The sequence below is a fragment of the Notolabrus celidotus genome, chromosome 22 (assembly GCF_009762535.1).
Source record: "Notolabrus celidotus isolate fNotCel1 chromosome 22, fNotCel1.pri, whole genome shotgun sequence".
In the NCBI taxonomy this organism is placed as follows: Eukaryota; Metazoa; Chordata; class Actinopteri; order Labriformes; family Labridae; genus Notolabrus; species Notolabrus celidotus.
The window spans coordinates 23,535,629-23,606,996 of record NC_048293.1 but is presented as its reverse complement, the minus strand read 5'-3'; the positions used below and the strand labels follow the sequence as shown (position 1 = coordinate 23,606,996).

The following is a 71,368-nucleotide window of genomic DNA, read 5'->3' as shown; positions in this document are numbered from 1 at the left end:
TGACTGATGCTCATCATCGTTTCCTCAGTTTGTCAGCAACTTCTTTTTTATATATCATGTCCTAAACCTTGTATTTGGATTGTGTGTTGAGTTTGGGGTCTGCATTTCTAATTCTATTTTATCACTATTATTATTTTTATGTGCAGCACTTTTGTATGAAAGAGGCTTTACAAATAAAGTCTGATTGATTGATTGATGTTCTTCTGGGCTCGCCTGGACACTTGTTCCTCATGAACCGTTGTCGTCTCTCTTTCATTAAATGCTGAAAACCCGTTCTGGAAACTCAAACATGCTACGAAAAAAACACAAGTTGACAGATTGTCATGATCCCCGAACGACTGACCTGGAGGAGGTGTGATCCACGTCCAGGAGAGGCTGGTTCAGATTGGACAGGTCCAGGTTGTACTTGGTTTTGTAGTACTCAGCAAACGTCTCGTACTCCGGTGAAGGGAACTTGCTGAGCGGCGTCAGGTCTGTGTACACGTCAGCAACGTAGAAGCGATGAGGCTGGTCGAAGTTACGATACCTGAGGGAGAAGCAGAGTGACGTGTTGGTGTAGAGAAGGACACAAAGCTGCTTTTTCACTTCAGAGATATTGTAAAGGTTTGGCCTAACTACCAAAAACATGCAGGAGAACTTGAGCTTTATCTTGAGCTGATTGGTCGACAGCAATGTTGAAACAGTGGATTTATCAATAGTGAGTGACAAGTCCAGGCAGGTGAAAGTGAGGGATTTTGGGCCTATGATAAGAATTTCAGATTGAGTTTGAGAAACACTTTGATTACTCCTGAGGGAAAATATTAAATCAGTAAAGCATAACTTTATTTCTCAGTAGAAGCACAGTTGCAGTGATTTTGAATATTGTAGCTGTACCTTGGAATGATGACAGCATCCTGGTAGTCCTCAAGCTTGAAGTTGAAGGGGTTCTGCTTGGTGTACTGAGTGGTAGGAATGCCAGTGCGAGCCTCAGACTTCTCAATGTCCTCCATAAACTTAAAGTCCATATCGAGAGTGTCGGTTTCCCCAACTGAGGAGAGACGATAAACCAATGAGCATCCGCACACTTGTGGAAAAGTGATCCGTCAAGCCAGACAACGAGCGGCACTACTCACCAACATTCAGAGGTAGAACGCAGTACGCAGAGTCAGCCAGCGTGGGCTTGAACTCTAGTGCAGGTTTCTCCAGGCGGAGGATGTGGGAGAAAATGTACTGGTGCAGGCGCGTGATGAGGTCAAGCTGGGCGGTGGTGAGAGAGAAGCCGGACTTCTGCAGTTCGATGGAGATGGTCACCTCACCCGAGCGAGTGTACACAGGGAAATGTGGGATCTAAACAGAAAAGAGGTACCATCAAGATCCAGTAAAGGGTCAAAGTATGTTTTAATATGAAATGAAGAGACGATGAACTCTTACTCGAGGTATGGGTTTGGCAGTCAGGATGCCGAAGCACCTGGTGGTGTCCTCGGGTGGGTAGAGCTTCCTCCTACGGAAGTTGAGCTCATCAGGGAGAGGTGTGGTGAGGACCATCCCGATCACATATAGGTAGTATGTCTGTCCAGGTACAGCGTAGCTGTCCCGCAGACACTCTGGTATCTGCAGAGGACATACAGGGAGAGAGAGAGGAACTTAACTTTAAGGACGTTTTAAAATGAGAGAGTATTATTCTGAAGGAGGAAAACTGAAAAACAAATCTCTGATCACAGATTCTCAAATGTGAATGTTTCCCCTCTCTATGGTGTGAAGTGACTTTGGGTGGAGGATGAATCAAGACATTTGAAGATTAGACCAGCAGTCAGAAGCGTTTAAAATAAACTGAACATTGTTTTTAAATCTCAGTTTGGAATATGAGTCAGTGGAGACAATCTGCAGCCGTTTACTCACGGCTTTAGGGTAGCACTGCCTCCTCTTGGTAGAGCCGGGCCGGCCTGGTACGCTGGTCTCCTCTTCATCATGAAGGTCCAGCTCCTCCTCGTACTTCACTGTCTCCTTCCCCACCGGCATCAGGTGATCATCCAACTCACCTGGTTTGGGGAAAGCAAGATAAGCAAGAGTCCTGCACAGATTCATGCATCTGCAGAAAGCATCAGTCTGCTCTTACCCATTTTGTGGAGTTTCTCACAGCATAGTAGTGCAACTGCTTTCTCTGCCAGTCTGGCACAGATCATGATCGGACCCTGAAAACACATGATGGTATTATTGAACCTGGAGAGGATGTAATATGCACGGCTGCATTCAGCAAACTCCTTCAAATGTAGACGTCGTTTCTCACCTTTACAGGGACTCTCAGGGGGGAGTTGATGGGTAGGTACAGTGTGGACTGGAAGCGTCCATCTTGCATCTCCTTAGTTCTACATTTGGGTGCTAAGTGTGTGAACGGGTCACTGGGCAGCCGGGCACAATACCTGAGAAGCACAGAATCAAACCACACTCAGAAATGCTCCACAGCCGAGTTACGGCGTCGGTTTCTTTATGTTCTTCTTAAAATCATCCCCCACCTGTTGATGTGTCCGATGGCTGTGTTGATGGTGACACGAGGACCTCCGTCTTCAGATCGCAGCACATACGGTGGGAGGATGTTGTCGTCATCCGTCACCTGCTCCACCTCGCACTCACTCACCTCCACCGACTTGGAGCACTTGTTCCTTAAGATCTACGAGCAGATCAAAAATCATTGTTATGGCCTAAATCTCTCTTAAAAGTCTAACCTGCATCAAACAAGACAAAGGTCAAAGGTCACCTTCTCTATGGCCTTGTAGGTGGTGAGATCGTCCTCAAAGGTTTTGGTCCTCTCGCTGTCAGCCAGCATGATGTAGTTGGAGACGGGGGCTCGAGCTCGGCCTTTGGACTGGACGTAGGACCTGTACTCCGTGGGCAGGTCGAACCGCACCACCAGGTTACACTTTGGGATATCTACACCCTCCTCCACGATGCTGGTGGCGATCAGCAGGTTGGTTTCATGGGCACGAAATTTACGTAGAACCTGTTAGTCAGAGAAGCGGCAGAACAAACCTTTACAACGATGGCTTAGGGTGGTCCATCTCTCATACAAAACACTGCATCTGGATCAATGCATTTACATGAAGGATGCACGAGAGGAGCTCTTTCTCTGTGAATGGAGAGACTACTCACAACATGCATGCGAGTTGTGGAATTGTGGATCGCAGACGGAGACACTGATGAACAATAACAACAGAGAAGTCTACATCTGTCCAACCTATCCATGTGATCTCTGTCTGCATACCTCCTCCTGTTTCCTGAACTCCACCTCCATCTGTTTGTTCCTCGGCTGGTTCTTGCCGATGCTGTGGCCGATGATGAAGTTGCTGCTGATGTAGGCCAGCTCCGGGTCCTGCTTCCCGGCCTCTTTGATCAGACTGACGACACAAACAAAACCACAGATAGTCAGGAGTCAGGAGAACTAATAAAAACACACAAAACTGCATTTATAAGGAATAAAAAAGGTACATTTAACATGAAATACCTCTGATAGCATGTATGAAATCATATTAAATAGAAGATCTGGAGTATTTTTTAGAAATGAATCCTTGATGATAACAGAGCCGTACCGGTTGAGGACTACAGCGGTGTATCTCCTCTCCACAAAGATGATCCCACAGAGGATGTTGGTGAACGGTGAGGGGAAGTTGGCCTCAGGTCTCTCTTTAGCCTCCACCTCCTCATCTTCATCTTCATCCTCCGAGTCGCTCCAGGACACGTAGTTGTCCTGGTTGCGGTTGTTGTACCACTCGACGCTCTCAAACTGCTGCCGCTCGAACGGCTTGTACTCGTGGAGGATCTCGAGCAGCCGGAGGACTTTCGGGGTGACAAACTTGAGGTCCAGCGATGCGGGGGAGAAGTGCTCCTCGCAGAGCGCGTGCACTTTTCGCAGGATGGTGTCGGTGAAGAGCAGAAACTTGCGGTTCAGCTCCTCCTGCTCGTGTTTGATGTACTTCTGGAGCTCCCGAACCATGATGCCCGCAGCCTTGTCCGCACACCAGGGTCCCAGTACCTGCAGCACGGCCCGGCAGTCACTCAGGACCTGGACGGGACAGAGAGGGCAGCGAGTTTAGCTGGATGAATTCTAAAAACAGCTGCTGCTAGAATCACAGCTTGTAAGAGAAGGTACAATCCTGCACATGAACAGAGATATAAAACTGAAAATAAAGGGACATGAAACAATTACAAGACCGAGTGATTAGGTTACATCCTCTCACCTGTTTAGAGATGAATGTTGGGTCGCGGTCCTCTCTTGCAACAGGTATGTTACAGTCATTCAGGAAGTGGAGAGCTTCATCGAGCTCCTCCTGCAGCCGGGACGAGAGGCCGCTCTTATCCACGTAGGGACCACAGTCCAGAACCACCTCTCTGGGCTGAGAGGCGTACCTGGAACACAAACCAGTGCACAGGTTAGACTGCTGAGTACACTCACATGACCGTTTTCCTTTTTAGGATGACGTGTAGTCAAGAATCATTTCAGCATTAGTCAACAGAACTCGGATTTAGATACAGAAATACGACCTGGTTTAGGTCGTGTTTACCTGTCCAGGACGACAAGGTCAGTGGCAGTTTCAGCGTTGCTCTTCAGGATCCTCTCCAGATTCTGGATCTTGTGCTCCAGTTCCGACGGGTCACACTTCCCGTTCAGAATAGAGGCTGTGAGACCGAGGATACGAGAGCTACCTGAGCAGCCCTCAAAAAGCTGCAGACACACACACACACAGAGGAGAAAGACGTCATTTACAGCCCCAAGCAGACCGTCTGTTAATCTGTCCGCTTTACCTCCACGGTCTCACCTTCATGATGTCACAGTAAGGGTGGTCCGTGATGGCCAGGTGACAGTCATCGAAAACCACCAGGTTGATTTTAGACAACTGTAAGATTTTATTCTTCAGGATGTGCAGGAACATGTGGCACGTCATGACCAACACCTGAACAAGAGAAGAAGGACGTCACTCTCACAAGCACATGCAGAATGAAGAGTTGTCACAGTACCGTGATGATCAAATGATACAGATATCTGTTCAGAACTAACAAATACATCTCTACTGGGCACCCAAAACCATCAAGTTTGCTTTAAAGGTGACATATCATGCAAAATCGACTTTTTAATGGTTCTCTACCTGAAATATGTGTCTCTGGCATGTCTACAAACCCACCAAAAATGAAAAAAAATCCATTCTGCCCCTGTTCTGATTTCTCCACCTTTCTGTAAATGTGTGCTGAAATGAGCCGTTTCAGTTTTCAGTGTTTTTCATGCGTCATTAGGCCATCCGGTCTGTAACGGAGTCAGAGCTCGGAGCTTGTTCAGCCCATAGACTGTATAAAATACAACTCAACCTCTCCTCTGTTTTTCATTCCCTGCACAAATGTGTGCTAACAAGCTTAGGAGGGAGGCACGCTAGTTGTAGGCTGTCTTAATAAACACAAAGGTCGGTTTTACTCCCCTAGTCCATCTAGTGGATGATTTTTATTTTTCATGGAAAAGTGCTAGCGCTAGTTAGCATAGCCACATAGCTACATGTTCTTAGCTGTGTACCAAGACACACGTCGACATACTGACAAATAAAACAACAAGAAACACTAAATCTGTGACCAATCGTTCAGAAAGGTCCTGCTGCAGGCACCTCTCCGTCAGGATCAGATTCTGGATCAGATTCAGAGGGTTGAAGTAACGCGGGTCTGTGAGCAGCCAACATGTAAAGATTAGATCAACGTGCTGGACAGCCGAGGGCACATCCACTTCCTGAGGGGGGTTGGTCAGAGAGTTCATTCTCATTTAAAGGCATAGACACAGAAAACAGCGTGTTCTGAGCAGGGCTGAAAAAGAGGGATTTACAGGCATACCACTATTTCAAAGTGTTTTTTTGAGCAATAAACTTTAAAGACTTGTTTTGGGGACCTCTTAGACCAATATATTTTGATGAAAAAGAGCATAATATGTCACCTTTAAGAGACCTCTTATAGACTGGTGTGATTTATAATCTGGTTTAAGGTATCTCTAAATGTTCCTGTTTTGAACGACTGCCTTTAGACTTGGAAGACGGATCAGCACACCTGATTCTCAATAATCTCCTGACTCCACTGTTGGTCGGTCCATGCTGAGGTCTCCTCCAGATTTATGTACTCTCCCACCTGGAGGTCTGAGTGAGTCCGGACTGCAGCTGCCTGCTGAACTACAGACAGAGCTGGACAACACAAAACAAAGTTCAAGTTAGATCAATCCCTGCTGCTGAACTCAAACAAACCAGATGAGTGATACTTCAGAATTTGATCCAGAAAGTTGGATTTCTGGTTGCTGAACCAAAACTCTGCACGTACCTGAGTTCACCAGAAAAACGGTCCTCCTCGCATTTTCTTGGTAAGTTCCACGGATTTGGTGGGAGAGCTCTTTTGTTAGAAGTACTGCAATAAAGGTCTTCCCTGAGCCACTATTCAAGCAGACGATAGTATTATGTTCAAGAGCTGCTTCAAGAAGTTCTACCTGCGGAGGGAGACACGGTGTGCACACAGTGAGAAGATGAAGCTAAGAGCCAAACGTTGAAACACCTGAAGCACATGACGCAGCCGGTGAACACGTACCTGATATTTCCTAGGTGTGTAGATGTTATCGTGGATCGCCTCCTGCTGCCACGGCAGACCAAAGAAAGGCCCCATGGGTGACGTGGCAGGGGTGACGAGCTGTAGGCCTGCCATGCTTCAAAGAGGTGCAGGTGAGGGGACTGGGCTCCTCCAGTCGTCCACTTTATCTCATACCATCATCCTCCTCTTTCACAAGTTTACTAGCAGAGGAGAGGAAGATTAATGTGAGAGGATGATATCAGTGGAGCACAATGAATATCTTCATAATACAGGAAAGGCAAACTGTACTTCAGTCTCTATCACAAGAAGCTCACAGAAATCAAAGTTGGAGGCACAGGATTGGTCAGAAGTTGTCTACATACTGATGTATAATTTGGAACATAACCTGCTCTGGGGCAGGTCTACATGGTGGTCTCCAGTAAGGAGGGAACCACCTTTATAAGAGTGAAGACAGAGTTCACCTGAAGTTACCTTGATAACAAGCTGCAGCTAAAACAAAAAGTCAACCAGCATTTTAAATCAGAATTTTTTTTTTCAGAATTTTTTGTTTTTGTCGTTTTAGGGAAAAACTAAAACAATAGAAATGGAATTAACAAGGTTTTATGCATAATGCTGCAAAATATAGTAATACACAAGTCATGTGTCATAAAAGAGAGACACAGCAAAGGGCACAGAAAGACAAAGGCGGCCATCTTTAAAACATCCCGACTAAGACATTACTTGAAACCATAGACTGTATAAAATATGGACGTAGTATGCATGATTTTTGTTTTCAATTTTCATCCACGAACAAACAACATGTGGTCTCATATAACATCATCTATCAGGGAGGTGTTTTAAGTTTAAAGCATGTTTGGATGTGAATCAGCTGTTAAAGGTGTTGCGCTCAGCTGGCGGCGGAGTGACAGGTCTCCACTTTTTAAAGAGGATCAATATGCAACTGCTGCCAACGACGACACGAAGGTTGACAACTTTAAACAGGACAGTTCTCTACCTTTAGATACAAAGCCAACAGACTGGTGGGAATTGATATTACGCTATGTTTGTAGACCAGCAACATCAGAGCCATCTCAGCTTTTCTGCAGCTAGGCTGATTATGACCCGGTTGCGCTCCCGGCTGACACCTGATCGAATACACACGTTTATTTTTCTCAATAAGAACGAGTAGACAGAAAACTGGACACTGTGAGTCTGAAGTACGTTTCTGTTAGTATTATGAGCCTTCACTTTATAAGACTATGTCCGCGGAGAATATTTCTATGAGTCTGATTGTTGATAATCAGTGTTAAACATGTACCCGTTGCTTAGCGCCGCTCGAGTGGCTGCTCGTTGCAGCAGCTTTCTCTTCATTGTTCTTTTTTCGACTCTTCTTTCATATCTGTTCAGTTATCTTTGTATTTGGAGCCTGTCAGGACTTTTAATGACTCATTTGTTGGCCTAAGTCACCAAACTGGCTACGTTTGCAGTGGTGTTTTTACTATTTTTGTTCCTGTGTGTGTCCGGAGATCCTGCGCGTATCCAATCCATGGTAACATTGTTTACATACGAGTTCAGCTGTTAGCAGACCGTAGCGTGTTGATGCTAAACGATGCTAGGCCCGGTGTTCCCTGTGAGCTGAAGAGAAGGAGGCAAGGACGACAGTATTGAGGTGCAAGCTAAAAAAGACAACATCGACCTGTCCTTCCACCCACCGTTATGGGACTGTAAGATCTATTTACAATAAGGTGGACGAGCTAACCCAGCACTAGAGGGAATACTGGCAGAGTAGCATCATGCTAACAGAGATAACACCGGACACGAACGCCACATTGGAAGGATTTCACCTGCTGTGGGCGGACTGGATACAGGAGAGCCAGACTGAACTAACTGGTGAAGAAGGCCAGCTCAGTCCTGGACCCTGTGGAGGTGGTGGCTGACAGGAGAATTATGGCCAAGCTGTCGTCTTTGATGAACATTTCTTTTCTATATATATTCTTGTTGAAATTCTTGTACTGTACACATTTTTGTTTGCTGCTGTAACTCCATGAATTTCCCCGTTGTGGGATGAATAAAGTAGTATTTTATCTTATCTTATTCAATACCATCAGTTATATGCATTTTGTTGCTGTAGAAATTCAATTTTGGTGGAAAAAACGTGTTTAACCTTTTTTTTCACATAAGAATAATACTTTTTATATTTCTTAATTGATTAATCAATAATTGATCGTTAACATTTCCAAAAATCAATCACGGGAAATGCTTAAAATGTACATCCCTAATCCCGCCAGTAAGAAAAGAGTTACTCTTCAGAGCTAGGCACAGAATGTATTATAATATACTTACAGGTAATAAGTGATACTCTCTGGACTGACAGTTAAAACTTAATCTGGGCTTCATGATAAAGTGTCTCCTGATCAACACCTGATGCTTCCCCTCATTTAGGCTGAAACACACCTGAGAAATCAAGAGGAGAAAAATGTTTACTACACAATATACATCATCTACCATGCAATAAAGTAAATAATGTGCAAAATACATGGTTTTTTAACTGGAATATATGTTTTGTGAAGCTGAAGCATTAACACTTTTGTGGTGCGGTGTGATGACAATAAAGGATGTGATTATCAGGCCCAATAAAGATGCTTTCTGTCACCGTAAAACAGTGAAAATGAGGATTATTTACAAATCAGTGACTTTACTAAGCATGGCTTCCTTATAGACAGGTTAACAATCATCAGTGTTATAGTACTGTTATATTCCAAAGTCAAAGCTCTCACCTCTGAACAAATAGAGAGTGGCAGGGATTTTCACAGATGCCTACGGTTCTGCAAAAAACAAGAGCACAGAGCAGAAAGAGGAGGTTGTTAGATACTGATGAAGGTACACGATGAAGGTGGACTCCTAACACAGTCAAAATCCCACTTTAACTTAATGCAGAGACAGACAGGCTACAGAAATGTAAATTTCAGAGTAAACAAATAAAAGATAATCACTCAAGGTCTTTTAAACTGGACAGCAACTTAAACACTGGAGTGTTGGTCTGACAGAGCCTCAGTAACCTTGATTATCTTTCACACTTGTGAGCTCATACTGACATGCCAACACATCTGCCATTGTCCCACAGTCCTGCTGCCTGACAGAGAGGAGTGTGTGTGTGTGTGTGTGTGTGTGTGTGTGTGTGTGTGTGTGTGTGTGTGTGTGTGTGTGTCTGGCAGCAGCTCTGTGAAGCCCTGCATGTGTGCAGAACACAATGTTCAGAGGCTTCAGCCACAATGATTCATTTTCTCTGCATCATATCCAGTAGTTAAGAGTCATTAACTCTGTGACCTCAGGCCATGGGGGGGGCCATCCAGTGTCTCTACTGCACTGAGACACTTAGACACATAACACCCATCTGTCATTCATGGAGCATTCAGAGCTTCCACAGCAACTAAAAAAACCTTTAGCTTCTCATTAAAGTGAAATCACCACACCATGCTCACATCAGCTAATTAGCAAGGTAGCAGCACAATTCCTGCCAAGCTATTTTATGTCCACCATGCAAAATATAAAACATAATCAGAACTGTAATGTAATAAATGTTTTATAGTGTCTGTTTGTTGTTTGTAGGACATGACACAAAGCCTCGCAGGGTCTCTCTGGCCTCATTATGGATGTCAGTCTGAGCCGAGACGTTAGCTTCAGAAGCTGCTGAATGCTAATCAGATAAATTAGCTCCTTTACGTTGAGTTAGCTCAGCTGATATCACATTAAAATGAACACCTGGAGCACATAAAGCAGCTAACACTGTCTCCTGTAGGGTCTTAATGGCTCACGTGGAGTTTCAGACTGTAAAAGGCTCACAGAGCTGCACTGAAAGCAGCGTTCAACAGGGTAATGTTACACATTAGCATTGCTAGCAGGTGTTCTGTGGACGCGCGCTACCATTTCAAAGAAGGCTGAGGTGCATATCATAGAAATGTGGATCTTAAACACCTTTGTTTATGTTTAATGACTAACAGGGGTAAGAGGACTCTAAAGGGGAGGTTGGCATGCAACCTTGCACATTTTATTAGGAATATCTGTTTTTAGTAAACAATCAAATTGTCTGTTTTCACAAATAAAGTATGTGAGGGACCAACACAGTCACAGTACCCGGCAGGCTGTTCAGGGTCATTTAGTTAAGAAGAGACCAAGAACTGATGCGGGGAGCAGATCTGTTATGTATAGAGCCATCACACTGTGGAATAATTTACCAGTCACTATAATTGAAGCCCCCAGTAAAGCCAGTTTTAAAAGACTCTCAAAGGAACACCTTAATAATAACTCTTAATTAATTTTAATGAATTTTAGTGAACATCCTGTTTTGTTTTTTTGATGTATTTTATTGCATGTTTGAAGCATTTTCATTTTTTCTATTTTATGTTTGTAGCATCTTCAGTTTTCAGTTTTTCTACCTTATGTTTGTAGCATTTCTAGCTGCTGTATTTTCTGTCTGTATCATCTTCAGTTTTTCAATCCTATGTATGTAGCATTTTCAGTTTTTCTTTCTGATGTCTGTAGCATTTTCAGTTTTTCTACCTTATGTTTGTAGCCTTTCTAGCTGCTGTATTTTCTGTCTGTAGCATCTTCAGTTTTTCTACATTGTGTTTTTAGCATTTTCAGTTGTTGTATCTTACATTTGTAGTATATTCAGTTGTTGTATTCCATATTTGTAGCATGTTTCTGTTTTTGTATTTCATGTTTGTAGCATTTTTCTGTTTCTTGTATTTTATTTCTATATAGCATTCACAGTTTTTCTTTGTAATGTTTGTAGAATATTTTGTTTTGTATTTTATGTGGACCCCAGGAAGAGTAGCTGCTGCGTTAGTGGCAGCTAATGGGGATCTGAATAAAGACTAAGAATAAGGGGGAGGTCAGCATGTTTTTATACCCTATTAAATATTTCTTCAGGTCTTCAGGAGGACTATAATAAAGCAGAATCATGTTATATTAACTAAATACAAAGCTGTATGAATATAATTATAACACTTAAAGCATAAAGTTTTATTTTTGATAGGGTTAAAAAGTATGCTACAGCAAAATGCACTAATATGACAACGAGCTACAGCTAACACACTTCAGTTAATTTCAGCCTCCTGTAGGAAAGTGAGTGACTTCATGAATGTGTTCAAATGTTAAAAGACAAACTGCACATTAAAATAATCATGTTCCAGTTGTCTTAGAGCTTGGCTGTGTGAATTTAAGGACGTGGTGACAAAAGTGCTCAGGGTTTCAGAGGTTGAGACACTGCACGTGCGCAGACACACTTAAGTGTCACATCTCGATAGGTAGCACAACTCGACAGAACACCTGACGGATCGCGCCTGTCTAGCTTCCAGTTACTGACGAGACAAAATTCAGCAGCTAACTTTGTGTATTTCTACTTTAACGTGTTTTACATCGACTGAGTGATTTATAAAAGAGACACAGAAACACGGCTTCACGTTACAGACACAACGAGTAATGCTAACACAACGTCCAGACAGCCAACGTCTCAGCTAGCCTGCTGGTTAGCTCAGTAAGCTAGCAAGGCAAACACATTAAACGGAGTCACGTTATTCAGAGAGGCAGCGCGTGCAATTCGGTAACTGGTCTTACCTGTTGTCTGTTTCTTAACTGATCGTGTCTCGCGAGTAAACCTGTAATCACTCGTTGGATATCCTCACTGCCTTTCACTAATGCTGTCTACATTTGGTGGCTACTCGTCCACGGTGGGACCACTTCCTCTCCGTTGGGCCTCTGCTACGTAAAAACTTACGTCAATTACGTAACAGTACGTCGCGTCCTTTGACGCAACTCTACGTAAGGGAACGCGAATCCCTGCCCTGCGTAAACAGCGTAGACCTGCTGGTGAAGAGATAAGATATTACTTTATTGATCCCCCAGGGGGGAAATTCAGGTGTTGCAGCAACAGACAGAAGTACAATCAAAAAGAAGTTTCAAAAAGTAAAATAAAATAAAATAAAATAGAATAAAATAAAATAAAGATAAAATACAATTTAGATATATACAATGTTACAAATGGAATTTAGATAAATTGCAGTAATTACAGGCAGTATTAAAAATGTTTCAGTAGTGACAGGTTGACATGGTGTGATTGTGGTTGGTAATGACAGATTAGCAATAAATAAAATAAATATGGGTATGTAATATGACCATGAGTTGTAGTAAACAATAATAATGTAATATAACATAATATAATATAGCAAGATAATTATATAATATATATTATGCATTATAATGCCAGCAGCAGTCAAGAGTGTCAGTTCAGGATGAGATGATGGAGGGACTGACTCTGTGAGTCTGATTTCCACTGGCTGTTCCACGGACGGGGGGCTCTGACAGCAGAGACCCTGTCCCCTTTGGTTTTTACTCTAGACCATGGAACAGCAAGCAGAGCACTGCCAGAGGATCTCAGACTGCCTCCTGGTTCATGGGGGGATGAAAGCTCAGAAATGTATTGAGGGGCTAGTACATGTTGTGCTTTAAATGTGATTAAAAGTATCTTAAAATCCATCCTAAAAACAACAGGGAGCCAGTGTAGGAGTGCTAAAATTTAGGCCCAGACTCTCCTCTCCCCACATTTCCAGTCTCTCTTCAGCTGTTAAAAAAGGCAAACATGCTCAGAAAAAATAACTTAGTTAAGATCTATTCATCCCAAAAAAAGCCAACATTAGGAAGTATAATCAAAGTGCCCACAGTTGTGTTTTAGGATGACTTCACTGACTCATGGGTGAAGTAGATGAGCATGTTACAGATGTCCTGTAGGTGGCAGCATCACCGTGCATAACTACACAAGTACACGTTATTACTTATGGGACTGACTTTAAATATCTAACTGTTGCATCATCTAATGTGAACAAAAGCTTAACCCTCCTGTTATGTTTGTTTCTCAGGAACAGCAATAGTGCTGACCCAGGGCATATTTAATTATCCAAAAGTGTCAGAATCCAAAAAATTCCAATAGAATTTTTAAAAATCTCATTATAAACTCCATTCTTAGCCACTTAAATCAATATTTAGTGGAATGGTTTTCTTTAATTCTCACAGATCATGGTTCAATGAGGATAACTCCCTCGTTTTTCATGTGTGTGTTTGTCATTGGGATGATATATGTCACACAGTTGCAAAGAAACATTTAATATTTGACACTTCTGACCCCTTTTAGCCTCCACTTTGACTGCTGGGTCAAGTTGACCCACGAACAGTATCTGTGTAATATAAATATGCAGGGGGAGGGGGGTTGCAAATATGTTAAATAAACCATTTTTATTTTAGATGTTGATTACGCTAATCAAGCAAAGAAATTTAATAAATAAAAAAAATCTTTTGACAATTTTTATTTTATTTATGAACTGAAATGGGTCAATCTGACCCGGCACATAACAGGAGGGTTAATAAAGTAAAGAATATGTATTTTAGATACTGTATCAAAAAATATAACGCATTGACACAGTTTATTGATCCTAATTCCAAACATGCGCAGGATTGATTTCCTCTGAATATGTTGATCCATACAGTGCATCCTTCCATTAGCTGTGCAGCTCACAGGCCCTGCTTTTAGGTGGTGTCCACCCAGAATGAATCACTACTCCATCACATGGGGACACATTTAAAGAGATTGAATTTAGAGTTTATAGTATTTTAACTGCTCTGCCTCATGATACAGATTTTCATTTCCTTGCCCACCAGCATGTGACACTTATAGATCTTACATTTGTGTCCCCCTGATGAATGCTTCTCTGCTACCTGGGTTTCTTAAATAGAAGCAGCTACATGCTGCTGCTTCTGGAAATGGGGTGAGGAAGGGTGTCTCAGTAGCTCAACAGGTTGAGTGCAAACATTTTAGGACTTAATCCTTATCTCAGTGGACCTGCTTTTGGGTCACAAACACACTGGTAAGGTAATCTTATATGATCCTTAGTGCAAAAAAATTGCAGCAGGGGGCACGCCCCCTAAATGTGGACATTACAGCTGTAATGATCAGCTGTGACATCAGGACCACCTGCCTCATATTGTGTAGTCCCCCTCTCATCAGGATCAGGACCAACACAGCACAGACCTGGACTCCTCTAGGCCTCTGAAGGTGTGCTGCGGTGACTGAGACGTTAGCAATGGATTCTTTAAGTCTCCTTGGATCAGACTTGGTGGTTCAGCTCATCCCACAGATCCTGGACTGGACCCGAGCTCTGGAGTCAACACCCTGAACTCGTTTTTCTTCCATCGCTCTGTGGTCCATGTCTGGTGCTCTCATGTCCACTGTAGGAGCTTCCAGTGGAGGACAGGGGTCAGCATGGACACCCTGAGCAGTCTGCAGCTCCACAGCTCCATGCACAACAAACTGAGATCAGAGAACAGTGAGTAGGAAGAGTAAACTTGGCTTAAAGGAACGCCCAACGAGAGACAAAGGGTTTAAAACACGTCGTTTATTGCACTTCACTGGTTCTGTTGACTCAATTAGGCTCTGATACAAAGGCTAAGATGCTTTTACTGGGTCAGTCCTTTCTCTGGTTTGGAGGGGGGGGGGGTGTTTGGGTGGAGGGAGAGGGGGATTGTATGGTTCTGTGACCATAGACACACACACAGTCACACAATGTCTACTGTATCCTTGTAAAAACTCTTGCTTCCCTTCTTTCTTTAACTCGTTGCCCTTAAACTACCCGATGTTTAACTTCCTCTAATCTTAAAGTCAGCTCTGCCCAGACGCCTTCATCGCCTCTGCAGAGGAGGGGCTGTGTTCTGTGCAGCTCGTGTGTTTACCTGCACAGTACAGAGAAAACTAAAGGCCAGATTTGCATGACTTTTGTGGAAGGTTGCAGAGATGGTAGAGGAAGATGTTCAATTTTGAAATATGTCTTTCCTGTGCACATGGATTAAAGTTTTTGCAGCAAGCTGTCATGTTCCAAATATATCACTTAGCTCAAGAGTCTTAAATTTGCATGTTTGTTCTGCATGCTTTTAACGAATGCATGTAACAAAAGTGACTCACTGATAGCTGGGATACATAAACATCAGATCATACTCAAAGCACTGTCTGTGTACTTCTACTGACTTCCTGGGATTGAGACCACACAGGCATGATGAACCGTGATGCATGCAGCACAGATAACCCAGCTGGTTCTCTGTTAAAGCTGGTTTGTGGTAATAATCTATCAAAACAAGGGAAGAGTATATTCCAGAGACAGACAGACATTGTACCGTGCAGTAGGATTGTCTCAAACTGTGAATGGGTTGCACAGTCTACCCCTTTAAAGGCCTGATTTCATATATAACAAATGGATCTGGTCTGAACTCTGTGCAGAGACTGAATAGTACAGAAGTGGGACAGAGCTCTAGTTCTCACAAGGATAGAGGGACACACGCACATGCACGCGCACGCACACTGGGCTGTGAGGACGACCCACTTTGTTCTGGACTGTAATGAGTGTCTGCAGCAGTTTTAATATTCAGAGTAAACAGAGACGCTGTCGGCTGGTGAGGAACGATGATCTAATAAAGTAAAGTCAGTGTGTCGTAGTGCTTCATCACAGACCGTATTTAAAAATAACATTTAGAAAGGTATTTCATCGTAAAGCATTCTCTTTCCATGGACGAGCTCAAGCGTAGCTGGTTACATAAAACATTTCTTTGTCATAAAACTTTTTAAAAATCCATTCATACATCTTATGAGCCATAAAATATTACAAATACATATTCTGCCTCCACTATGATACAATATAGAGCTGGGTGATGCTTTAGTACAAGAGTTATTCTAGACCTTCTACGTGTTACAAAGTTTTATTACTGGGCGTGTGGTGAGTTGTGTTCGTTCTGTTTTAGCACTTTCAACACGATCTTTGGCAGTTTGTATTCTCTCTCAAATGTGCAACACCGTCAGAAATACACCTTCATTCAGACTGGTTAGTTCTCTTTACAATAACACAGGTACACATATATATTTATAAGCTCTGTCCTCACTGCAGCTCCTCGATCTCCAGTTTTACTTTGAGCTTCTTCATCTGAGTTAAAATGGCTTTTCATTTAGGCAACTGTGCATCCGTACATCCATAATATGTATCTACACATCAGAGTGCTGTACAGTCGTGTGGTATCACAAAGTCAGCTCTGTCGGCTCTGCACAGCAAGAAAACACAAACTCTTATAGTGTATTTAAACAAGGAGCAGACCTGCAGCAGTGTGTCAGAGCCACTGTGAGCCTGTTTCAAGAAAACAGGGGGGAAACTTCAGGAACATGGCAACGCTATGAGAAGGAACGGGATCACAGGTTACCAGAAAGAATCTCATCATTGAGATAAAGATGTTACTTGTAAGAAAAACATCCCAATGAGAATATAAAGGCGATACGTGGAGCACGGGCAAGATGGCGCTAGTGCGTTCGGCAAGCCGTCTGCCTGCATCTCGCTACCTCTATTTTGTATTTGCAACTGTTTTACTCTTTTGTATGTGTTTTCTTTTGATTTTAAGATTGCGCTTCTAACGTACAAGGCCCTAAATGGATTGGCACCATCCTACTTGGCTGATCTTCTCCATGTTCACAGCCCAGCTCAAGCACTGAGGTCAACAAACCAGCTGCTCCTGGATGTGCCTAAAACACGGCTTAAAACACGGGGCGACCAAGCCTTTGCAGCAGCGGCCCCCAAGCTCTGGAATGGCTTGCCACTCCATTTACGATCGGCCCCCACTGTTTTAAATCTCTGTTGAAGACACATCTCTTGTCTTTGGCCTTCTCCTGAAGAGGACAGTAATATCCTGTTATGTTGTTGTTTATTGTTGTCTTCATGTACTTTGTACTTTTTACCTTGTAAAGCACTTTGGCCAACACTGGTTGTTTTTAAATCCATCCATCCATCCATCCATTATCTTGACCGCCTATCCCGTTAGGGGTCACGGGGGGGCTGGAGCCTATCCACGCTGGCTTCGGGCAGAAGGCAGGGTACACCCTGGACAGGTCGCCAACCTATCACAGGGCAGTTGTTTTTAAATGTGCTATATAAATAAAGTTGACTTGACTTGACTTGGAGACCAGCAGCAGTCTCGTTATCGGTCTGAATTAACGAGATGCTGGTTCTAAAATTTCAATGAACTCTCGTTTAGGCCACTTTAGGAAGCAAACAGCCATTCAGCTGAATGCAGTATTACTTTGGTTGGGTTTGGGGCATCGGGGTAACTCGTGTTTTTCAGTCACATGTTAATGTTTGGTATTACTATTAGTTTGTTGATTTTGCACAGGCACCTTAGGGCTTTGCAGTTTCTCTTTCTGATCTGCAGGACACGCAGAGTTCTCCAGGATCAGCCAGGATGAGCGGACACAAGGGGACAGTCTTTTCTATTTCTTAAACGGATGTTTTCTGAGGATTTTAAATTCCCTTTTAAAAGCACTTTCAGGAAGAGTTTCTCCTCTCAGAATTAAAACCTCACTTTGTATAATTTAAGATTGATGGGACTGTTTTCCACCAAACCTATAACCACACTTTTAAAATGTTATTCCATACGGTCTCAACATTTTTGTCTCTTCCTCATAAAATGACACTCATATTAACTTTACTGAGTTTTTCATTTCTTTTATCACTTTTATGAGTTAAGAAACGTTTGATCTCTTTCTTGTAAAATCAGAACTCCATATGATACTTTGAGACCGCTAAGTATTTCTAGGAATTGATATTTGTTATAAATTCAGTCGAATAATCTGCTGAGGAGCCCTTTTATTTATGCCCTTTAATGCTTAAAATGACAATGAAATAAAAACTATGCAAAGCAGTTTTCTTTAAATAATTTCTCTTAAAATATTGCCAGTTCCTTTTTTAGTTAAAATAAGCTTTATGCATGTATTTCAGAGGACAGGTGTACAGGAGAGGAGGGAGACGATCAAAACAGTTAACATCTGTTAGCAGAGTTTTCCTCCTTCATCAGGCTAACAGCATTTGAGTTCCTGCCTGTTCTGATGAATAATTATTTCTGCGAGTAGACGGTGTGCAGGAGTCGTATTTTTAAATTGTTTTCTTAAAACCACAGACCTCTTCTTGCCCGTCAGTGGCTCTGACACAGATGTCTTTAAGCCACATAGAAAGCTTAAAAGCAAAAACCTAAAATAAGCCCTAATAGTTTAAAATACACGTTTTTAAATGCCTTCACTTCATCGGGAGTTCAGTCGGTGTGACGAACAGGTAACAGGAGTGGCAGTAGAGCTGTGTCAGTTTGTGTTTCTGTTTGTCTAGTGACGGTGCATTCATGTGGAAAGAGTGTGTGTTTGTGTGTGTGTGTAGGAAGAGTGTGTGTTCAGAGGTTGAGCAGCAGGCTGGGCAGTGTCTTCAGGTCAATCTGTGGCAGCACCCAGAAACAGTAGAGCAGCAGCCACAGCAGCAGCAGCAGGTACAGCTCCCAGCCGTCACCCCACCTACAGGTGCACACAGAAGACAGAGAGCGTGATCGATAACGGGCTGAAGTCACAGGGGACAGAAAAAACACTCTATGTTTGGAGCTGTTGTTTTTATACTCTGTTTATAAGAAGTGGACTCCACCACCATAAAGTAACCCGTTAGTTTGTGTGCTTTGGTTTTGAACCCTTTCCTTTGCGTCTCTGTTATTTGGAGCCTTCTGTGACAATAACTGGACACCAGGCCAGATATAGATACAGTCGGCATCCCACAAAACATCACATAGCTGCTGTGTTCCCTCCTGCACTAAAGATAAACCTAAAACTGAGTGTTTATTTACCAACCGAAGCACAGAGCTGAGCACAGCAAATGTTTAATGTAAGGCACATAACGAGCATGAAGTCGTCTAACATAATGAATCGACCTCGTGATGTGTTGCTGAGACACCCTTTGAAATCCAACACTGCTAATCAAAGCTAACCCATCATTGTGCTGTCTGCTAGCACTGTAATGATATGACTTCATGACTCACAGCCCCGTGCAGTGGAAGCAACAAAGCACAGAGAAAATGTTCTTACCAAACAGCAGCTTCCTTGTTGTCTGTGTTTCTTGTTGCTGCAGTCACAGCGCTCTGATCGCTCTGTGAGTGGGAAAAAAGGTAAAGACAAACACTCTGAGTGTACGGTATCAGGCAGATATTTATCCAAGGACAGCGATATGTCCACAGAGAAGGAAATGAAGTGTCAAACCAACCGAGGAGTCAGTGAGACGAGCCCCCTTCCTGTGACGGAGAACCGGAGCGATCTGGATCTCGTCCTGTGTGCTGGAGCTTTCAGACTCATTCCTGAAAAGAAACAAATATTCCATCAAAGTCTGATCAGAGAAGAGGAGCAGGAGAAGAGCAGCAAGAGAAGAGCGGCAAGAGAAGAGAAGTAAGAGAAAAGCTGCAGGAGATGAGAAGTAAGAGAAGAGCTGCAGGAGAAGAGAAGTAAGAGAAGAGCAGCAGGAGAAGAGCGGCAAGAGAAGAGCGGCAAGAGAAGAGCAGCAAGAGAAGAGCAGCAAGAGAAGAGCAGCAAGAGAAGAGCGGCAAGAGAAGAGCAGCAAGAGAAGAGAAGTAAGAGAAGAGCAGCAGGAGAAGAGTGGCAAGAGAAGAAGGGCAAGGGAAGATTGGCAGGAGAAGAGAAGTAAGAGAAGAGCAGCAAGAGAAGATTGGCAGGAGAAGAGCAGCAGGAGAATAGTGGCAGGAGAAGAGCAGCAAGAGAAGAGCTGCAGGATGTGGGCAGCAAGAGAAGCACAGCTGGATAATTTTACCATCATTTCTTATTTTTTATCTTATTTTAGAGGTGAAAGGAGGACAGTACGTGTCACTTTTATCATTTCATTCATATTACCAAAGGTGGTGAGCGGCAGGGTTGTGTGTCTACAGATGAGTTCAACTTCAACCTTCTTTTATTTTTTTGTTGGTTCACTTTGATGCAATTTATTCATACGAGATGCGACTTAAAAATCACCATTAATATGTGAGAAAGTGTGTGAAGCAGATTTCCCAGTGATATAAGGTTGAAACATAAACATTTAATTATTGTCTTGAAATAGATTTTGAAAAAATAATTTCTCTTACAGAAAAGCACACGCAGTTATGATGCAAATTTATAGAGATAACACAGGATATAAACACAATGAGGGGCTAGGACAAAAGTATTAAATGTGGGGTTTGAAGTGAATATAGGTTTTATTTTACAGTTGAACATGAGCGTAAGCATTTCAATGATTAACGTCTGACCCTCAGCCCCTCTCTCCACGCCACAGTGTCTCGACCCACATAAGGCCAGCCTTCGTTCCCATCACCAGCCTACAGAGATAACTCTGTCCAGTACATTTAAGGAAATATCTGAGCCAACTGAACGAGGCCGGGTCAGTGCAGTCCCATCCATTGCCATAACATTAGTTTCCCCCGGGGGTCCCGTGTGTTTCTCAGTGTGTTTCTCTGTGTATTTCTCAGTGTGTTTCTCAGTGTGTTCCTCAGTGTGTTTCTCAGTGTGTTTCTCAGTGTATTTCTCAGTGTGTTTCTCAGTGTGTTTCTCAGTGTGTTTCTCAGTGTGTTTCTCAGTGTGTTCCTCAGTGTGTTTCTGTGTGTACCAGGCAGTTGACTAAGAATAGAAAACCCACCTCACAGGCTCTGTGTTTTCCTTGGCGGAGTCTGAACTCTGGTTCTCAGCCTCACTCAGATCCCTGCAGTCGGCGGGGACTTCTCCACCCCACAGTCCTTCTTTCTTCAGCAAACAGCCATCTGGGGATTGAGGTGGTGTGCTCGCCTCCAGGTTGGTCAGATTGATCAACTGATAGCAGGAAAAGGAGAAGGAGATATTTCAGAAACTTACAGTATTAAGCCCTGATGACTCATTCAGACAAAAAGAGACAGTTTCAGCCCAGCAAGGCTCGTGCAACTTTGACCGGTTGGGTTAAACAAAACACACAAGAATTTGCCTTCCGGATATTTCCAAAACACAAACACCATGAGGGCTGGGAGGCCCAGCAGGGGTCAGGGCTTCCTCCATGAACATGTCTGCTGCTTCCAGCTACCTGAGGCTGACCAGAGTCCAGTTTGATGACCTGTTAGTTCGGATCAGGTTCAGGATTTATATGATGGACACCTACTACCAGAGTTCTGTTTCAGCTGTGGATCGCCTGTCCATCTGTCTCCACTGAGTCTCAGCTTCACTGTATCTCCATCTGTCTCCACTGAGTCTCAGTTTCACTGTATCTCCATCTGTCTCCACTGAGTCTCAGCTTCGCTGTATCTCCATCTGTATCCACTGAGTCTCAGCTTCACTGTATCTCCATCTGTCTCCACTGAGTCTCAGCTTCACTGTATCTCAATCTGTATCCACTGAGTCTTAGCTTCACTGTATCTCTATCTGTATCCACTGAGTCTCTGATTCACTGTATCTCCATCTGTCCCCACTGAGTCTCAGCTTCACTGTATCTCTATCTATCTCCACTGAGTCTCAGCTTCACTGTATCTCCATCTGTCTCCACTGAGTCTCAGCTTCACTGTATCTCCATCCATCTCCACTGATTCTCAGCTTCACTGTATCTCCATCCATCTCCACTGATTCTCAGCTTCACTGTATCTCCATCTATCCCCACTGAGTCTAAGCTTCACTGTATTTCCATCTTAATTAAGGATTAACTTCCTTACAACTTGCATGACCGGACGTGTCTGATGTTTGTTAAACTTGATCTAAAGTGGCGGACTGTCAAACCGACGAGCTGACATCTCTTAATGATGTCCTTCGAGTAGCAAAAGAAAACTGAGTCACATTTACCTGATCTTTGTCTTTGATTGAGTCCACTCCATTCCTGAAATCTTCCCCCAGCAGGATGAGCGGCTGGTCCTCTGGTAGAGTCTCTGAAGCCGGCGCCGGCTGGAGAGGAGACACGCTCAGAACAGAAGGCCAGCTCTCCATTTCAGAGTCCGGAGGCTCTGTGAACATGGGCTCCTCTTTGTCCGGGTAGAACAGATCCATGGGTTCAATCAGGTCGCCGAGGAGGTCATCTGTGGGAGAACTTCGATCGCCTGGCTCATTAGGTTTTGAGTTAACAGGTTCCGATGTGGTCTCACCATCCACAGAGAGGTCTATCAGTTTATCCTGGTGTCCACTAGGTTGATCAGCTACGACTGCTTCTTGCTCAGTCTTCCCCGGTTGAGGTTTTCCTTCTGCAGACTGAGCGATCGAGTCCTTCTCAGAGTTTCCTGTTTGAGATTCAGGATTTGAAGGCTCAGGTTTCTGCTTATCTTCATTTCTATCCATGGCATCCTTCGTGTCCGGTGCACATATGTCTGAGTTTGATGACTTACTGATGCCATGTTCATCAGCACCATCCAAAGGCTTAATGTCCTTGTCTCGGACTTGCTCTGAAGTTGCATGTTTAGCATTTTCCAGTACAGGGGAGGAGGAAACAAACTCCTTGTCGTCATGGTTGTCGTTTGATTCAGGGCTTGATTTGTCTTGGTTTTGAGGGTTCACTTTACTTCCAGATGTCTCCACCTGATGAACTTCATCATCTGCAACACGATCCGGTCTCCTCTCCTCACCGTGCTCCTCCGGCTCACTTGAAATAGAGATCACAGGAATGTTTATGCCCGGGGCAGGACTCGTCTCTGAGGCACCGTCGTGAGTCTCTGTTTTGAGGCTTTCTTTAGAAACCCCTTCACTTCCTTTGTCTTGTGTTTCTACCACCCTCTCACCCTTTTCCTTTACAGCCTCTGACTCCTCTTTTGACTCTCCTGAAGGAGAGTCTGTTTTCAGACATTCGTTTTCCAGCTTCTCATTGTTCAGTCTTACATTCTTACTTTCAGTGGGACCGTTAGCTTGTACCTTCTGGCCCTGAGCCCCCTCAGGTAAGTCCACAGCTTTCTTGTCACATTCTGGTTCCTTGTGGGCGCTCTCTTCAACACTGGTTTGCTTACGGAGATCCTCAGGGGGTTCAGAGATGGAGATGAGCGGGGACGGGTTAGTTTGATCAGTTCCTGCTGTTTTTTCATTACACGGTTCAGGAGATTGTTTTTGAGGTTGATCTACATCCGTCTGTTTGGGGTCAAGTTTGTTCTCAGTCTCTTTTTCACTTGGATTGTTCTCTTTCTCGTTCTCTACCTCCTCTTGCTTCTTGTCGTGCACTCTCTCCTGCGTGCTCTCCATCGAGCTCAGAGAGTAAACCCCTTCGTCAGTGTAGGACTCAGTGATGGACTGCTCGTCAGGGGTTTTACCCTCTATCAACGGGACCACATCATCCAGGGTAGTGATCTCCACAGGCGTGGCACGGTAAACATCCCAGGCTGTCCCACTGTCGCACAAAGAGCTGTCACTGCGACTCTCACTGAACTTCTCCGGCGTGACCCCGAACTCGCTCTCCACCCAGGAGTCTGGGGAGCTGATTGCCGAGTCGCCAATCACAGACTCGGTGTTGACGGACTCGGGCACTGAGGAGCTGGAGGGGGACTGAGGGTAGGTCAGCTCTGGGGGGTCAGATGTTGAGTTCGTTGAGGCCTCATTGGACAGTTCCTTGGGTTGTTTAGAAAGTTCCTCTGTATCTGCTAAGATGTCTTCACTGGACCAAGAGCGAGCGGCAGCCACCCTGAAGGACGGCGGCTTGGTGCTCCTGTCCTCGGACACAGAGGAGATCAAGATTTTGGGAGGGGGTTGGGCCGAGTCCCTTTCAAACATGTAGGATCTCTCCCTCACTCTGCTGCGGTGTGTGCCGTTCCTCAAGTAGTCTGAGTCCGCTTCTCGGTAGTTGAGTCGGCACATGGAGACACTGCGTTCGATCAGCCGGCTGTGCTCGTCCTGAGAGACATCAGAAGAAACACATCAGAGAGATGATCACGAGTCAAAGTCTGATTTCACCCTCTTTAAGACTCACCTCCTCGATGCCTGGGAAGTGCTCCAAGAACTGGGACACGTAAATGATGATGGACTGCTCGTCTGGTGTGTTGATGGTCACATCTAGACAGATAAAGCACAACCGCCACAGAGCATCAAGAATCTGTGTCACATGGGCTTGACTCTAACAGAGCTGACAACTCTTCACAGAGGTCTCACATCTGAACCGAACCAACACATGAAGAGATATCAGCGTTCTTCGTCTCCTTCAGTGCGTCTCCCTGATTTCTTCTCAAACAGAAAACATCCAGGACAGTGATTCCCAAACTGTTTCTAAGAGAGCACGTGTCATGAATCAAGAAATAAGCTCCAGAGACCTCAGATGTTTTCATGCCATGTGGTAAACCTGTTGACTTGTAGTTGTGTAAGTGTAGTGTTGGTAGTTAGAGTTGATGTGATTGGTGGAGACACAAATGATATTCATCTTTGTGTGTGAGCACGCTCACTTCCTGCCTCAGTGCCCCATTTCTATCCCCCCAGTATAAAAGTCTGGACACGCCCCCGCTTGGCTTTCATAGAGAGCCTCAAGTGGACGATTGGGGAACTGCAGAGATTGGACTTCTGCATCAGCTTCACGTGTCAACACCGGACGTTGCTGCTGCAAACCTTACTGGACTGCAAGTTGCATCTGAATCAAACACTGTAGAGAAGAATGTTGTGTCCTAAGATGATACTGGATATCATACGTGTGTGTACGTGTGTATTCTGGCATCAGTTGCATTCTCTAAACTCTCTCTGCTTCACACTTAACCTAACATAACCTTTGAGTGGACTAACAGTCGTGCTGTTTCATTGAACAGACACCACAGGGTGCGGACGGCCTCCTTAAGCTAGTTATCTAATGATGAGAAACCTGCTGAAGAGGATTATCTCACAGGGAACTACCCATCTCTGGTTTTTACACTCAGGCAGGTCTTTGAAACAGCTGTGGTCTTGTTACCCTCAGGTTCCAGCAGGCGTGGGATCCCCAGACTGTAGTGGGCTATCCTGAAGGCGTCCTCCAGATTCTCCCTTGCAGTCCTCAGCAGCGCCTTCCTCATGTCCACCAGGCTGGAGTCAATGGCCTTAATGACAGCCAGGAAGGCCAGACCACTCTTCCAGCTTTTCCCAAAGTCCTGCACTGCAACCCCATACCTGGGACAAGACAAGGTCAGAGTTAAGTCACAGAGACCGCCGCAAAAACTGTAAATCCAAACCCTGCTTGTTGCTCTAAAGATTGAATTTCTCCATCTTTGTTGAAAGACTCACTTGCGCGTTCTCTTCTGTACCCACTGCAGCAGCTTCTTGATGGCCTTGCTGTGTTCTCGCATGGCAGAGGACGCCGTCTGTCTCTCGTCGGACGGCGTGCTGCAGTAGGAGGCGTCGGAGTCGGAGCTGGTGGGGATGGAGGACAGGCTGGAGCAGGAGGGGAACTGGCTCCTGATGTTCCCAGTCAGCTCCTTAATCTGCAGGGACACAGAGAGGTGGATTATATTCCCCTTTAGTCGACTGTTTCAGATGCTGAGTATCAGATTCATACAGTGGGTTATTTACCCAGGAGCTCTGAGCTGACACCCGAGCACGCACGCTGCTGAGTTTCAGAACTCAAAACATATCAGGTGCTCAGAAACAGCTCAATGTGTGACTTTATCAGGCAGAAAATACCCCAGATATAAAGAACAAACTATTCTGGATCAAAACTCAACTAAAGGAACACAAACACGTGGAAGTCCCAGAGAGAACATCAGGATTTATCACCACGACTCAGAACACAAGAACCCTCAGCACACAATCCCTCCGAGTACTCAGCTGCAGAGAGACACTGCAGTCTTAGTCTTTGATTTAAAAGAGGTGAGAGTTGGAGCGGACCTGCAGCTTTCAGGGAGTGTGTTCCAGATATGTGGTGCATAATGACTGAACGCTGCTTCACCATGTTTCGGTCTGACTCTAGGGACTGAAAGCAGACCAGTACCTGATGACCTCAGAGGTTCAGATGGTTCATAGAGTAGCAGCAGATCAGCAATGTATTTTGGGCCTAAACCATTCAGTGCTTTATAAACCATCAGCAGGATTTTAAAGTCTATTCTCTGACAGACAGGAAGCCAGTGTAGGGATCTAAGAACTGGAGTGATGTGGTCTACTTTTCTGGTCCTTGTTAGGACTCGAGCAGCAGCATTCTGTATGAGCTGCAGCCGTCTGATGGACTTTTTAGGGAGTCCCGCTACAGTAGTCTAGTCTGCTAAAGATAAATGCATGGACGAGTTTTTCTGCATCCTGCTGAGACATAAGTCCTTTTATCCTTGATATATTCTTAAGGTGATAGTAGGCTGACTTTGTAATTGTCTTAATGTGGCTGCTGAAATTAAGGTCTGAGTCTAAGACTACAACAAGGTTTCTGTCTTGGTTTGAACATTTCATCTGTGCAGATTGGAGCTGAGCAGTAACCTACAGTACACACAGTTCTTTATCCTTCCTGAATCAGAGGACAGAGAAAGGACCCCACCACATGAGGACAGTCTGAGTGAACTGACCGACCCGTGGTTTCTGTCCAAGCCGCTGACCCGCAGTCTGGATTACATAAACTCCACTTTGATGCTCTGTGTTAATGGAAACTCCACAGGTTGTGAAGTCGACTTTTTTTCCCACACTTGACCTCGTTTTGTGTGAAAACAGAGGGAATGGAAACTCAGAGACAGAAATGAGATTACCTGAAAGAAGAGGATGATGTTCCAGATGAGCCCGAGGATGATGGAGGAGTTTCCATCAGCCACATCAGACGCATCGATGCTGACCAGCTTCACCTGCAGACACGTGTGTATGGAGTGTGTGTGAACACTTTATTCAATAAGCAGTAAGTGTTCGTGTCTTCTGATCATGGTACTCACGTTTCTCTCCTCCAGGAAGGACAGGACCTTGGCGATGTTGTTGAGTCTGAAAATCCGATGGGAGGACTTCTTGAATCCTTGGAGCTGTCAAACCGTTCAGGATGAGAAATATATTATTGAAGTGTTTATAAAGTGTGGTTATTTACAAAACATCATCCAGTTACATGAGTTAAATAAAAAGCACTAAAATAAAAGAGTGTGAGTCTGACCAGCTTGCAGCCGGAGAGCTCCTCCAGCAGAGCCATGAGGATGTGTCCATCCTGGATGTCCCGGAAAAGGTCCTGAACCTCGATGGGTGGGTCGCACTGAAATAAGGAAAAGACAGAGCAACAGATTAGCAACATGTTTCAAGAACAATATTCAATATATGCAGTTTGTATCTCATTAAGGGCCTGTGTCCACTGAGGGGGTGCTCTGTGCTGAGACCGGCGAGACGAGAGGAAAAATGAAGGACGCGCTAAAGTCTGCAGATAGAGTTTCACTCACCACAGATGTGAAGACACAGTATGAAGAGAGGCAGTTAAAGGACATCACCAAAGTGTGACAAACTCAGTGGCGGTTCTGGGGAGGGGCCAACAGGGGCCAGTGCCCCTGTAAAACTGAACCTGGACCCCCCTGTGGCCCCCTCCTCCACACCAAAATAATATTATACAATAAAAAAGCTTGGGTATCGCGCCGATGTTACAGGCGGAAAACATGCGTGTGGCACTTGGTTCCAGGCCCATAGAGCGCTAAGGGACTCATGTTGAGTGTAAACAGCCAAACAGCTGCTATATAAAGGGATGCACTGATGCTTTGTCAGTTTGTTCTCAGCCGGTCCTCGCCCTTCTCAGTCTCTTTTGTCAGGGTTGAATGTTTCCCTCTGACAACACCCTTGGCCCCAGCCTGGCCCCCCCAGTAAAATTGGTCTAGAACCGCCACTGGACAAACTTAGATAGATGAAGCCTCACATTTACTTGATGCCACAATAAGTTCAATAATCCCAACATTGCAGCTCACAGGTGAAAGCTTTCTGAGATGTTTAAATGTATTTTTGCTGATAAACTCAGGGGAAGTCCATCCATCCATTATCTTGACCGCTTATCCCGTTAGGGGTCACGGTGGGCTGGAGCTTATCCCAGCTGACTTCGGGTGGAAGGCAGGGTTCACCCTGGACAGGTCGCCAACCTATCACAGGGCCAACACAGAGAGACAGACAACCATTAACGCACACACTCACACCTATGGGCAATGTATAGTGACCAATTAACCTGGTGAGCATGTCTTTGGACTGTGGGAGGAAGCCGGAGTACCCAGAGAGAACCCACGCATGCACGGGGAGAACATGCAAACTCCACACAGCAAGGCACCCACCCGACCGGGGATTCGAACCAGGAACCTTCTAGCTGTGAGGCAACAGTGCTACCCACTGCACCACCGTGCAGCCCTTCAGGGTTAGTCAAACATGCAAAAAACCCAAATTATGCAAAGAGTCCATCAGGTGTCGACATCAGGGGGAAACGAGGAGCATCATAAGGAGTTTGTTTAACTGAGAACATAACGGGCACGCTCAGTGTTAACATGCTGTCAGCTGTGATCCCGTCAAACACATCCTCAGGCTCTAATTTCAAACATTATCTGGCACAGACATGATCTACCATCTCTTCAGATATCTGTCACTCACAGACGATCACACTTCAGGATTAACAAGGACAAAGAGGGACGGTCTTCAATCAAACACAGCCCAGACTGAAACAATCAATCCAAACAAAGAGTTCACATGAGAACTAATACAGAAATGGGATTTAATTTATGACAGGAGTCTATTATCTATTTAAATCCCTGCAGCTCATTAATGCATCTTTACAGCACTGAGTCGTCCCTGTCTGGAGGACAGACATGGCATCAAAGTCTCCCCGTGAAAGCCACAGAGTGATGTTTACAACATGATGGAAGAGAAGGGACCTACACGACAATGACAGTTTTTGCACTTCCATTGATGCTGTGTGAAGAGGTGGATCTGCAGACATGCTCACTGCACCTGTTGCATGACGTAAAGGTCATCTCCCTCCTCATGGAGATAACAGAACTAAAGCAAATTAAAGACGCTGAACGCACTCATCAGTTGGCGAAAAAAGCATTTATGTATAATCTAATCTGACATGGTTTGAAGAGGGTCGCCCTCTCTCCTCCTCCTCCTCCTCCTCCTGCATGTGTTCCCAGCCGACTGAACTCAGCACGTCATGTTGTGAGAGCGCAGCTGACAGTGACGATCTCTCGCTGCGAGGAACATGTGTGAATGGCAACCTCCTCAAAATATCTGCATGTCCCGAAACAGAAGACGTCTAGAGTTCATGTGACAAACACAGACTGCACCCACGAAGGGTTAAAAAGTCCCATGAGCCTCTTCTCAGGAGTTCATTGGATTAAAACGTACATATTATAATATATCTGTTGTTGTTGACTCTTATTTCTGCAGTTTAAAGCGCTCTGTAACTTTGTTTTGGATGCTTCTAATCAGGTTGATTTATGATGATGCTCACGGTGAGACATTAAAGTGAAAGGAAGCTGATGGAGGAGTCAACGTTCATGTTTTAAACTCTGTCAGTCAGGAAACCACAGTCTGAGCTCTGTTATCACAACAAGTCATTACAAACTGAGGAATCTGTGAACCTGTCTCAACATGGAGGGTAGCGGTGGGAGAGGTGTGTGTGCGTGTGTGCGTGTGTGTGTGTGTGTGTGTGTGCGAGAGGAGAGGGGGGGGTTTAAAGTGACTGGAACTTTCCAAGATGACTGAAGACAAACGTGTGATTGTGGATTATTGGGTCAGAGATTTGATGCGAGGCCAAACAGTGAGTAAGAGAAGAGAGGCTCATTGTGTGAGAGAAGACAAAAGATCTGATCAGGGTTCAGCCGCTCGATTCCACCCGCCGCCTCCCCCCCGCCTCACGGCTGAAACCGGAGAGACAGAAAAACAAACAAACAGAACGTCAGAGTAAACACGGGGATGTGAGGCTCTGCTGGGGCTCGCAGGTGCAAACAACTTCCTCTATTTAAAGCTTGATGTGCGGTGGTTTAACAGGCAGCTTTGAGAGGCTGCTCAGAAAACACTCAGGTATAAATCAAATATGATTGATATAAATGATCATGTTTCTGGTGTTTAATACTCCTAAAGGTGACAGATCTCTCTGATGTGAGAAATGTGTTCATAGATATAATGTTTGAATAAAAACATCTGAGGTCACCTGAGGTCAAAGCTGGAGCAGTAACGTTATATGATTTATAGAATTACACAGACTTAAGAAGAGGACTTTTTATAAGTGTGCAAACATAGCCCTGAATGAACATTTTTAATAACAACACCCCAGGCATTAAGATTCCCGCAGAGCCAAGAGTTACTCTCTTGGGTGATGCATGTGGAAAAAACATCAGTAGATACAAAAACAAATGTATTAAAATCAGCCTTATCATAGCCAATAAATGTATAGCCATGCAGTGGAAGGACGAACAACGTCCCACAACACAGAGATGGATTCATCAATTAGCATCATGTATACGAACGAGAAGATAATGGACAACCTCAGGGGCAATCGAGGAGAGTTTAAAAAGATCTGGGGTGATTTTCTATTATTCTTGGAGAAAGAATCCGTATCTCCTCCACACTGTAGGAAAAAACAAGTTAGTTCAACTTCAAATAATTTGTAACCTGGCTGCCTTAAAATGTTAAGTTCAGCAAACCAAGAAATTTAAGTTGTTTTCACTTTTGTCATAGTTCCTTAAACTTAGTTTTATTAGTCGGGGTGACAAAGACAGTGCTGATAAATTAGTTCTATCAACTTCATACTTTTTTGCATTGTAAAGGTTGGTCACTCCAGTGACTATAAGGGGTTTCCTTTGCATTTGTGCAGGGGCCATACTTGCATCTAGTTGTATCAACAAGGAAATCTATGTTACCTGAACTACTCTGATTGGACTGATTAGTTGGACACTATTTCACTTGATATTTCAAGTAAAACTGACATTTAAGTTGAACTGACTTAAAGGCACTGTGAGGAGTTTTGAACTGGCTGAGAAACAGACTAAAAATGATACTGATGCCTTTTTATGACCTTCAATAGCAAACAAGACCATCAGTAACAACACTGACACCTTCTCTGTTGTCATTTTTAATGCCAAAACCGCCCTGAGGGGGTAGGTTTCAGACCAGCTGATGGACATCTTGCTTCAGAAACAGCCTTTATCTGACTGTTTTCATGGAAAATAATCACATTGCCTGATAAAGTTGACTGTTAAAAGACAACAGGATGAGGTTTTTGTTGAAAACACTACTTTTGCATGTTTAGGACTAGAGATAAGAGGTATCACTTTGTCCACAGGGGGGGGCAGAATCGATACAAAACAAAAGTTCCTCACAGCAGCTCTAAGAAAGTGAGCTGAGGTAACTAAAACCTAAAATCCCTTTTTACAGTGCAGTTAGGAACACAAATACTGACAACTGACATAAGTCAAGCCTATTTTTCATCACTCTGGGTGGCCCTCTTATGGGATTGTGATCAATTATGCCGAATACTGTATTTTCACTCTCTGCATCTGTGTTTTGTTTTTGTTTTTTTTATTCCTTTTTTACTGTTTTTTCCTCAACTGACTCGCATAAATGTATTCTATTTTGTTATAACTCATTCTTATATAAGTACTTATTTATTAATTTTCCCAAAATGTCTTATTAATTTACTGAATCAGGCACTCTTCTTGAAGGATCTAAGGACAGGACCTGAACAGGGTGTGTTTCTTTTTGTATTTATCTACTTGTATTTTTCTACATTAATTTTGATTCTGCCCTCTGTTAAAAGCAAAACCCAATAAAAAGTCTGTTAAATAAAAATAAGTGTGCAAACATGATTGAAAAGTCACCTGAGAGAAAATATGAATAAGTCCTGTTTAAAAAGAGGTGAGGGGTAAACTCTGCCCCTTGTGGTCAGAATGTGTATTACAACAACAAACACTTCAATTATAATCTGCTCAACCTTCTGTTTTTACCCTTTTTCTCTGATGGAAACTTAAAACATAACTGTGTCTTAACACATTTTATTACTTGTTTTTAAGCTAGAGATGACACAAAGAAGGTTGTTTGTTCTAATTTCTGCCCAGTGATGAAGTCTTCAACATGAAGAAGACGTCACTGCAGCACAGGAGAGCTCCGGTTCACAGAGACTGAACACATGAAGAGTCAGAGTCTTTGTTTCTGTGTGTTAGCTAGTTAGGCCAAGTATAGATTATAATATAAATGCATGTTTGCTCTCTAACTCTGAGCCTCTCTCTCCCTCAGGTGTGCAGAACCTGCAGATTTTAAAATACAGATATTTAAAATAAATACACAACGTGAAGGTAAACAGAGTGAGTTCATTATTTGGATTCTTCTTCACAATCTAACATTTAAAACATGGTTTTATTTCTGCATATTTGTGTTTTACTTCAGCACTAGTTATTTATTTATTTCCATCTATCCCTCTTTGTATAAACACAGATTTTTATCTCTTAACACTTCCATGTTTTGCGTTCTTTCTTTACAGGTTTAATCTGTTTTAATGGTTCTCCTATGACTCCACAGAGGACGCAGCTCTCCTCCACTCAGCCTCCAGTGTTCACATCCATCAGCTGAAGGGTGGTGTTGAAAGTAAAACGACCACCCCCAGGCTCAGCAGGCCTCGTAACATGACCGCCGTTCTCTCAGATTAACACTTTACAGCCCAGTGAAACTTAAACGCTGCACACAGGCGGCTCCACTCCACCACTCCACCACACCTATAATTCACAGACTGCAGCGTTGTTTATGTGCAGCACACGTCTCAGCCGAGCATGGTGGGTAATCTCAGCTTCATCATGCAGTCTGCGGTGAAGGCGGAGCCGCTGTGGAGCGACAATAAAAGAGAGAATTTCGTCGCTCCACCCCGGTTAGTAAACGAGAGCTGAGGGAGCAGCTCGGGGAGGCGGCCATGATTACGGTGTGTTTGTGTGTTTCTGCAGACGTGAGAGTTTCAACAAACCTTTTCTAAATGCAGGTTCATCCATCGAGTGAAGGTCCTCTTCTGCACCACTTCTCTCTCAACTGCAACACAGAGACAAAAGAGGAGAGATTCAGAGAAGTCAGAGGAGCAGTTATCACACACGGGAGCATGAATTACGTCCTGCAACAGAGTTCAGGACGCAAACAGAGGAAAGCGTTCAGTGTAAACACACAAAGCTCAGCACTCATTTTTATCACATGCATAGAGAGAAGCCTCAGGGTGTGTAAGTTAAAGCTAACATGGAGGTGCCTCTCCATCTTTAAAGCTGGGGTTGGTAGTCAGATTTAGATACACTTTTTGTTATACTGGTTAAAATGATCTTTGTGTCCCGACGGCAATCAATACATAATGTGTTCTTAAAAAAGAGGTAAAAAACATGCTATCTACAGCCGGAGTAAACCTGGGAAAACACCAACCAATCACTGTCATTAGGGTCCATTTTATGAAACCAATCAAATCCTGTCCTGCCGTTCTGCCCGCCTCCTGCACGTACATTTCCCTCCCCGTCTCCTGCCTCTGCTTCCCCTGCCTCTATTTACTGCCCCTCTCGCTGGACCTCGGGCCTGTCCCCTTTGACCCGATGAGGTGCTTTGCTCAGGACTGTAGTCCGGATCAGAGTCTAAAAAGCTCTCACCACGGGGGCTATGACAAGCAAAAGAATTTATGACATTTAGTAAGTCCTACAGAAATTTATATGTACTGTAGCATCCGTCCGGACTAACCTGTTGGCCGTGAACATGCCAACCAACAAAGCAACAATCAATGTTTGAATGAATGAAGAACTCTCTCCTGCTCACTGTGAGTTGTGAGTACTAACAGTAGCCATGTTTGTTTGTGTTTTTAACTTTCACCGCTGTTTACAGCTGAGTGAGACATGAGTTGACGTAGTGCAAAACACAAACGATGTGCTGAGGACCGGTTTTGAATCAGTCACGCTCATATGGTGGTGAATCAGCTGCGCTCGTGCATGTGAGCGGGAGGGGCTCTGAGCGGCTCCGAGGGGAGGGGGGGAGGGTTTAGACCAGGGGCGTCAAACTCATTTCAGTTCAGGGGCCACATACAGCCCAAGTTGATCTGAAGTGGGCCGGACCAATAAAATCATAACATAATGACCTATAAGTAACAACAACTCTTAATGTTTCCCTTTGTTTTAGTGCAAAAAAGTAGAAGTAAATTCTGAAAATGTTCACATTTAATGAACTATCTTTCTACAAAAACAGCTGTTGTATTTATTGCCATGATGAGTCTCATAGTGGGGCCAAATATTTTACTCTTAAAGCCCTGAAACCTGCTGCGAACACACCAAACACACAGGTTACCCATTCACCTGACACAGAGTGTAATGTTTACTGCAAAAGAACACAGAGATTATAATAATGAAGAAGGTAAAGATGACTATTATGGACCCCCCGCAGCACAATGATTTTATGCAAACCCCAGAGGACAAATTTGAAATAGTAGTTACTTTTATTGAAAAATGGCAGTTAATGTCTTCTCTGTAGTTTTTTCACTTTGCAAAGTCATTCCGCGGGCCGGATTGGAACCTCTGGCGGGCCGATTTTGGCCCGTGGGCCGCATGTTTGACACCCCTGGTTTAGACCATAGACTGTAAATAAAAATGGACAGTGTTGCTCCGCCTCTTCTCGTAGTACGGTTCTGAAGCCAAAAAATCCCACTCCTGGGCGCCGCCATCATGCAGCCAGAGCCCGCAAAGCCACTGTAATAAGCTCCGCCCTACAGCGTAGCGTCACAAGACGCTGTGTGTCCTTTGCAGTTTCCCTCTACGGCGGCGGTGAATCAAAGGAAACCAGGAAGTAAAACCCCGTTTTTTAAACTCTAATAACTAATGAAAAATAAACTTTTCAGGAAAAAGAGGCCTTGTACACAAAACAGTCAAATACTAACTACATATCACCACAGCATACGGATGTGAGAAACATTCGTACCATGTGTATTTATTTTTTAAAGTTTGACTGCTCCCCCATTCAAATTAATGGGGGAGACGGATTTTTTGACCTATACTGCAGCCAGCCACCAGGGGGCAGACACTCTGCTGAAAGCTTCACCACCAGGGTCGTATCCGGCACGCTTGGTTTAAACGGAGTTCTGAGGAAATGTTACATTCAAATTCATGCTAGTTTTCCGTGACTACTGTGACGACCCCTCCCGCTTTGCCTGCATGTCTTTTTGTGTTTCAGTCTCCCTGTGTTTCCTCAGGCTTTCAGGTGTCTGAGAGATGGCATGTGGGTGGAGCTGGGAGGGGTAGTCTGAGTTACCTGCCCGACTGGGCGGGGCCTTCAGGAGATATAAAAAGGCCGGCCTCTCTGAGCTCTCACTCTCTCAGCTGGGCCTGCTACTCCTGCCTCATCCTGTCTGTATTGGTTTGAAAACATGCATCACCACCATCACACCACATCTTCATTCATCCACACATAACAGACATCACTGATTACTCAGACACTGACATTTCACATGATTGGTTGAAAAGATCTGACATTTAGGTTAAATAAGTATTACTTTTGAAAGTGTTATCAGTGTGTGGCCTCTCTTCTTGTTACCAGCCTTGAGCCAGGTGGTAACACTACCAACCCTAGCTTTAAACTGAAACACCGGTCCGTCTCTGACATGGCTTTATAATCACTTGAAGTTGAGCGATTTTGAACCCGTGTGGAAACGTCTCTGCTGTTCACGCTCGTCTTCTTCAATGTGTTGATTCAGTGAATCACAAAGTAAGATCTAAAACAGCACAAGAGGAATCTCCTCCATGCTAACTGTAGTGTCAAGTCAAGCACTGGCCTGATTTTTAGAATCTTCACGGGACTTTTGGAGGAAACGCAGACAACAACGGGCAACAGGAACTATTTCATTCCTGGAAGAGTAGTTCCACGATTTAATGTAGAGGTATGGAAATGTGCATCCACACGTCGTCATGGTGGCTTCAAGAACATACGAGAAGGTGACCAAGAAGAGTCTAACTTGGTTTGTGAGGGGACGTCTCTGGGACTCTTTCTGAAACCAGTTTTTAGTTCCAGGTTTAAGTGACGTCAGGGACTGCAGCATGTTTACTCTCGGCTCTCCATCGATTCCTCTGCTCTCCTGAAGGAGCCCTGGTCTGGACTGACTCTGCTGCACAGAGAGCACACATATGGAAGGGGGGGATGGCAACAAGAGAAGGTGGGTGGAGGAACTCTGCTACCATGGTAACTCCTCCAGAGTCAGCTGTTATTCATCTTAATGTCCGGTCCGGCTCAGTGAGGCGAACTCTGCATCACACACGCTGAGGGTAATGAGAGCTTCTGCTGCTGGATGATATTGATTTCTTCTCCCTCCAGTGGAACATTAAGACGGCTTCACTGAGCCCGACGGACGGACAGGTGGAGCACAGGCATGTGCAGGATGGAGACAATCATGTGTTAACGCCTCATTAATGAAGCTGCAGTCCGTCCTGTCTGCTGGTTCATGGCGGGGAAACGCCTCAGAGTGGTTCACCTCCGCTCTCACAGGATGCAGGAGTTTGTATTCAGGAGGCGTCGCTGAAAAGACTTTAACGCATAAATCTTTGTCAGAGCAGAAACAAGGAGGAGAGAGGGAGGGAGGAGAGAGGGGATGACTAGACGAGAAGATGACAGAGCCTGCAGGCAGATGAGCAAGAGGAGACGAAATGGAGAACATGTTTGGGAATGAAATGACTGCACTGCCAGAGAAAACTCAACTAATGCAAGCTTCAATTCATTAACTCTAATGATTCCAGATGAACGACTTCAAGCATAAAGCCTAAACATAAAGTTTACACTGAACAAACAAGCTTTCAGAGACAAATCTGCAAATAAACTAATCTCAGGGCGACAGCAACAAGTCCACCAGCATGAGTTATATCACACCAACATGACATTTAAAGCCTGGAGGCCGAGGAGTAACTGAGAAACTACCTGGCTGGAGCAGCAGTGACAGATTTTAATGACTACATATTTGGCTTCTTGTGTAAAATAAATCTGCAGCTCTCTCAGTTTGACTCTGTGAGAAGGAAACAGTGTGTCGTACCTGAGCAGGTCCGGACACTGTGACCTAATCTTTCATTAAAAGTGTCAAACACCCTGACGTCGCTGAAACAGGAAGCAGAGCTACAGTTTGGATGTTTCACCTGGAAAATGACTTCAGCTTGCAGACTTCACTGCACATAAAGGACCTCTTTCAAAGTCAGGGTACGTTTATTTTCACCAGTCTGGCTCAGAAAGCGTCCCCACAGAGACGGATTACATAATCAGCAATATATGTGTTTTTACTGTGATGTGGAAAATGACAAACAGCGTGCCTGAACGAGCCGCAGAGGATCTGTGATCAGTGTTCTCAAAGCTGCACACACAGGAGAGGATAAAGAAGAGGAGGGGGTTTTACTGTGTGAGGGCAGAGTCCCAACGATGCAGGGTTAGTGTGTGTGTGTGTGTGTGTGTGTGTGTGATCATGTGAACATGCTAAGAGAAATTGACTCTGCAGCTTGTAAAACAGCTCCTGAATCAGTTTTAGTGTCTCTAGAAACACAGATGGATTCAGGACAAAAGCACGGGAACAAAGAGTGACCACAGCTCTGATTAAACACTCTGTGGTTCACTGTTTGGATCACCTGGTGCAGGTGTTTTTCGAAGGCGTGTCCAGCCTGATTTTGCAGGTAATCTGGGAGTAAAGTGAAGTGCAAGGTGCGAAAAAGGTTGTATGTAGTCTCTGAATATTCAAGGGTATGTTGTGGTCTTAATTTAAACCAAACCAATCTGAGCAGTCTCTAATCCGTCTTTAAATCCAGGTGCCGATGTGGATCCGAACAACACAAAACCAAGACAGCACACAGACAGAGTGGAACAATAAAACAACAACTACAACAACAGTACAGATCATATCAACATTTAAATGATATAGAGAAGTGTATACAAATTAATATAAGTATAAATAAACTGCAATACATTCAGAACTCTGCTGCACGCCTCCTCACCTGCACCACATCACCCCCGTCCTCCAACATCTTCATTGGCTCCCCGTCCCCATCCCCTACCGCATACAGTTTAAAATCCTCCTCATCCTCACCCACAAAGCCCTCCACCACCAGGCCCATTCCTACCTCACTGACCTCCCTCCACCATCACACTCCTTCCCGTAACCTGCGTTCCTCGGACAGAGCCTTCTCAGTAGCTGCCCCCCACCCTCTGGAAATCACTCCCCTCTGACCCTTCAGCATTCAAATCTCTTTTAAAAACTCACCTTCTTAAGTTAGCTTTTAATTTGTGATTGTATTGTTGTTTTGTTTGATCTGTGTTATTTGTTTTTTCCTTGTATTGATTTTAACAATTGTACAGTGTCTTTGAGTTTTTGAAAAGCACTATATAAAATAAATGTATTATTATTATTATTATTATTATTATTATTATTATTATTATAAATAAATATCAAAATAAATAAATACATTTGAAAATACATTTAAATAATTAAATTCTAAATAAAAATATTTAAAAATAAATAAATTGTTATTGGTCAGTCTGTTGTCCTCAACCTCACTTTTTAAAAGTGCTAAAATAAGTCATTAAAATCAAACTCTGAACATGAGTGTTCACGGGGATCCCTTGGCTTTTGCAGGCAGCTTTTATGGGACACTCTTCAAAGTCAGTCAGGCAGTCAGTCAGTCAGAATGGGAGTTTCCATATATATAACCAGGAGATTAATCTCTCCAGGACAGCCGCAGTGCATGCATAGGTACTCAGGCTGTGCAGCTCTGAGTCTGACTGCAGAACAACACCTGAATGCTGATGTGGATGACTGATAACCAACAGGAGGAGTACCTGAGGTGCAGAGTGAAGAGCGTCTGATTTGTTCTCTGCTGCAAGATTAAATCATGTTCACTCATTTCATTTGTTCCTCTGTGACTGGGATGCAGAGTGATACAATCATTTTAGCTGATGCAACTAAAAGTTCCCCTTCAACGTTTGTGAATCTAAACATAAACATCTACAAACTTTCACTTTCACCGTCTTCTAACAGCTGAACGCTCACTGAGCTCTGAGACTGTAACTCAAACTCTCTCCAGAGATGACACTGAGTCTGTGTGCAGGGCTGCCCCGGCCTTCATGAGAGTCCCGAGTGGAATTTCTTAATGGGGCCCCTCGTCATGACGACTGCCAGCAAGCCTCTTTCTTTCATTCATTCATTCATTCATTCATTCTGCTTCCCTTTTCATAGCTGGGACCGAGCCAAGACCTGGTACTGTGCGGAGAGGAGAGGCCGGGAATGGGGCCAGGGCCAAGCTTATGATAACTACAGAGTCCAGTTTGAATCATCTCCATGAAGAAGGTTTGACTGCTCTGATGGTCAACGTTTGTTTTGACGTTTACGATGACAAACAAAACAAAGTCAGACTGGACCCCCATGAGGGAGCAACAAAGCTTTAGCAACAAGGTAAAGGAGGATCAGTAAGGCTATGTTCACATTGCAGGCAAATCTGGCCCAAATCTGATTTCTTCAAATCAGATTTAGACCACATAGACCCCTCAGTGAACAGTTCTGGCTCCGTTCCTGTTCACCCTTTACACTGCAGACTTCACCCACAACACAGCGAGCTGATACCTGCAAAAGTTATCTGACGACTCCGCCATTGTTGGCCTAATCACCAATGGGGACGACAGGGAGTACAGAGAACTGACGCAGGATTTTGCAGTCTGGTGCCAGAGAAACCACCTCCAGCTCAACGCAGGAAAGACCAAAGAGCTGGTGGTGGATTTCAGAAGACGCAAGCCCTCTCCCCCATATATACCATCCATCCATCCATTATCTTGACCGCTTATCCCGTTAGGGGTCACGGGGGGCTGGAGCCTATCCCAGCTGGCTTCGGGCGGAAGGCAGGACGCCAACCTATCACAGGGCTAACACAAAGAGATAGACAACCATTCATGCACACACTCACACCTATGGGCAATTTAGAGTGATCAATCAACCTGTGCATTTTTTGGGATTGTGGGAGGAAGCCGGAGTACCCGGAGAGAACCCATGCATGCACGGGGAGAACATGCAAACTCCACACAGAAAGGAACCCGCCCGGCCGGGGATTCGAACCAGGAACCTTCTAGCTGTGAGGCAACAGCGCGTGGGATGTTGACACCACGGCTGCACCACTCGATCCTTTCAGCACAGACTCCACATGGGCTACATGTCAGCACCTGTTAGGGGGCTATTTTGTCCTCACTTTTGTACACATGGAGATAGTGGGGATGCACCTTTTATCTATCTACAAAGTCAATGATATAAAATTGATAAAATGGTTCTGATCATATTTGAAGTAAATCGTCGTCACAGACATCTTTAGCACTGTTTGATCTCTTTGTTTGTTCAATCTTTAACATTTAATGCTTTTTATTTTCTTTGTTTATTCCTGTTCATTTATTTGTCATCAGTGAGTGTTTGAGCACATATTCTCATTGTGAATTATTACAGATATATTTTGATGTTATACTTTTTATTTTCATTATTCAGGAACACTGTAATGCCACTTGTCACTTGTTGACCTCCTCTGACTGCAGTTGTGCAGTGTTATAAGCTAATGGTGATAAAAATATGGAGTGATTAAGACATGCAGCTTCAGTCCTTCACATCAGCAGCTTCAGGACAATGATCCCACAGGGTGCTGAATGATTGATGGGACTCTTCATACCAACACTTTATGGATTCATTAATTACAGGACAGGACGTCTTATGAGGAGAGTCTGGTCTGCTCAGCGGGCGCCACTGATTGACCAATAAGATATTAAGTCTGCTGCTAGGGTCTGAAATGCTGTCTTCACAGGGTTTATGTTTCTGAGCTGAGCTTGTGTCTCTTTCTTTACATCAGTCTGTCTTCATATTCGAGTTATCTTACAATCCATTCAGGAAACAAACCACCTCTGATTTTTCAGGTTTCTACATTTACAATGCTGCCATCACGTTGCTCCCTAAACACGGATACATGTGAGGATTTTATTCAACTTTCAGTCCAACACCAGAGCCCAAAACGCTCTGTCCTGTCATTTCTTTCAGTCCTCCCTCTGTGCCAATTAGAGGCACGAAGACGACTTCTCCCACTCTGATGAAACACTCAAAAATGGACGCCCACAGATGTTCTGAAACCACCTACACACAAACCTCACATTCCCTTTGAACACCGGCTGAGGAGATGAAAGTCACAGAGAGAGAGAGAGATGCTGTGTGATTGTTCCTGTGCACAGACTGAGAGGATGTGAACGCTCCCCGAGGTTACAGCCATGAAAAAAAAACAGGCGCTCTCTTGTGTTGAAATATTCATGCAGCAGCAGTGACAGGGGGCTTCCCTGCACACTGCAGCGCTGCATCATGCAGAAGATTACATAACTGCACAGTTCACTGAGAGGCTCCTTTTCTCCGAGGCTGAATCATCAGCTCACCTGTTAGCCTCAGATCTCTGTGGGAGGAACAAAAACATGATGCAGCTCGCAGCTTCAAGAAAACATCACAATACTGATTTTATCTTTTACTAGAGATGCACAAAATATATCACCAGATACAGGAATATTTCCCTATTATTGATTCATCCTGTGATGCATTTTATCCTAAACAACTGATAAAGGTTGTTCACTAACAAGAATAAATATTCAGACACAGTAGGTGGCGCTATGCAGTCCATATGCAGTCTACTGTTACATCAGAGTTTAGTCATAGTTAGAGCTGGGTCAGGCTTGGACCAGCTCTTAGTTGTGCTGCTATAGGCTTAGACTGCCGGGGGAACTGGCGCACTGAAACACTGGGATCCTATCTCACCCCCTTCCCCCCAACCCCTTCATCACTTACTTTAACTCTCCCTGTCCCATTAAAGTTACTAACCATAGACCTTTCTGGAGTCCCTGAGCTCCCTTGTCTCGTAGGTCCCTCTGAGCTGCCGTAGACCTCCTCCTGCTGTGGGTCCACGTTCCAGACTCCAGCTGATACAGACGTGCTGGACTCCAGCTGCAACAGCTACTACTACTCGTCTCATCACTATCACCACTCCCTCTCTCTCTTATTCTCCTCTATCCCTCTTTCAAGACCCAACTCAGTCGAGGCATGATGGCTGTCTAACATGAGTCTGGTCCTGTTGGAGGTTTCTGCCTGTTAAAGGAAGTTTGTCCTCGCCACTGTAACTAGCTAAATACTGCAAGGTCAGGTGCAATGCTCATGGTGGATTAAGGTGGGGTCAGACTGAGTCTTACCCTGTCTTGAAGTTGGGTCTCTGTTCATAATTTGACATAGAGTGGTCTAGACCTCCTCTGTTTGTAAAAGCGTCTTGAGATAACAATTGATTGAGTGACATCTACTAGAACATCAAATAATGAATCACACTTTATTTAAAGTTTGACACGTTTGCATCAAAGTTCACCTCAGGTCACTTCATGTTGTTTGTTGTGTAGTCACATGACCACCAGCATGCTCACCTGTGTGGACCACTAAAGCTGTAAACAGCTGTTTTAGTGTGGTTGTAATAAAAACAGAGAGATAAGGCGAGGGCCAATCCCGGCCTGAGCAGCAGCGTTAACTGGTGGAGCTTCTCTCTGAAAGGGGTTAACCTTTGTTTGGTCTCCTCGTCTGGTCTCATGACTGACGGAGGTTTAAACTCCGACTGTTTCGTAATCACTGAAACCACGAGCCGGCATAATGAGCAGGTACGACCTCCAAACTGTCCCATCCTGTCTGAGCTCCTGAGAGTAGACAGGGTTTAAAACTCAGTCTCCTCAAACATTTCTTTAACCCTCTCCGTCAGAGATGAAAATAAAAACGGACCATAGTTTTATTAAAAGCATCTCATTGGCTTCAAAATTATTCGACTTAAAGGTGACATATCATGCCAAATCGACTTTCTAATGGTTCTCTACCTGAAATATGTGTCCCTGGCATGTCTACAAACCGCCCGAAAATGAAGAAAATCCATGTTTTCCAAAACGAGCCGTTTCAGTTTTCAGTGTTTTTCATACGTCACAACGACATCCGGTCTGTAACTGAAGTCAGAGCTCGGATCTTGTTCAGCCCATAGACTGTATAAAATACAACTCAACCCCTCCTCTGTTTTTCATTACCTGCACACGTGTGTGCTATCAAGGAGCTTAGGAGGGAGGCATGCTAGTTGTAGGCTGTCTTAATAAACACAAAGGTCGGTTTTACTCCCCACGTCTGCAGATTTGAAGATCTAGTGGATGATTTTTATTTTTCATGGATAAGTGCTAGCGCTAGTTAGCATAGCCACATGTTCATAGCTGTGTACCAAGACACACGTCGACATACTGACAAAGAAAACAACAAGAAACACTAAATCTGTGACCAATCCTTCAGAAAGGTCCTGCTGCAGGCGCCTCTCCGTCAGGATCAGATTCTGGATCAGATTCAGAGGGTTGAAGTAACGCGGGTCTGTGAGCAGCCGTGTATATTCAGCCAACATGTAAACATTAGATCAACGTGCTGGAGAGCCGAGGCCACATCCACTTCCTGAGGGGGCGTGATCAGAGAGCTCATTCTCATTTAAAGGCACAGACACAGAAAACAGCCTGTTCTGAGCAGGGCTGAAAAAGAGGGGTTTACAGGCAGACCAAAATCTGATTTCAAAGTGTTTTTTTGAGCAATAAACTTTAAGGACATGTTTTGGGGACCTCTTAGACCAATATCTTTTGATGAAAAAGAGCATAATGTGTCACCTTTAAGTTCAAATCTGAGAGGCTGTTTCCTCTCATTCTTTTCAACACATCAGGACTGCAGATTGTGTCGTCTCAATAAACAAAGCCTAAACCCTAAAACATCACTGTTATAAAAACTGACTCGCCTCCAAACTGAGAGGAGGAGAGGCTCAGACTAACATTTATATTTCAACAACACCTTCGTTCATTTGGAGCGAACGCTGGCCTCACTTTAGACGGCTCAGATCATTTTCACATGTTAGAATCAAACCTCCTGGAGCTGTGTTTGGCTCCTGCAGCTGGCATGGTCGTGGTGTGATGTGGTAAAAAGAAGTCTCGGTTTGCTCAACTCTCTCTCTCTCTCTCTCTCTCTCTCTCTCTCTCTCTCTCTCTCTCTCTCTCTCTCTCTCTCTCTCTCTCTCTCTCTCTCTCTCTCTCTCTCTCTCTCTCTCTCTCTCTCTCTCTCTCTCTCTCTCTCTCTCTCTCTCTCTCTCTCTCTGTTGTGGCATTAGCCACTTGTGTAAATGTTTAACAGATCAACATAAAGACAACTGAGAGAATCACAACAGCAAACACACACCATGTAGACTCATCCAACAAGACGTGTGCATACACTGACATCACGGTAACATCTCTTTCTGCAGTATTTATGCTAATATGCAGTGGCGCCGTATAGGGGGGAAACGTTAGGATGATTCTAAGGGCCCATGACTGACAGGGGCCTGAAAATAATAATTAAAAAAAATCATAATTAATATTTTATTCAGAATAAGGTAATTAAAAAAAAAGCCTGTTGTTTTCATAAAATGTATATCAGAGATATATACTTTATTTGGGCAAATTCATATTACCCCCCCCCCCCCCCCCCCCCCCCGTATCAGCATGAAATGGTACAGCCCAGCCAGAAGTTGCACAGTGCACTAAAATGTCTGGAAAGACAAAGTCTGGGTCCCAGAAAAGGAGGGAAAGAAAGGAGAGAGAGGAGAGAGAGAAGAAAGGGTGACAGTATGTCACCCAGTTTTTCTCCAGGAAAGGTTGGTATAGTCTTTGAGTGGTTCAAATCAACCTGTTTGCTAGTTTGATGTCCACAATGAGATGAACTACAGGTTTCCCTGCCCTCCCTACCAGACTCAGCAGCTGATACGTCAGCAGGTGCACTGTCTCCCCACAACTCCCCCCAACCCAATGAACAAGAAGGTGAGCCACGTAGCATGTCAATTAGCATTATTGAAGGGGGTCTGTGGGAATCTCTTGTTTCTCTCTCTATCTGTACTACTACAAAAGCCTCTAAAAACAAAGCTATAGCTAAGCTACATAAGCTACAGCCTGTAGTCTGTTTTGGATGCTGGGCAGGTTGAAACATTGAGTGTTGTAGTCTGTTTTTATGTCACAGAGATTACTCAAATAATACCTTCAAATCAGATATGTTGATGCTGACTGAATTTTGGGCGTTCCCACATAGGGGGAATTTGTTTAAGTAGCTTTAACCTCTTAATAACTGTAATTCATAAACTTGATGCGATAAACTTGAACACAATAAAGTATCAAATCTAGCGTTGCTGATACAGAACAGCATTATAGATCCATTATTCTGCAGGATTCAGTGCTGCTCTTTTCTGTTGTGCATTCATTTTTAAAGACTGTTGTAACTTTGATTATGATGTTATTATAAATGGTATATTACAAGACATATATGGGGCCCAATGTGATATTTTTTCATGGGGCCCAAAAGCCCTGGCGGCGCCCCTGCTAATATGACAAAAACAAGCGGCAACCTCAGGCCACGAGAACTGAAGCCAATGTGGAAGTGTTAAAAACTGCAGTTCATCGAGTGTCCACTTGAGACTGGCTCCAGCATGCCTCCTGCATCATGTTTAACACACAGACTAGCAGTCAGTGTTCACTGCGTTCAATGAGAGGATGCTCTACGGTGACATCAGACAGACTTTTAGGAGAAAGTGTAAAGTTTTGTTTTTGTCAGGAACAAAAAAAGTAGCACGACGAGTTTCTGACGGACAAAGTTGAAGACACTTAATCAGACGTTAAAAACTTTGCAGTGTTTCTGACTCATTCATCTTAAAGCATGGATCTCTGGTCGTATCTCTCTTTGTGCTGTAAACCTGTGAAGCCTCTCAAGTCTCAGTCTTGAAGGACCCTTCAGAGGTGGACACACCTGAACCAGCAGAGATCAGTTACATCCGCTCTGCCGCTCAAACAGATTACTGCAGAGTAATCTCACTCCTTCTTCCTATGAGTCATCTTGTTTTAGTTGCACAACAGAAACATGATCCTTCACTGTAATCTGGTCAACATGTTTGTGTAAGCGATGGTCAGTGGCCCGGGGGGGGAGCGGCTGTCCTTGTGTCATTGCCCCCTGGTCCTCACACTGACCGTCGCAGAGTTCAAGAGTCCTTCAGGAGCAAGAAACACACACGATGCATTCATGATCTACACACTGAAGCATCACCGCTTTCACGTCTGTGTCCTACAACAGCTCGGCTCAGTTCAGCACAAACAATCTGAAGGTTCATGAGAAGATAAAAGCTTCTCAGCAGGTCTGATGAGAAGAGAATGAAATGCTTTTAGTGTGGGAGGTCCGTCTGGATATATAACACTCTGAGGTCGTCTCCATGGAAGCTTCAAAGTCATGTTTTCATATTAAGTAACGCTGCCTGAGGACGGACAGACGCTCCCTGTCTTCTTCTCTCCATTAATCACGGTTACATACCGAGCTGTGCGACACCTCATGGAGACTCAAGGAGAGTCAGAAACATGATTTATGGGTTCATGGTTAAAGTTGTGAATTAGCACAACACAAACAGCTTCCTCTTTTAAACAAGCAGCATCTATTTCTAAGAAGTCCAACACACATCAGTGTTTCCTTTACTGAGAGGACTGGAACGATGCACTCCAGTCATGATACTGGGTTCATTATATTTCTGTCAAACAGGCGTGCATCGTCCCGTAAATCCTGTTAGAACAAACACAAACATGCAAATGTGCAGCTTCCTCTCACCGAGCTGTCCACCAGGATCAAGCATCATAACACCCCCCACTCTCTTGTCTGACTGCGGTCACCTCTTGCTCCAAAAAAGTTCAAAGTTCAAAGTCTTCTTTGTTGTCAAAAACTGCAGTATGCACCAGACATACTGAGGATTTGATATTACGTTTCTCTCTCAGACCCTAGCAACGACAACAACAGATAAACATAGGAAAGCTAGAAAAAGATAAGCTAGAATTAAAAAGAGTAAGCTAGTAAAAATAATAAAATACAGTTTAAAACAGTGCAGTAGGGGCGGCAGTAGCTCAGTCCATAGGGACTTGGCTTGGGAACCGAAGGGTTGCCGGTTCGAGTCCCAGTATGGACGAAGTTTGGCAAGTGGACTGGTGGCTGGAGAGGTGCTGGTTCACTTGCCTGGGCACTGCTGAGGTGCCCTTGAGCAAGGCACCAAACTCCCAACTGCTCAGGGTGTGCTGGTTGATGGCAGCATGCTCACTCTGACATCTCTCCCAAAGCATGTTCACTGCATGTGTGTGCATGATTGTATGTATATACTGTGTGTGTATCATGTCCAAAAAATAGCACGAGTGAAAAAATTGAATTTCCCCCCCTGGGGATTAATAAAGTACCTTTTATCTTCTTTCTTCTTCTTAAAAAACTTTGCTATAGTGCAATTTAAAATCAAAGTGAGGATGACAGACCTCAGGACTGAAGGTCAGTGACCGGGTTAAGTCTGTGAAGGGGGCACTATGGGAAGAGGGGGCAAAACGGAGAGAGTTCAGCATCCTGACTGCCTGGTGGATAAAAATGTCCCTCAGTCTGCTGGTTCTGGCCTGGAGACTGCGTAGCCTCTTCCTGATTGCAACAGGCTGAAGAGGCTGTGAGACGGGTAGGGGGAGGGGTGGCCTGCTATGCACAGGGCTTTTCGGGTGAGGCGGGAAGAGTAAATGTCATGGAGGGAGGGGAGAGAGGCACCAACAATCTTCTCAGCTGTTCTCACGATGCACTAGAGGGTCATTCGGCAGGACGCAGTGCAGGCCCCGTACCACACAGTGATGCTGCTGGTGAGAATGCTCTCGATGGTGCCTCTGTAGAAGGTGCGCATGATTGGGGCAGGGGATCTAGCTTTCCTCAGCTTGCAGAGAAAGTAGAGGCGCTGATGTGCCTTCTTGGTCAGTGATGCGGTGTTGGTGGTCCAGGTGAGGTCTTCAGTGATGTGCACTCCCAGGAACTTGGTGCTGCCAGTGCCCACCCTCTCCACAGCAGCACCGTTGATGGTCAGAGCGTCCTGAAGTCCACAACAATCTCCTTTGTCTTCTCCACGTTCAGAGAGAGATTGTTGTGTCCGCACCACAAGGCCAGGCGGCTCACCTCAGTCCTGTAGTTTGTCTCATCCCCGGCGTTGTTGATGAGACTCACCACGGTCGTGTCATCAGCAAACTTAGTAAAAAGCTTAGTGTCACGAAAATGAGCCGAACTTTAAAGCGCCGACATTCATTTCTCACCACTGAGTGTTCACGAGCTGACGGTCGCCTCAGGTGAAGGCCACCTGCTGTTTCTCTTTGGCACCACCATCTCAACAAAAACAGATTTCTGTCTCCAGGAGAGTCTGAGATCCAAACTGAAGAAACACAGAAACACGAGTCCTAACACCTGTGGATGAAGTCTTTGACTCACATGTTTCTCTAACCTCTGTTTCGGAGAACATTTCAATAAACCGAGCGTGAGTTTATCCTCAGAACGATGATATAACCCCGATTATTAAGATGACGTGTGTTTAAAGTGACGGCACAACACAAAGATGTGTTGAGCTCTTCTACCTGACGGATCACACGGCAGACTTAGAGACAACACAAAAGGGATAACTGTGATCCCTCAGATCAGATCAGACAGAGAGCTCCTGTCTCAAGCTCAACACACTCAGTCTGATGTCATCCTGCAATAAACACCCAGAACATTCCTGCAGATTACACAAACCTGCAGCTTTTCAGGTCCAAGACCAGGGAGGAGGTTTAACGGATCAGCTCAGACGACACCTGAGGACGGACTGACTCTTCATGACCAGAGTTTAACCCTCCTCTTATGTTGCGGGTCAAATTGACCCTTTTTAAAGTCTATTTTAGGGAATATATGCCTTCCAAACCAGGTAAATGCAGCATACAAATCTGGGCAGCATGTGACAGAAGGGGTGTCTCGTGTTAATTTATCAACATCACTTGTATTTATATTTAGGGCTTTCCAATGATCCAATAATTTTAATGAAAAACAAGTGAGTTATCTACGGTGGCCCTGAGAGCTCACAGCACTGCAACTTAAGAAAACACATGCAAAAAGACAAAACACAAGCAAATTAAGAAAACATTAGGGATGCTCCGATCGATCGGCCACCGATCATAATCGGCCGATTTCTGTGAAAAAGTACGTGATCGGCATTTGCCGATCAATGCCTTTCATTGCCGATCGCAAAAAAAACCAACCTGTAGCTCATACTTGGCAGCCTGCAGCCTGAAGAGGATCTGTGTTTAATGTGCCCCCTCCCCCTTTCCTTCACACTGCGCAGGCGCGCAGCGGCAAACCACAACAAACATGTCTGCCGTGTGGAACTTTTATACAGTCTGTGAAAGTGTAAAGTTTGCATCCTGCAACACATGCGACGAAAAAATACCTCGCAGGGGAAGCACGTTAAAAAAGCTTCAACACAACCAATTTAATAAGACATTTAAAGAACAAACACTTGGTGGAGTATGGTGAGTTTTTGAGGCTCACGGCAGTGAATGAAAAGAAGACAGCCGGAGCAGCATCAGTCAGACGGCAGCTAACACAGCCCACGGTGGCAACACTCGCCTGTATGAGCGTGACAGTCAGAAGGCTAAGCAAATAACCCAAAAAATAATTGAATCGGGCTAGATGAGCCTTTCTCAGTGGTGGAAGACACCAGGTTCCGCCGACTGCTCTCTCACTTGGAGTCCCGCTACGTGCCACCGGGACGTAAATAATTCATAGATGTAGCGCTGTCAGAGCTCCACCAGACAGTGTACTCTCTCATCGAACGTCTCACTAAAGAGGGAATCTCGTTCTCTGTAAGTTTCACGAGTTTCAAACATGGCATATTCAGAAAGACAAACTTGTGAGACATAGTGTCTTTTATTTATTTGACTTTCTGCACTATTTAGCCTGTTGAGAGCCTTAATGTTTCCAATCTGTTAAAGATTGGGTTACTGATAGCAGGTACATTTAAGTGTCTCTCAGTTGTCCTTTTGACTGAATAGTTGCTGCATTGTGCCTGCAATGTTTTTGTATTTTTTCTCTTGAAGAAGTAAGTAAAAACATGTTTTTTTTCTAAATTAAGGTGATTTTATGGTTCCTTTTTTCCCAGTTCATGTAGCACTCACCATAACTAAATTGAAAAATGTACAGAAAATCCATATGATCGGTATCGGTGATCGGCAGTGATCGGCACTCATGGCTGATCGGTATAGGAATCGGCAGCATAGAAAAACATCCCTAGAAAACATCAACATCAATTTGACAACACATGCGCAGCATTTAGAAAACGCACTGCAAAGACCACAGCACAACACATCAGAAAAACAGGATGCAAATAGACCGCAACACAACGGAAGTGTTTCCAGAGGACACTTAAAAGTGATGCACATGTCCGGACATGCTTGTTCTTAACTCAGATTTTAAGTCAAAGCGCTATTAAGGTTATCTTACCGTCAGTGGTGTTGGAAAATGAGATAAAAAAGTAAGTGTTTTTGATTTATTTTAACATTGTGATCGCATGATTCAGCCTATACTACAGTCCAGACGTGTGCATCACTTTTAAGTGTCCTCTGGAAACACTTCCGTAGTGTTGTGGTCTTTGCAGCGCGTTTTCTAAATGCTGCGCATGTGTTGTCAAATGAATGAAGATGTTTTCTTAATTTGCTTGTGTTTTGTCTTTTTGCATGTGTTTTCTTAAAGCTCCTGTGAGGAACTTTCTGTTTGTGTTGACTTTGGCGCCCCCCTGTGGACTAAGTGATCGTGCTTATTTTGTCCTGTACATGTGTAAATTATGTTATCTCCTGCGTTCAACTAACAGTCAACTATTTCACTCATTATGAAAATTTACTGCAGATAAAGGGTTTTTATTGACGTGCTGTCAATCACCTCATCTGACACCTACCCTCTCACAGAGATTTCAGGCTTTAAAATTACAAAACAGAAATTATCAATACCTTCTCTAACAATCTTGTTTGCTTTTCTAGGTCATAAAGAGGCGTCACTGTTCATTTCAGTCCATTTCATGACCACTCAAGAATTCCTCACAGGAGCTTTAAGTTGCAGTGCTGTGAGCTCTCAGGGCCACCGTAGTTATCCTCATTGAACCATGATCTGTGATAATTAAAGAACACCTATGGACCAAATCTTGATTTAAATGGTTAGAAATGGAGTTAAAAATTAGATTTAAAAAAATGTGTATTTGGGATTTTTTGGGGTTCTGACCATAGACTGTATAAAATATGGATGTAGTATCTCATCACTATCACCTCTCTCTGTTTCTCCCCTCTGTCCCCCTCTTTCAAGACCCAACTTGGTCGAGGCATGATGGCTGTCTAACATGAGTCTGTTTCTGCCTGTTAAAAGGAAGTTTTTCCTCGCCACTGTAACTAGCTAAATACTGCGATGTGTAATGCTCATGATGGATTAAGGTGGGGTCAGACTGAGTCTTACCCTGTCTTGAAGTTGGGTCTCTGTTCATAATTTGACATAGAGTGGTCTAGACCTCCTATGTTTGTAAAAGCGTCTTGAGATAACATTTGTTGTGATTTGGCGCTATACAGATAAAGATTGATTGATTGAGTATCTGTGATGTCACCCATCTGTTTCTGAAGCGCTGTTTTGAGGCCAATTGTTGGTGGCAGCCATATTGCTGCTTTGGAGCCAGTGTGATGTAAAGAGGCGGAGTTTGAGCCTCCTAGCCAACAGCTACAGCGTTCCTCGCAGTCAGCTGTGCCTCTCATTGGAAGACTAGTAATCTCAATATCTTCAAAATTGCAGCGTTAGAAAAAAATTCACAACCCGTACAATGTGAGCACATCGAGAAATGAGCTATCCAGACTACACCCGTCTTTTGTACCAGGCTGTAAACATGTTTACTTCTGCTGTAAAGATCGGCTTTTTCCCATTCATGTGTGTGTGACTTCCTGAGCTGCAGCTTTTAACACTTCTGCATTGGACTCATATTTTTAGACCGGAGGTTGCCGCTTGGTTCTGACACTTGGATAATTGAATATGCCCCAGGTCAAATTGACCCAGGAATATTTTTGCTGTTCCAGAGAAATGAACATAACAGGAGGGTTAAAGAGGATGGAGCGCTGAAAGAAAAGAGCTTCAAACAGGTGCTTGAAGGTGAACAGAGTGCACATCTAACTGCTGCTCCTGGTTTGAATAAGAGGAAAAAATAAGCAACGAGAGCCGGAAACTATTTCTGACTGTGAGAGGAAAACAGAGTGAAACACAAGGAGAGAGAGAATCAGCCGCTCAGGGCGAAGCGCAGGAAACCCTGATCCCTGGTAGGTGTGTGTTTTTCTGTACCTGCTCAGCGAACGCCCCCGGGGGGGCCGCAGGTCAACCTGAGAGCATGGTCTCTTAGAAACACCGTGTGGTGAGACGCTCTGCTCTCAGTCATCGTTAACCCTTTGAAGTTTGGGTGCCACATGAGTTAGCATCGTGGTCCTCCCTACGTCCGAGCAGAGGAGCCGCCTGCAGCTCATAAACAGCAACCACAGAGCGGAGACAAAGAGGGAGCCAACCCGGCCTTACGTAACCCACCAGGAGGTTTAACTCGCAATATAACCACTGACCTTTGAGAAACTGAGAGAAGGTATTTTTAGAGGAGAAGAGGGCATTGTGTTGCAAAAGGAAGCTCTTCAGACCGGTTTGTGAGCACTTCTCTGGCTTTACAGATAATTACTGAGTGAAGACAGGGGAGACAGAATCATGTCAGAGTGCAGAGACAACACTCTGCATGAGTCACTGTGTTCAGAGACGTCTCAGTTTCATAAACACTTTAAATGATAATCTCATTATATCTCATTCTGATAACAGATGAAGTCGTTCTTATCAATCAGGGATTAACAGTCTGAGAAGATGACAGATCTGTCTCCTTACTTTGAACAATCTCTCATTCTTCTGTGAGTGTTATAAAGGTAGATATGTATCTCCATTAGGTTCTGTAATATCTACATAACTGTGTTTACTGCGTCGTTAATCGTCTCAAGGCTGCTAACAGTCGGATTTATCTCCATGAGTGTGTTTGCTGACTTCTGCTCTGTTTGCTGAAGGTCTGTAATTACCTCCTGTTCGCTCACTTCAGACGCCTCTGTCTCTTCTTTCACTCATAACGATCCTTCAGGTGTGTCACTGAACACATTAAGACATTCAATCACTGCAGGACGGATCAGGAGCCGGATCTCAGAGTCAGGATTCAGTGTTGGATCATGTTTTCAAGGTAAAGAAAGTCTAGATAGCTTCAGTCCATCTGCTGCTGCTGCTGCTGCTGTCATCACCTCCCCCACAGAGAGCAGGTGCTTATTCATCATGTGAACTGTCAGCCTACACATGTACACAGAGAGCCGTGACACCGACTGAGAGAGGAGGCCGTCAGACCAGCTGAAGTTTTACAGACAGAGCTGCTGATTGTTGTTTAGGCTGCTTTCCTCCATCCATCCATCCATTATCTTGACCGCTTATCCCGTTGGGGGTCGCAGGGGGCTGGAGCCTATCCCAGCTGGCTACGGGCGGAAGGCGGGGTACACCCTGGACAGGTCGCCAACCCATCACAGGGCTAACACAGAGAGACAGACAACCATTCACGCACACACTCACACCTAAGGGCAATTTAGAGTGATCAATTAACCTGGAGGAAGCCGGAGTACCCGGAGAGAACCCACGCATGCATGGGGAGAACAGAAAGGCACCTGCCCGGACGGGGAATCGAACCAGGAACCCTCTAGCTGTGAGGCAACAGCGCTAACCTTCTAGACTCAAACAGAGTTCATCAAGATGAGTGAAACCTGTAACGCCAAAAACACCTCGAGTGCGTGAGGATGCAACACATGAACACCTCTGAGGGTTTGAAGGAAACGATGAGACCAAAAATCAGACATTAAAACCATCAGTTAGAACAGTCTTCTTTTAATGACTTTTAAATGTTCTTAAACTGACTTCATCTCAGAGGACAGGACGGTGGATAGAGCGAGGGACATGCGGCAGAGAGGCCACAAGTTGGGATCAGACCCAGGGCGCCTGCTTTGAGGACTACAGCCTCTCACAACTCGTCTGTAAAGCCAAACCGGCGCCCAAACCAGAGAGATACTTCAGAGACAATGCAGCATGATGCTTGAAAATCAATCGTCTGCATCGTCCAGCATGTTTGATTTTCATTCTGTCTTCCAGGTGTTGCATCACGTCACGTCAACAACAGCTTTGTTTCAGGGCCGTGGTCGACAAGGTCATCGCAACACCTCATGCACAAACAGGATTAAGATCTTGACCCTGTACAGACTGAGTTTTAGATTACGTGAGAGCGATTGAGACACAGCTGACTGATGAGTGAAATAAAAACCTCTCTGAGACTGAAGGAATGAAAAGGACACAACAAAGCCAGAGATGAGTGAATATAAACTCTGCAGGATCATAGCAGGACGTGAGAAACGTGTCATCAGGATCATTCTGAATCAAAGAGTGTGTTTGACCCGTTTATCAGAGTTATTAAATTAGCACAGGAAGCTCTCCTGCTGCTTTGACCTCAATCTTCAGCTAATTAACCAGAAATGGAGCTCTGGATCTGAAGCTGAGAGATTTTCTGACCGACTTCTCCGTGCACTGAAACCTCGGCTCAGACGAACAGCTGCTTTGTTTAGGCAAATTAATATTACATGCAAAGAAGTGGGGGGAAAAAGCCTCTGCAGACTGCTGCAGCACTGCTTCTATTAAATTCTCCTCTTTGAGAGAACCTGTTTGAAGAGCTCTGCAGCAGATGATCCTTTAATAACTCCTTTAATTATTTTCTCTTTAACCACTGGCTCATCTGAGGAGGAGGAGGAGGAGGAGGAGGAGGAGGAGGAGGAGGAGGAGGAGGAGGAGGAGTTAGCATATTATTTCTAACCTCTATTACTCTGTGTTTTTATGAGTCATTTTCTGATTTAAAAAAAGGAGTTTGAATACTGTTGGGTTAAATGTTCTCCAAATCCAAAGACATGAGGATTGGTATGTTGTTTTAAAGTCCAGCATTGTTACTTTCTTTCTTTAACATGGAGGCTGGCATCTGTTTTCTTGTAAGTCTCTATCTGTGTGTTGTGTTGCCCATCAAGGACGCAAACTTCTTCATTAGGATAAAAAGTCTGCAGATGCCCAAACGATGCAAATTAAAAAACACACTTAAAAGTCAAGAACAAATTCAAACCTGCAGCAAAAAGTCGAAACAGCAAACATGCTGCAAATCCACAAACGATGCACAAACACCTCAGAAAACAACAGCAGAAGAAGAACGCTGCAAACCAGAGCGCTCCCGTGGTGAAGTCAGGGTCTGCAGCGTTTTGCTGCTGCAGCTGTTTTCTGAGTTTCTGCCAAGCGGCAACCTCCGGTCTAAAAATATGAGTCCAATGCAGAAGTGTTAAAAGCTGCAGTTCATTGAGGATCCGCTTGAGGCTGGCTCTGGAAGTACCGGAAGTCACATACACATGAATGGGAAAAAGACGATCTTTACAGCAGAAATAAACATGTTTACAGCCTGGTACAAAAGACGAGTGTAGTCTGAATAGCTCATTTCTCGATGTCCTCTCACTGTGAGGGAGGTGAATTTTTTTCTATCACGGCAATTTCGAAGATATTTAAGTTACTAGTCTTCCAATGAGAGGCACAGCTGCCTGCAGGAAGAATGTAGCTGTTGGCTAGGAGGCTCAAACTCCGCCTCTTTACGTCACACTGGCTCCACAGCACCAATATGGCTGCCGCCGCCGATTGGCCTCAAAACAGCTCTTCAGAAACAGATGGGTGACGTCACGGATACTACGTCCATATTTTATACAGTCTATGGTTTCTGCTTCAAAGACGCCCGTTCCTACAACCGTGTCAACAGGAGCCCCCTGAATGTGATTTTAAAGGTTTAAAGGACATAAAACGTTCAATAATGTTTAATATAATAAATATTCATCTCATGATGAGGCGCTTTAAAAGCCACATGCTTGTTGGCTGATCCCAGTTTTTTAAGTGTGGACATTTCTTGGGGTGGCAGTAGCTCAGTCCATAGGGACTTAGCTTGGGAACCGAAGGGTCGCCGGTTTGAGTCCCAGCATGGACGAAGTTTGGCAAGTGGACTGGTGGCTGGTTCACTTGCCTGGGCACTGCCGAGGTGCCCCTGAGCAAGGCACCGAACCCCCAACTACCTGGGGTGCGGTGGTTGATGGCAGTAATCCTCACTCTGAGATCTCTCCCTAAGCATGTTCACTGCATGTGTGTGCATGATTGTATGTATATACTGTGTGTGTAGCATGTCCAAAAAATAGAATGAGTGAAAACAATTGAATTTCCTCCCTGGGGATTAATAAAATACCTTTTGTTTCTTCTCTCCTGACTTTGGTCAGTCTAAAGGCTGATTTATACTTCTGCGTCAAATCGGCGGCGTAGCCTACGCCGGGGTCCGGTGTAGCTCCTGTACCTACGCAGAGGCCTACACATGTAGCTGACATGCACCTCCTCCAAAATGTAACTACAAGTAGAATCGATGCAGACCGCAATCCCTGTGATTGGTCCGCTCGGCAGCATTGTGTTTCCCGCATCTACAGGACTTCCGGGATCCCGGACATCGGCCGCTCATCGGCCGTGTATTTCATCTCCTCCTCTCTATTCTTCATGTAATCATGTCTGTATGATAAACAGCTACATGTATCAGCTGTAGATTAACATAACACGCTCTGAAACTCTGTGGGAAAGTAAACAGAGATCGTAGCGGGGTCGGAAGCAGGCGACCGGCTATCAGAGAGACCGCACCGCACTCAAGCGTTTCGGGGGAGAATTGCTGCACGACACGGACACATCGACGCACAAGTATGTGGAGCTCATGTCCACATCAGCCCCTGCTGTGTAGTGGAGACGCAGAAGTATAAATCAGCCTTTAAATAAATCAACATTAAACTGTTTTAAATTTCCCATGTGAGCAAAACAGAAAATACAAAACTTCTTCTTGTGATTAAAGAAAAGTTCTCAGAGGTCAGACACGCTCCGGCTCCTGTGAGGTCAAATAATTCATGAGTTGAAATTCTGAATTCAGGTTTGTGTTTTCCGTCATGCACCGGCCTCAGAGAGAGAGAGAGAGACTGACAACTTCTCAGTACTCATGTTGGAGTCAGCTGTCAGACATCAAGGTCTACCAGACGAGACTTTCTGTTTCTAACGTTGCCTTTGTTTACAGTCAGACTGGAAATCAAAGAAGAGAGATGGAGCTGGTGTTGAGAAACAACATCCTAGACGGGGTGAGGGCCGCTATTACCGAGTCACACAAAGCCTGCAAACCGACTCTGTGTTCATATATATAGAATATCTATTAATAGAATCTTAACATTACGTCCATGAAGATGTATTCAGCTCTACTAAAGTTGGAGCTGCTGTTTTTTTGGACTCTCTCTCTGCTTTGTGAAATCTGCAACACGCTCCATTAAAGGAAAGCATGCAGGTGTTGAAACAAAGACTTCGGACTGAAAGGAGACGCCATGAGGAGGGGAGCAGGACCGGACACGCCAACGACATATCGCCTCATTATCTAACACGACTAAAGAGGCGTTCAAAGACTTTCTAAAGGTTACTAAAATCTTCTATATCCCTAAATAAGCTGTTGGTTAAAGTTTACTAGTTTCCCAAACACAGACCGGATGAGCGACTTTAAATTCTCTCAGGAGCTGACAGTGAAGTGATCTTTAGCGGCCCCGTGTAGACCGGTTCGTTGAACTATAATAAGTGAGGACTGGTTCCTCCTCTCAGGCTCAGTCCAGAGCTTCTCTAATGGGTCGGGTGTTTGTGAATCCAGCTCTGCAGCATGTGTAGGAGAATCTGCCCACGGAGCAGTTTCAGGCTGTGAGCATGCAAAATGTTATTTCACATCCAGCACAGATCCAGCTTTAGAGAGTGTGTGTGTGTATGTGTGTGTGTGTGTGTGTAACCTGTGCTGCCTTGTCACAATTTCTGCTGTTAGTCGGTGAATTTGAGTCTCGGGGGGGATTGTGAAGAGAAAGCTTATTTGTTAAAGAATCAACAAACATATGAAAGAGTTAGTGAAAGCTGCCCTGCAGGAACAAACGGAGAGAGGAAATTCAAAGAGGGATGAGGGGATGAAGGCGCAGAAATGAGGCTTTTGTTGTGGACTCCTCCTCCTCCTGTAACCTCCAGAATAGTTTGTGAAGACTCCTGGAGGTGGAGGGACCGGGCACACGTTCAAGAACGCCACAATGTGCCCGATGAGAGCTGCAGAGCCGTTGCTGTCACTGCTGTTTGCAGACAGTCTGGATCAGACGGGGAGAGTCAACACGGCCCCGGAGGGAGGGACTCTTTGTTTGGCCTGTCTGGACTCTGCCTGGCAGGCTGCAGGTCGCATTCAGGAAAAGAGTTTTATGGGGGATCCTTCACACGTTCGTGCTTTCATTCAGATTAATGGCTTGCTGTGTGCTGGTTGTTGATTCCTGACAGTGTTGCTGTTTTCTTTCAGGCTGATACTCGTGTTCTTAATCACAGAGGGTGATTATTTACAGCGAAGGGGGTCATTAGTTATATCTCTAATGGCCAAATTCCACCAGATCCGTATCCGGTCTGTCTCTGATCAGTTACAGCTCCGGATCTGATAGGTTTCTATTCTAGTCAATGTGTTAACTTCCACTGGATCCGCTCCGTTGCGTTCCTGCTGCGTCTCTGATCTGGCAGGTCGGAGCCCTCCGGATTTTTGCCGGATGCCGGAGCATGACGCATCAATCTCAGCAGAGCAGATTGAGCGGGACAGGAAGTCAGGCTGACATGAGTTTGTCTCCTTCTGTTTGTGAAATGCTCAGCAGCTGTGCTTGGATATTTTGTCTCAGGTTCAGAGGGAACACATCAGGTGGAGAGAGACCTGCTGAAGAAGCTGTCCCAGAGAGAGTCTGGAGTGTTTCTGTTGTCATAAAAATAACTTTGTTTTTGTCTTGAAACAGCTGGAGCTCAGTGAGGGAGACAGATGGGACCAGGAAAACCCTGAGTAAGCACCTCGCATGATGGTTTAAACCTCAGGGTCAGGCTGAGGCCAGCACAGCGAGCTCCGTGCTGTTATCACACACCTGTCCCTGTGTACCCTGTTTTCAGACGTTTCAAACTGTTCTGTGTTTCAGAACATTCTTTAAATAGAAACTTCAGATAAACGTCACCTCACGGCCCAAACACAGCGTAACCTGGAGACCAGGCTAACACAGTCCAGACCTCTGAGCTCTCACGTGTACCCGACTCTATTTCAGTCTTCCATTAAACTCACATCTGCAGGGTTCTTCATTCTTTGTTTACCTTCACATACTTCATGTTTTTAAGAGACGGGCACGCACGGGACGCTGGAGGACGATCGATCAGACTGTCAACACTCGAGTTATCATCACAACCATGTAAAAAAGTCACTGCATGGAGGAAACCTGGATGACATCATCAGAGTGGAAAAATAATCAACCAGTTATACGATGCAACAATCCTGTTAGAGCCTGCAGACCAGACCAGCTCACACCGGTTAACTGCACAGGGAGAGAAACCTGCATGAGGTGGGAGGCAGTGTGTGTGTGCGTGTGTGCGTGTGTGTGTGTGTAAAGCTGTGTGGGCAGTGTGATGTGGGATTCTTGCTCTCAGGGACTCTGTAAATGCAGAGGGAGCCGCTCTCGCTCTCTGTTCTCATCGTGTGTTATGTAACAGCCTCGGGGCCGTTGTTTTAAAGCGCTCGCTGCTCCTCCAGCTTCCACGCACAGAATCACAGCCGCTCGGCAGCCGGCTCGGGCCTCATCTCCGAGTGTCACAGAGGATCATCGGGACAAAAGGCACAGAAAGTTCTGCGTCGTTCGGAGACACTGGGAGAAGTCGAAGCTGCGGGCAGTGCTGAAGTCTCTGTGCTGTGAGCACGCAGAGAGAAGCTGCAGCCTCTCATTAGAGGACCGACTCCTGCAGAGAGCTCAGGGCTGCTGCAGTCACTTTAACACACACTCATATTAACTCTGTGCCTGTGTGAAGACGGGGAAGCTGGCTGCAGAGAGCACCGACCTGCAGAATCCACATCAATACAACAATGAGATGTTATCATCCCTGAATCCAATGTGTAGTGGCTGCTTGACTTGGTCAACTTTACAAAACTCAAATCAAAAACCGGCCACGGGGCACAGGCGGAGTGGATCTTACACGGTGTCCAAAGATTGCCAATTTCCAGCCAAGTATTCAGTATTTCTGGTGGTTTATTGTACAACACAAAAAAGCTTCTCTCAAACAAGAGGGAATGTCTCTAAGCCTTCAAATCTCCCAGTAAAAAAAACATTCACCTCCCCCGGTGTCCGCCTCTCCTATCTTACCTGCCAATCTATATACACGTCACCACCGGGTGCAAAACTATCAACCTATGAGGTGAGTAATGAAATGTATTAATAACACCTTAGGAATCAAAGTTAATCCTTTAATTACCTTGAATTAAATAACAATAAATCAACTGATTAAAGTAAAAATAATCAAATATAAGAAACAATGTAAAAAGCTCCAACACAATGAAATGCAGGCAGCAGATCAGAGCTAGCACCAGCCACGATCGGCTTCAAAACAGTCCTTCAGAAACAGGCGGTGACATCACGGAGACTACGTCAATGTTTAGACAGCCTGTGATTCTCACCTGTTTGCTTCAGGTGCATTAACCCTTTGAGGGGTCAGTGCTCCATGTGCTGAAACTGCAGCCTTTGTTACAGCAGTCCCTGTTTCAACCCTTTGCTGCATGCCATCCCTCTCTCTGTCTCTCATGCCCACATTCCCTCTCTCTCTTCAGCCGTCCTTTTCTTATAAAGATTCTGCTAATTCTGTTTTAATCTGCTGAAAGGATTAAAGGACACGATGAAGTCAATGAATCTGACTTCAGTCCGACTTCGGACATTCTTGAAGTTATTTCTGTGTTTGTGAGGTGAAAGCATCTGAACCGGGCGTATCGTTATTCATGAATCAGCACGATGACGTTCAGCTGGATTTCAAAGTCTCTCTGTGGAAGAAGTCAAAGGAAGCCTGAAGCAGAAAGATGAGTCAGCAGAGACGGTTTGTGACCACCTTTGAGATAAGCTTCATGTTTTTTTTTTGAGTCACTCGCTTCAAGGTTAAGAGACCGGTTTGTCCAACGCACCCATCACCCTGTTGCTCCTCTAACTTTTACATCCTTCACTGAAATCAAGAAGTGAGAGGACGGAGTGAAGACATGACACAAGAGGCCCTGGACTACAGGTTCATGGGATGAGGAGCAGACTATCTGTCGTGACTCTGGTCTTATTTATGAGTTTTTGACATCACCGAGCAGAACAGGGTCTTTGAATCTGCAGCATCAGAGTCCAACAGCATGTGCACAGGTGAGCAGTCAGGTGTTAACAGCAGTATAAGTCCTACAAGGTATGAAGGAGACTGAGCTGTAATAAATCAGAGTTAGCGGACGATTGTTTCCTGACGTCGACAGACACATGACATGAAATAAAAACCTTTGTGCATCACGTCAACGGTCCTCCGTGTGTTTCCTGTCCTCCGTGTGTGTTTCCTGTCCTCTGCGTGTTTCCTGTCCTCCGTGTGTGTTTCCTGTCCTCCGTGTGTTTCCTGTCCTCTGCGTGTTTCCTGTCCTCCATGTGTGTTTCCTGTCCTTCGTGTGTTTCCTGTCCTCCGTGTGTGTTTCCTGTCCTTCGTGTGTTTCCTGTCCTTCGTGTGTTTCCTGTCCTCCGTGTGTTTCCTGTCCTCCGTGTGCGTTTCCTGTCCTTCGTGTGTTTCCTGTCCTCCGTGTGTTTCCTGTCCTCTGCGTGTTTCCTGTCCTCCGTGTGTTTCCTGTCCTCTGCGTGTTTCCTGTCCTCCGTGTGTTTCCTGTCCTCTGCGTGTTTCCTGTCCTCCGTGTGTGTTTCCTGTCCTCCGTGTGTGTTTCCTGTCCTCCGTGTGTGTTTCCTGTCCTTCGTGTGTTTCCTGTCCTCCGTGTGTTTCCTGTCCTCCGTGTGTTTCCTGTCCTCTGCGTGTTTCCTGTCCTCCGTGTTTCCTGTCCTCCGTGTGTGTTTCCTGTCCTCTGCGTGTTTCCTGTCCTCCGTGTGTGTTTCCTGTCCTCCGTGTGTTTCCTGTCCTCTGTGTGTTTCCTGTCCTCCGTGTTTCCTGTCCTCCGTGTGTGTTTCCTGTCCTCTGCGTGTTTCCTGTCCTCCGTGTTTCCTGTCCTCCGTGTGTGTTTCCTGTACTCTGCGTGTTTCCTGTCCTCCGTGTGTGTTTCCTGTCCTCCGTGTGTTTCCTGTCCTCCGTGTGTGTTTCCTGTCCTCCGTGTGTTTCCTGTCCTCCGTGTGTGTTTCCTGTCCTCTGCGTGTTTCCTGTCCTCCGTGTGTTTCCTGTCCTCCGTGTGTGTTTCCTGTCCTTTGCGTGTTTCCTGTCCTCCGTGTGTGTTTCCTGTCCTCTGCGTGTTTCCTGTCCTCCGTGTGTGTTTCCTGTCCTCCGTGTGTTTCCTGTCCTCTGCGTGTTTCCTGTCCTCCGTGTGTGTTTCCTGTCCTCCGTGTGTTTCCTGTCCTCCGTGTGTGTTTCCTGTCCTCCGTGTTTGTTTCCTGTCGTCATCATATCGAAACTCAAAGTTGTGTGTTTCCAGGGCAACAGTTGCTCAGCAGGTGTAATAAGACACGGTTCACTGTGATCACCTCCTATGTTGTTTTTGGCGCACTGTGGGGGCGGACCACTTCATCCATCTTCATCCTCCGCTGCTCATGTTTCAGTTTCACCTGCGTGTACAGTCAGGTAATGAAACAGCAGCCTGACCGGCCTGGAGGAGGAGGAGGAGGTAAAGGGACAGTTCTCTGTTTGATCTCATAAAGAAAAGTCAGATTCATGTCCAATAACTCGACTCTGATGTTACCTGGAGAGTCGGATCTCTGCAGACATCAGCTCCACAGAGATTCCTTCACACAGACGTTGCTCCTCTGACTTTATAACTCTCTTGGTGTCTTTTTAACTTTGTGTTTTCACAGCTAGCATGGAGACTTCTGGCCTCAGAGCTTCACCATCCAGTGAACTGATTGGTCAGTGGGCGGATGATCTCTAATCCGGAGCAGGTTAGGGGATCTAAACCACCTTCAGAGTAAAAACAGTCAACCTTCAGGTGGACACAACTTTGAATTAAAGCTGCATCTTGTTTTCTGGGCATGTACGTCAGGTGTTACATGCACTGTTTAAACAGGAGCGTATCTGACATGAAGTTAAGTTTGTTCTCTTTTGGAAGTAATAAATATTTTAGCTCTACCTTCCTTTTAAGAAGGCAGTAGCTCAGTCCATAGGGACTTGGCTTGGGAACCGAAGGGTAGCCGGTTCGAGTCCCAGTATGGACGAAGTTTGGCAGGTGGACTGGTGGCTGGAGAGGTGCTGGTTCACTTGCCTGGGCACTGCTGAGGTAGGCACCGAAGGCACCGAACCCCCAACTGCTTGGGGTGCACTGGTTGACGGCAGTATCCTCACTCTGACATGTGCACTGCATGTGTGTGCATGATTGTATGTATATACCAAAAAAAACTGTATGTGTAGCATGAGTGAAAAAATTGAATTTCCCCCCCCTGGGGATTAATAAAGTACCTTTCTTTCTTTCTCTTTTAGGGTTGGGCAATGATTTTTGAAAATTCGTTCAATTTGTAAAAATCAAAGAGTTACTTTGAATATTTTCTCATTTTAAAAGTAACATTTTCCATCGTTTTTACCGGTGCCTGGTTGTAATACGGTATTCCCACCAGACGGTGGCTATAGAGCGTCTTAAAGCTCTTAGCTAACCACATTAATTAACAGAAGAAGAAGAATCCTAACTGCATTAAATAGCAAAAGAAGAAGAAATCTCACGCTACTACAAACATATACCCAGAGACTGAACATGGCTGTAACATGTAAACACACACGCCACGCCACGTCACAGAAACACTGACGTAAAGGTCGAGACAGACGCTGACGTTGCACGCTACTAGCAGATTATTCAAATAATCGGCGAATAGATGCCAATGATTATCGAATAGTGTTTTGACCGGGCTATTTTGTCGTCTCTCCTGCAGACACATGATGCACGGCGATGCTTCACTGTATGGGTTGAAGTTGTTGCCTGTTGCAGTGTTTGGGTTGATCCACTCTGAGCTGAACAAAGCTTTCATTCTCACCACGGCTCATTAAATCAATTACTTCCACTTTAAGGAGCAATTGTTTAGTCTGCTCCTCTAATCTTTCCAAAGCCGCGTTTGGCACACAGGCAACACTTACAGCGTATGAGATATTCCCACAGGACTCTCAGGTTCACTGCAGTTCAGAGACACAAAGTCAGAAAGTCTGAAAGTTCAAAGTGGTTAAATATCACCGAAACAGCGACCTGTGTCTCTGTCGTCTGTGAAGTGCACAACAACATTATGCACGTGAAGCTTTCAGTCTAACGTCTGCGTGGACTTTCTTTACTTCATTTGCAGTAAGAAGAAAAACCTGCAGAACTCCAGTCAAGTGATAACACCTGAGAAAATCTTCCTTTCAGCTCAGAGATTCACAGTGAAGAAGAGAACCTGAGCACAGATAGAAAAAAAGGACGCCGCAGTGGAAACTCAAATCTGAAACATGTGAACAGTTAGCACCGGGTTCAGTGTGCTCCCACAGTCTTACAGGAATAAATCCACTGAAGAGGCAGAGAACAATTTGTCCACCCACAGCAGCAGAGAACAGAGTGGAGTGATGCAGCAGTGTGGGCTGTTAGTGAGGAGACATTCACTGATCAGCACTGACTCAATGTTCAGCTCCTGAACTCTCACACACACACACACACACACACCTTAAAGTTAACCTAAACAATGCTAACTCTGCAGAGTGCAACACCGTGAACTGTGCGAGACACCAGAACGACATCAGGGTTAAAGCATTGTTACAGACGCAGACATCAGGAGGGAGCAGAGAGCTCAAAGATACGACCTGCAGGAGCAACAACACCTGCGTCCTGAGCTCCACCTGTTTGGTAAAAACAGTCATTAGTTAGTTTCATGACGTAACGGCCCCCAGCACAGGGAGCATACAGAAACAGGGCGTCTGGGGCTCCTCAGATATAACATTGCCACCCAACTCCTTGTGGACTTTTGGGACGAAGACAGGGTGCGTTCACATGCAGTTGATTTTCCAGAGTTTGGTGCATGTGTGAACACAGACATCCAAATCTAAAATATGTTTAAATATGATGCTTAAGATGAAACTCCAGACAGGAGGAGGTTCATCAGGTGTTGTGCTGTCTTCATTGAAGCAAAAGGAGACAGAGAAGGTTGTGTGAGGAATGAGGAAAGACCTGATCACAAGAAGAGGGTCTGTCCTCCCCAGGTCTGACGTCAAACAGAGCAGGGTGACTGACGGCCTAGTTAGCACACTGAGGTCATCTCCACTAAACAGGTGTGCTAAAGTAAAGTCAGGTAATACAATGACCACGGTGTCCATAAGTCTCCTCATGTAAATATGAGCACTGTTATATTTATTTATCATCCTACACACGCTTCCTCTCTGCATGGCACCTTGTTGTGTGTGTGTGATCTCAGACAGGATCATAAACCTGATTTAAATCCCCCGTGTGGACACACACACTCGACCAGAAGAGACTGATTCTGAAACGTTCACTCTCATGACACTTCCTACATGATGAACATGTGAAGGAAACTTCTTTAAATCAAGTCTTAGTTTCAGCTGCAGATCAAACATGGCCATAGAGTGATGAATTAACTGAATACATGAATCATCATTTCTGTTATTGTCTCATGCTTCCTTCTATTTTGTCTTTTTGATCCTCAGACATCTCTGGATCATCTCAGAGCTCCTCATGTTCCTTTTTACCTCTTTGTGCCTGATCATAAATAAACTAAGTCAATCTGTAAATCAACTAATACACGAGAAACTGTTCAACCTTTGTCCTCAGCTCACAACAGTGACTCCAAATTTACAGTCAACAGTAAACTCCAGGTAGTTTCTGGAGTCTTCATTTATCTTTAGCAGACTAGACTACTGTAACGGGGTCTTTACAGGACTCCCTAAAAAGTCCATCAGACGCCTGCAGCTCATACAGAATGCTGCTGCTCGAGTCCTAACAAGGACCAGAAAAGTAGACCACATCACTCCAGTTCTTAGATCTCTACACTGGCTTCCTGTCTGTCAGATAATAGACTTTAAAATCCTGCTGATGGTTTATAAAGCACTTAATGGTTTAGGCTCCAAAATACATTGCTGATCTGCTACTACTTTATGAGCCACCTAGACCTCTGAGGTCTCATCAGGTACTGGTCTGCTTTCAGTCCCTAGAGTCAGAACGAAACATGGTGAAGCAGCGTTTAGTCATCATGCACCACATATCTGGAACACACTCCCTGAAAACCTGCAGGTCTGCTCCAACTCTCACCTCTTTTAAATCAAAGATTAAGACTTTTTTATTTGACACTGCTTTCCTATCTTAGCTCATTTTAACTCACTTTAAAGCTGCTGTGAGGAACATTTGTTTCGTATCGATTCTGCCCCCCCTGTGGACAAAGTGATACCTCTTATCTCTTGTCCTTTACATGCAAAAGTAGTGTTTTCAACAAAAACATCATGCTGTTGTCTTTTAATAGTCAACTTTATCAGGCAATGTGATTATTTTCCATGAAAACAGTCAAATAAAGGCTGTTTCTGAAGCAAGATGTCCATCAGCTGGTCTGACACCTACCCCCTCAGGGCGGTTTTAGGCATTAAAAATGACAACAGACAAGGTGCCAGTGTTGTTACTGATGGTCTTGTTTGCTATTGAAGGTCATAAAGAGGCATCTGTATAATTTTAGTCTGTTTCTCAGCCAGTTCAAAACTCCTCACAGTGCCTTTAAATTACAATTTTAATGTTTTTAACATATTTCTAATTTTCTTTTTCTGTTCTGTTTTATTATATTTGTCATTTTAATTGTGTTCTTTTATGCTTGTCTGAATGTTTCCAATGCTTTTAATGTTTTAATGTAAAGCACATTGAGTTGCCCTTGTGTATGAAATGCACAATACAAATAAAGCTGCCTTGCCTTCTGTGAAAACTCTGTTTACTCTTTGTTTTACGCACAGAGCTGCACACCCACCTCAGGGCGTCCATGCAGCTTTAGTGCTGTTTAAATAGTTCAAGCAGTGTGTGTGAATTCCTCCTGACTGCCTCAGTAACGTGAGTCTGAGCTGTGCAGTAAAGGCAGATCTGTTAGAGAGCTCAGTGTGGAAAGTTTTTGACTCGTGGCTGCAGAGAAACCAGCTCCAAAGTTCCCCAAACCAGAAAGTAAACGCAGCTGGAGCTCACTCTGTGCACTCTCACAGTCTGCGTGGAGGTTCTGCATGCGTGGCCCGTCCACTCTCAGCAGCAGCAGCAGCAGCGTGTTATCAAACAGAAGGAGAGGAGAACCCGGGATGCTCTTACCTTGCAGGTTCTGCACCCGCATGTCGCTGATCTGTCCGATAAATTCCTCCCTCTCGAACCAGTCCTCCCATTCGTGTCCGGCCATCTGGAGCCGTGGAGAGCGCACCAGATCCCGGGCAGGGTCAGTCAGAGAGCTCCCCCCCGGCTGGAGGAGGAGGAGGAGGAGGAGAGGCGGCTCTGCTGCAGCGGGCAGGCGGGCTGTAGTTATTGTCCGACCGGCCGACGGAGAGCCATGGAGACCGGGGAACACAGACTGAGAGAGGCCGGGGGGAAGAGTTCAGTCACCGGCAGGACATCTCTGCCTTTCACCGGCGATCACTCCGGGACTCAGAGTTCTCAGACAGCCGAGAGAGAGATGGAGCTCTGAGAGGAGGGAAGCCCGGGGAGAGGAGCGCAGAGCGGGGAGGAAGGAGCTGCAGCACCTGGTGGGTATTTCCGAGGTGGGATGGAGCTGATCCAGAGCCCGCCCACATCTCTCTCTCTCTCTCTCTCTCTCTCTCTCTCTCTCTCTCTCTCTCTCTCTCTCTCTCTCTCGCTCTCTCTCTCGCACACACACACACACACATACACACACACACAAACCAAACCTTGTTAACAACAGATGAAGACAGAGAGGTAAAAACAAGATAAAGTCTCTTTTACAGTTTCATTTTGTAGATTTCTCAGAGTAAATACAATACATCTCTCTCTCTCTCTCTCTCTCTCTCTCTCTCTCTCTCCATTTTCAATTTAATTTCAATTCAAATTTGCTTTACAATCACCACCCAGCTTCACCAGATGGATTACATATACCATGTATTTTCTTAAACTTGAAAAAATCAAATATACCTTAAATGGTTCCTTACACAATTTTAGTGAGACTTGGACCCCCTATTTTTTAATATTATGACAGAATACAAGTCCCTCTAAATAAGAAATGAACAATAGCAGAGTAGAAGAATGGATGCCACTATTTATTTTCATTTATGTATTTATTTATTTTATTTTCTCTTCCTTTTCCAGTTTCTTGACTACTACTATTTGTGTGTGTGTGTGTGTGTGTGTGTGTGTGTGTGTGTGTGTGTGTGTGTGTGTGTGTGTGTGTGTGTGTGTGTGTGTTTACTTATACTATTATTGTTATTTATATTTTTACTATTGAATAATCTTATTTCCCCTTTTGCTCACTTACACATTATGTAAAATCTGGGATGTGGGGTCGAAGGGAGGGCTGGGGTGGGATGGGGTGGGGCATGGAAGGGGAATGGCAACCTTAAATAATACTGCAGCAGCTGTTCTATGTTTTGGGTTTTTTTTGTATGTGTTTAGCAGCAATGTATGCTGCAAGAAAAATGTATCATGATTAAATCTATGGAAAACTCAATAAAAAAAGTTAAAATAGAATTTTGCTTTATTGGCATGAACAAAGACATGTTATTGCCAAAGAACATAAATTCATACAATACATTATATATGTTCACAACACACTACCCTCACCATATATACATTAATCACACACCATAGTCATTACATATTACATTCATCACATACATATCAACCATATATTACATATATTACATATTCCCGTACAGCATATCTCAATGTCCTCACCCACGAAACCCCCACCCAAAATCAAACACCATGGGATGGTGCGTCCCTCAGGCTGTGACAGGCAGACACATATTTAGCAGCCAGAGGAGCTGCTGACCCTTCCCCCAGGAGAACTGACAGTTTCTCTTCTGGGGTTAATGTTGGGAAGTTTGGTACCATTTTAGTAATTTCCTTGTAGTTGGCATCTCTTAGAAAAGAGAACTTGCTGCAGTGGAGGAGGAAGTGCATCTCTGTCTCTATGTCCCCTGTAGAGCAGTGAGCACATAGATGCTCCTCTCTGGGCCGCCATGTCTGCCTGTGTCTCCCTGTCTCTATAGTCAGCTGGTGGTCACTCAGCCTGTATTTGGTCAGGATACGTCTTTGTTTTGTATCTCTCTCTCTCTCTCACACACACACACACACACACCAAACCTTTTCAACAACAGAGGAAGACAGAGAGGTAAAAACATGGTTAAATGTATTTTACAGTTTTAATTTTGTAGATTTCTCAGAGTAAATATTTCAAAGGTTTCATCATCATGTCCTCATGAAGCTACCAGAACACTGAGTCATTAAAATGATCAGTTTTAGACTCAAAGAGCACTTCATGTTGACTCTATTTAGAAAAATAATCTCATCGATTCAGGGAAACAAAATGTTTGAGCACTTAAACAACCGACAAGTCTGATACTCTGAAACCTTTTACATCCAACTTCCAAGAGTTAGTTAGAAAAACATGATGACAGAATAATAAAAACACACATGACTAGAATAACAACATTCATCTTTAATAAATAATCCAGTCCTAATCTCTGAGTGGGGATTATTACCGTCTCTGCAGGGTTCAAAAACATGACGGCAGAAAAACAAAAATAAGTATACAGAATATAAACACAGAGATCGGCACAGCACATGTGTTACATTATTTCACAAGGGTGTATTCTTGGAGATATGGTGTCTGAGGAGGACAGACGACCTGCAGCCTCACAGTGATGAGAGCAAGGAGCTCGAAGTGGGAGCAAGACCATGTGGAAACGGCCTCAGTAAAACGGATCCATGCAGCATCAAGCTCCTCGACGTCCTGCCTAGCACATCCAACCAATCACAGAGCAGAGCATCCACCCTGTCCCTCTGAGAGAGAGTTGGCACTCTGGGACTCATCTTGAGCCGCTGCCTCGGAGCACTTCCTGTCTGACGCCATCAGTGGTGGCATGGCCAGGTCCTCCAGATAAGAGCTGAGAACATGTGCAGTACCCTCCACATGCCGGAGGACAGGGCCCATCATAACACCGTCTGCTGCGTCACAGGGGGAGAAGCACCAAGTCAAGAACACCAGAAGACAACAGAGACACGCTTTACCACCGGGGGACTGAGAGCTGAGAGCGGACCGTGGGGAGCAGCTGCAATTTCCTCCTCTCATCACTGAGACCAGCCTGACATCAAGCTGTGCTCCGACTCAACAAGGCATGGACTCGGGGGCTGGAGGTCAGGTGTGGGGGGGCTTTGCAGGCCAGATAGAGAGTCAATTCTTAAACTGCATCTCAGGAGAGAGACGGAGAAGAGACATTACCAGCAGCACAGCGGATCTGTGAGGCCGGGGTCTGATTAACCCCGCTCAGGTCACCAAGGTGGAGGAAGACACTAAACACCTGATGACCACAGTTACATCCCTGAGGTTCTTGGTTCCTCTGAGCTGCCGTAGACGTCCTCTTGCTGTGGACATTCCAGACTCCAGCTGATACAGATGTGCTGGACTCCAGCGGCAACAGCTTCTACTACTCGTCTCATCACTATCACCGCTCCCTCTCTCTCTTATTCTCCTCTATCTGTCTTTCAAGACCCGACTCGGTCTCAGCAGATGGCTGTCTAACATGAGTCTGGTTCTGCTCGAGGTTTCTGCCTGTTAAAGGAAGTTTGTCCTTCCCGCTGTAACTAGCTAAATACTGCAAGGTGCAATGCTCATGGTGGATTAAGGTGGGGTCAGACTGAGTCTTACCCTGTCTTGGTGTTGGATCTCTGTTCATAATTTGACATAGAGAGGTCTAGACCTCCTCTGTTTGTAAAAGCGTCTTGAGATAACGTTGTTGTGATTAGGTGCTATACAAACAAAAATTGATTGATTGATGAT

At 44.7% G+C, this 71,368-nt stretch overlaps 2 protein-coding genes across 2 annotated transcripts in view; both read right to left on the bottom strand.

Moving 5' to 3' along the window:
- dicer1 (dicer 1, ribonuclease type III) overlaps positions 1-12,324 on the bottom strand; it is a 23,470-nt gene extending 11,146 nt beyond the window's left edge. Inside the window, exons 1-20 of the mRNA XM_034674581.1 lie at positions 12,175-12,324; positions 9,333-9,380; positions 8,899-9,009; positions 6,577-6,776; positions 6,316-6,478; positions 6,052-6,182; positions 4,791-4,925; positions 4,536-4,696; positions 4,212-4,380; positions 3,564-4,036; positions 3,239-3,371; positions 2,735-2,977; positions 2,493-2,647; positions 2,267-2,399; positions 2,096-2,171; positions 1,879-2,018; positions 1,411-1,590; positions 1,113-1,326; positions 874-1,027; positions 344-526 (exon numbers count right to left, since the gene is read on the bottom strand). Coding sequence (XP_034530472.1) covers positions 344-526; positions 874-1,027; positions 1,113-1,326; positions 1,411-1,590; positions 1,879-2,018; positions 2,096-2,171; positions 2,267-2,399; positions 2,493-2,647; positions 2,735-2,977; positions 3,239-3,371; positions 3,564-4,036; positions 4,212-4,380; positions 4,536-4,696; positions 4,791-4,925; positions 6,052-6,182; positions 6,316-6,478; positions 6,577-6,690 — 2,957 coding nt within the window. The 5' untranslated portion in view covers positions 6,691-6,776; positions 8,899-9,009; positions 9,333-9,380; positions 12,175-12,324. The remainder of the gene's footprint in view (positions 1-343; positions 527-873; positions 1,028-1,112; positions 1,327-1,410; positions 1,591-1,878; positions 2,019-2,095; positions 2,172-2,266; positions 2,400-2,492; positions 2,648-2,734; positions 2,978-3,238; positions 3,372-3,563; positions 4,037-4,211; positions 4,381-4,535; positions 4,697-4,790; positions 4,926-6,051; positions 6,183-6,315; positions 6,479-6,576; positions 6,777-8,898; positions 9,010-9,332; positions 9,381-12,174) is intronic.
- Positions 12,325-14,985: 2,661 nt separating this feature from the next.
- Positions 14,986-68,329, bottom strand: clmn (calmin). The gene is made up of 13 exons (XM_034675863.1): positions 67,675-68,329; positions 33,282-33,343; positions 27,468-27,563; positions 27,259-27,342; positions 27,082-27,174; positions 25,643-25,839; positions 25,335-25,528; positions 24,375-24,457; positions 22,280-24,298; positions 21,120-21,289; positions 19,704-19,794; positions 19,529-19,590; positions 14,986-18,970 (listed from the first exon to the last, which is right to left on the bottom strand). The coding sequence occupies exons 1-13, from the start codon at positions 67,757-67,759 to the stop codon at positions 18,853-18,855; spliced, it is 3,354 nt and encodes a 1,117-aa protein (XP_034531754.1). The 5' UTR covers positions 67,760-68,329; the 3' UTR covers positions 14,986-18,852.
- Positions 68,330-71,368: the final 3,039 nt, after the last annotated feature.

Coding starts and splice junctions, on each gene's coding strand:
- clmn (XM_034675863.1), bottom strand. CDS start 67,759: ATGGCCGGACACGAATGGGAGGACTGGTTCGAGAGGGAGGAATTTATC. Junction 33,344..67,674: donor GCGGGTGCAGAACCTGCAAG/GTAAGAGCATCC, acceptor TCTGTGTTGCAG/TTGAGAGAGAAGTGGTGCAG. Junction 27,343..27,467: donor AGCTCTCCGGCTGCAAGCTG/GTCAGACTCACA, acceptor ACGGTTTGACAG/CTCCAAGGATTCAAGAAGTC.